Source organism: the organism of the source record quoted next, unplaced genomic scaffold, assembly GCF_019419815.1.
Source record: "Pyrus x bretschneideri cultivar Hongxiangsu unplaced genomic scaffold, Pyrus_bretschneideri_v1 Contig7, whole genome shotgun sequence".
Classification (NCBI taxonomy): domain Eukaryota; kingdom Viridiplantae; phylum Streptophyta; class Magnoliopsida; order Rosales; family Rosaceae; genus Pyrus; species Pyrus x bretschneideri.
In genome coordinates, this window is record NW_025999809.1 from 3,168,886 (window position 1) to 3,240,241 (window position 71,356).

The 71,356-nt window shown below is 36.9% G+C and overlaps 5 protein-coding genes and 1 pseudogene across 6 annotated transcripts; 2 read left to right on the forward strand and 4 right to left on the reverse strand.

Moving 5' to 3' along the window:
- Window positions 1-15,275: 15,275 nt before the first annotated feature.
- LOC125472499 (ankyrin repeat domain-containing protein 2B-like) lies at window positions 15,276-18,870 on the reverse strand. The gene is made up of 9 exons (XM_048574070.1): window positions 18,704-18,870; window positions 18,533-18,577; window positions 17,743-17,930; window positions 17,172-17,384; window positions 16,920-17,068; window positions 16,619-16,778; window positions 16,160-16,252; window positions 15,793-15,932; window positions 15,276-15,695 (listed from the first exon to the last, which is right to left on the reverse strand). The coding sequence occupies exons 2-9, from the start codon at window positions 18,567-18,569 to the stop codon at window positions 15,596-15,598; spliced, it is 1,080 nt and encodes a 359-aa protein (XP_048430027.1). The 5' UTR covers window positions 18,570-18,577; window positions 18,704-18,870; the 3' UTR covers window positions 15,276-15,595.
- Window positions 18,871-21,057: 2,187 nt separating this feature from the next.
- LOC125472330 lies at window positions 21,058-23,009 on the forward strand (annotated as a pseudogene).
- Window positions 23,010-23,566: 557 nt separating this feature from the next.
- LOC125472452 (transcription factor RF2a-like) lies at window positions 23,567-24,566 on the reverse strand. The gene is made up of 4 exons (XM_048573923.1): window positions 24,445-24,566; window positions 24,207-24,339; window positions 23,942-24,026; window positions 23,567-23,643 (listed from the first exon to the last, which is right to left on the reverse strand). The coding sequence occupies exons 1-4, from the start codon at window positions 24,564-24,566 to the stop codon at window positions 23,567-23,569; spliced, it is 417 nt and encodes a 138-aa protein (XP_048429880.1).
- Window positions 24,567-26,422: 1,856 nt separating this feature from the next.
- Window positions 26,423-29,447, reverse strand: LOC125472522 (cytochrome b561 and DOMON domain-containing protein At3g07570-like). Its single transcript, XM_048574138.1, has 4 exons — window positions 29,018-29,447; window positions 28,211-28,610; window positions 27,084-27,373; window positions 26,423-26,845 (listed from the first exon to the last, which is right to left on the reverse strand). The coding sequence occupies exons 1-4, from the start codon at window positions 29,189-29,191 to the stop codon at window positions 26,615-26,617; spliced, it is 1,095 nt and encodes a 364-aa protein (XP_048430095.1). The 5' UTR covers window positions 29,192-29,447; the 3' UTR covers window positions 26,423-26,614.
- Window positions 29,448-30,234: 787 nt separating this feature from the next.
- On the reverse strand, window positions 30,235-33,582 carry LOC103949539 (ribonuclease 2). Its single transcript, XM_018648017.2, has 9 exons — window positions 33,326-33,582; window positions 33,134-33,162; window positions 32,608-32,681; window positions 32,221-32,322; window positions 32,099-32,102; window positions 31,818-31,909; window positions 31,462-31,623; window positions 31,036-31,135; window positions 30,235-30,523 (listed from the first exon to the last, which is right to left on the reverse strand). Exons 1-9 carry the CDS (start codon window positions 33,544-33,546, stop codon window positions 30,486-30,488), a joined length of 822 nt encoding a protein of 273 aa, XP_018503533.2. The 5' UTR covers window positions 33,547-33,582; the 3' UTR covers window positions 30,235-30,485.
- A 15,288-nt stretch (window positions 33,583-48,870) lies between these two features.
- LOC125467840 (mediator of RNA polymerase II transcription subunit 19a-like) lies at window positions 48,871-54,062 on the forward strand. 2 transcript variants are annotated; one of them, XM_048574090.1, is made up of 8 exons: window positions 48,875-49,417; window positions 50,474-50,540; window positions 50,937-51,226; window positions 51,358-51,582; window positions 51,805-51,864; window positions 52,025-52,164; window positions 52,744-52,814; window positions 53,237-54,062. In XM_048574090.1, exons 2-6 carry the CDS (start codon window positions 50,510-50,512, stop codon window positions 52,073-52,075), a joined length of 657 nt encoding a protein of 218 aa, XP_048430047.1. In that variant the 5' UTR covers window positions 48,875-49,417; window positions 50,474-50,509; the 3' UTR covers window positions 52,076-52,164; window positions 52,744-52,814; window positions 53,237-54,062. The 2 variants fall into 2 exon arrangements, with proteins under 2 accessions (XP_048430048.1, XP_048430047.1); XM_048574091.1 differs by lacking the exon at window positions 53,237-54,062 and having other exon boundaries at window positions 48,871-49,417; window positions 51,805-51,859; window positions 52,744-53,138.
- Window positions 54,063-71,356: the final 17,294 nt, after the last annotated feature.

Genomic DNA, 71,356 nt, shown 5'->3' on the forward strand with positions numbered 1-71,356 from the left:
TCCTATAAAAATGGCTTGAGCCATGTTTCACAAAAAAATGTTAAAGTAACTGGATGGGGAGTGTTAATTAGGTTCATTGAACAATTTGGCTCATTAAATCTTATACAAAGGTTCATTGGCCCTTCTACATTATACTCGATAGGGCGGGAAACGGATAGAGATGAAGATGCAGAGTCTGATGCGCCTCTCATCCCGGTGAAGAAGAGGTGGGTTTCCTGGGCCCCTCATTGGGTCGGAGCTTCCTATCTCTCATTCGTTCCCCCTGGAGTAAAGTAATCGGAATCAGGGTTTGGTTCCGGTGGCCTCATATCTCCTACCCAATTTGAAGGCGGGTCAATGGGCATTAGATACGTGATAACACTTGTGGTTTCGGCGAATCGCCTTCACTCTCGGGGTTCAGTACCCGCCTCTTGGTGTCCAATACCCAGTGATGGGAGAAGGAGTGGGAGACGAAGAGAGAGAAGATGGTTGCTTAGCAGCGGAAGCTGGGGATCGAGAAGCGGAGGGAGAGCTTAGGCTTGAAATGGAGCTGGGATACCGGTATTTTTCCCTCCCTGGATCCGAGTCTTTCTCTTCTCCTGGACCGAGCACCGAGACCGAGGAAAGAGAGGCTGGATACGAGTCTGATGAGATCAGAGCCAGTGAAGAGAAGAGGGAAGGCTTACTCTGCTAGGCTGGCTTGCTTGTTCGACTAGAGCACATAAATAAGGTAGCTTGCTTACTTAGTGCGAAACGCTAAGGCCAATTAAGCAACGTTAATGGACCGCTCCCCATTACAGACGCTTTCACAGGGCTTCTTTTTAGATAAAATAGGCCATAGAAATTCACTCATAACAGAAGCTAGAGGACAGTATTCGTAGGACGGTATTCGTGGACGGATGAGCGATTGGACCGCCTATAGGACAGTTACTGGACAGATGCGACCGTTACCAGTTGACAGATGACAGGCAGAAGAGCGGGAAGTCGCTCTATTTAAAGGACGGGAATTGCACATTAAAGGAAGGGAATCGTGTACTGAGCTAGCCTGCCTTGAACTTGAAGTAGGTAGTCTCTCCTATATCTGATAGCTTTAACTGGCCACTACAAAGAAATTGCCATAGATCGAAACTTATTCCAGGCTTAGTATCCCCGGATAGACCCTATAAAAGAAGACGAGTCATAAAGGCAAATATCTAACAATTTCAGGGGGGCACATCCTAACTGAATAGTACTCGCAGGTTCTCTTTTCCATATGTTCTTCCCGATGCCCTATCCGACAGCCGTTAACTGCCTTGCAGGGAATTCCTTACTCAAAAGTATGAGAGTGCGGCATAGCAAGAGTGAATCCTCCCACCTCCCTCTAACGCTTATCTCTTTTCTTGCTTCCTTGCTTTAATCCAATAGGCCGAATTCCTTGCTTGCATCCCTTTGATTGCTTAGTATCTCCTCCTTGCGCACTCTTCTGGTACAAAGCAAAGGACTGGACTGAAAATTTTGTATATAAAGAAGAGTTCTGTCTTTCTTCATTCAAGTAAGATAGTTTATCGAGAAACCTCCGCCCAAAGGCGCTCTTTTGAAAGCCGGTCACCGGTGGCTAAGAACCTTTCCTCACTCTAGAAGCCTTCAACAAAGGCCACTTGATTTTCTTGTTCGTAAGGGGCGTTGTATATCTATATTGGACTTTCGATTTTGCGTTGTTTTTTTCACGAGGTTTTGTATATAATCCAATGTTCAGTGAGATGACTTTCCTACTGACCGAATCGCTTTTTTTAGTTGAAGGAAACGAGGCTTCCGGCCCGGCTGGTCCCACTGGAGAGGAGAGTTTTGACTGCGAGGGGCGCGTCTGATGGTATCGTATATAAGATCACGGCTGCATTTAGGAGTGATCTTTCCCTCTTCAACAAGCCGGTGGTGATCTCACTTTCGAAAGATAGTCTCGACGTGGCGGTATACACCTAGCTCCATAGCGGAGCTAGTCATTGGCTACTGGTTTCTTTCCTACCGGACCGGAGGCGGCCGAGAATGTTATGTCAAAAGGACCAACGACGATGGGAGAAGGAGTAGGAGCGGTATGCTCAAAATAGAATGAGAATGATTACGAGATAGAATGGATCTCCTTGAATTCATTCATCACGTTTTTAACGTGGATAACGAGGCGCTGCTGCAGGCGGCAGATCCACAACATACTGCAACTCACGAGGCGCCGCCGCAGGCGCCAGCACCGGCTGAAGTTGCCCACCCCGCTCCCGATCAAAACGAGCATGCGGCACTTCTAAGGGACATTCACACTTTGATTCGGGAGCTACTTCGCGAATATTGTGCAAAGGGGAAAGGGCGGCTGTCCGCGCACTCTCCGGAAATGACGGAACTATACTCCAGTAGCGCGAAGGCAATAATGTCTTACGATCTGGATATCCCCGCGGAGACGTCGGCAGCCGACCTCCGCAAATGGAGGGAGAATATAAGGGGGGACCCTAATCTCCTAAAGCCACTCATAAAGGAATGGGCGTAGTCTGCCTGCTCTTTCATAACAGAGCCGTTATTCCCGGCTGGCATAGAAGTCTCTCGCGCGGGCGAAGGAGATGCATTTCTTGTAATTGTAAATAGAGCAACTTTCCCTCTTCTGCCTTCCGTCGCCTTAAGACTCAAAGCGGTGATCCAAGAAGTTCCCTTAATGATAGTGAACTGAGGTTTTGAAAATACTCGTCCAAAGCGTCAAGTAGGAATGATCGGTGAAATCAGCCTTCCTTGCCTTACCGACTTAAAGCAGTTAATAATATCTGTCTGCCTGCCTCAATGCTCGCTGACTTACTGGCCACGTTACTGAGTTCCTAGGAACGAGCAAGGAAGAATGCCGCTGCTGATAGATCCATATATATATATTAGAAGTAAAACGTTATATGCTATTGTTCTATTTCTTTTTGTATTTTTATGGTCAATGTTCTATTTCTTTTATATAAAACAAAATAATATTCTTTTTTAAGAATATGTTTACTTATAAGGAAGGAGTATCATTCTTATTTACTCGTGTGTCTGTAAATAACTAAGGAAATGAAAAAGTAGATGGGTCCAACATGAAAAAAATGAATTTATCACATTAACATAGGGGGTTGTTTATCTCATACTCGTTCATTGTCATACATATTTCTTATGATCTCCATACCATGTAAGTGAACATGCCTATAAGGGAATCATTAATAAGGTATCTAACAAACATAAATATAACACACCTTCGTCATCCATATGAGTCTAACGTGAGACGTTTCACTTACGAGCAAATATGAGTACCACTCAACATAGTTTTAGTTAGTTTATCGCGATATTTGATATCAAGAGATTAAAAATTTTAAAAACATATTCATTTAATCTATCCATGATATTCAAATGAATACTCATTTTATAACATGAGTGAATTAACAACGTCTTGTGCCAATATGACTGACCGTTACACAATAACACTTATTTCAGCACTTTTAAAAGTATAATAGAATTTAAAATGAAAACCATTTTCAACTTTGTGATCGTAAGGACATGTGGAGATATAAGTAAGAGACAATTATAGCAATGGTCCCTCAATTAAAAATCCATGACTATTGGTCCCTTAACTCATCAAAACGTGCATCTATGGTCATTTTCGTCAACTCTGTCAGAATACCATCAAAATGACTCATGTTGGAAGGATCATGGCTCCAATTGGGTTATAAGTTGAGAGACCATTTCTCCACTTAGGTTAAAGTTGAGAGACCACTGCTACAATTTTTTTTTCATTTGGTTTTTCATATTTGCCCCTTGATTCAGCCTCATGTGCGTGACACGTGACTTATTTTGTGAAAGTTTTAACGGAGTTGATGAAAAAGACCATAAATGCATGTTTTGATGGGTTAAGGGACCATTAGTCAATTATTTTTAGTGGATGAACTATTGCTCCAATTTAATTAAAGTTAAAGGATCATTACTACAATTTCCTCTATAATTAACAGGCCAAGACATGTTTGTACTAATACATGGGTACTGAATTATTTCAAGTTCCTCACTTCCCCTTAGGATTGTAACATGTATGAAATCAAAAAGGATACCGTCCGATATTACATGTTGTTACCCAAAATCATAAAAAAGAGTAAGATTGATTAAGGTTAAGTTGTTGATCATATTTTCGTTCATTCTTTTTCTTCTTTTTAACTTTTTTGATTTACGATTTCTCTCATTCAAAGTAAGCAAAACATGTTATTTTTGTTCTAAGTCACAAACCATTGTAATAATATGGATTTAACATTTACATGTAGAATGGATTATATATGTTAATCTAATTCTGGTTAAGAGAAATAATTTAAGTAGTATGCAAATGTGTTATCATTTAATGTTCCAGCCAAACAATTAAGAAAAAAAAACAAACTAGCTTATCTTGTTCCTCTGTTTTTCCTCCATCATTAACAAGCTTCTTCGACTGAAGTAAAATGGACCAAAAGAAAATTTCAGCAGCCTACCAAGAACACCAACCCGCATGCCAAATTCAGATTAATATAATAAATGGTATCAATTTATCAGCATAATAATACCACCAATAAATACAAAAAAGTTTTTTAAAAAATGAATAAAATTTCGTGTCAGTCCAGCATGCTAAAAAAAACCCCAAGAAAAATTTAATAATTAAAAAAATGTTTACTTATACGCAATGAGTATCATTCTTATTTATGTGTCTGTAAATAACTAAGGAAATGAAAAAGTAGATGGGTCCAACCTCAAAAAATGAACATGTCTCGTTAATATAGGAGGTTGTTTATCTCATACTCATTCACTCTCAATCATTTTTCTTATGATCTCCAAATCATGTAAGTAAACATGACTTTAAGGGAGGTGAAAGTCTACCCTAAGGGGAATGAGATGGGTTAGGTCATACAATGAGTCAGCCCCTAACAAGGTATCTAAGTCAGCACAAATATAACAAATTCTCGTCATTTAGTCTAGCATGAGACATCTTACTTACGAGCGAAGAGAAATATCACGCAAAATAGTTTTACTTCGTTTATCACTGTGTTTGATATCAAGAGTTGAGATTAAAATATTTTAAAAAAACATTCATTTAATCTCTGCATGTGATATTATAAACAAATACTCATTTTATAACATGAGTAAATTGACAACGTCATATGTCGTATGACGGACCGTTACACCAAATCCATTTTCAGCCCGGCAATCATAAGAACATGCGGAGAGATAAGGAACATGCCATGACGTGTTTATTACTAATACATGGGTACTGAATTATTTCAAATTCTTCACTTCCCTTAGGATTTTAACATCTACGAAATCAAAAAGTATACGGTCCGACATTACATGTTGTTACCCAAAATCGGAAAAAGAGTTGGATTGATTAAGGTTGAGTCGTTGATCATATTTTCGTTCATTCTTATCTTGTTCCTCTGTATTTTCCTCCATCATTAACAAGTTTCTTAGACTAAAGCCTAAACTGGACCAAAAGAAAATTTGAGCAGCCTACCAATAACAGCAATCCAAATGCCAAATTCAGATTAATATAATAAATGGTCTCAATTTAACATCATAATAATAACACCAATAAATACAACAACAAAAAAAATGAATAAAATTTCGTGTGGTACAACATGCCAAAAAAAAAAAAAAAAACCCAAGAAAAATATCGTATAGTTGGCCCAGTCCGGTTTTTTCAATTTGTGGCTTGTTCAAGCATCAGACGTTGGGGTGATGGAAGATTAAGACTAGAGGGGGTACAAGGTTACAAACTAACTTGCCAGATTATTAGTGGGTACCTGTTAAAACTTGTTTAATTTGATTTCACCGATGTGAGATTGGTCGTGACAATGATGGTGTAAGATGAAATCAAATTTAATAATTCTTAATAGGTACCTATTAACAACTCAATAAGTTAATTTGTCACATCTAAATAAAGCTCGGCTAAGACTTTGGTATTAACTTGATGAGAAAATTTGAGCATTGGTCCTTTATATTTTTTTTTCATCTAATTGGAGTTTTGAACTTTTGGTCAGTGAACTAAAAGTTTGGTAGTGATCTTAAACTTTTTACAATGTGCAATAATGATCATTTTGGATAATCGCGTCGAAAACTTATTAGTTTTTTTGAAATCTTTTATTTTGGACAGAGATTATAATAGTGATACCCAAAAGCACCAGCGATTCGCAAGTGATAAATTCGTGAACCAATTCTTACAGATTTTAATTTAGATAGCAAAGCTTCAGAAACATAGGGACCAATACTCCAATTTAAGAAAACCTAGTCATGCATCAATATATGAATTAACATCTTATAACCTATTTTTAAGTGAAAAAAAAAAAACGATAACAATACTGGAGCAAGCCAAAACCAACTTACTTAAAGTACCATTTGATAACTATTTTATTTTTAATTTTTCAATTTTTGAAGACCTATTTTCGAAATTCTTCCCAAATTTGTAACCCACGACTATTTATCCCGGAACTTTTAACTTAAGCAAATTACCCTACAAAATTTATTTACGTCTAAAATTTCCCTTGCTATTAAATGTTTCCATATTTCATCCAGTTTGGAGGGAAAAATCGTTGTTTAGGTGAGGGGTGAATTTGATCTGGGATTGAGGTCGGCGAAGGGTGTGGGAAGGGTTGGGGTAGGTGGGGGGTGTGAGCGGGGATGGTGGGGGATACTATCGCCCAGGAGAGGGAGAGAGATGTGGTTTCCTTTATTTCTCTTTTAATTTGAATTTTTTATTTTCCTAATCTTATTTTATTTTTGTGATTTTAAATTCTCAAAACCAACGACAAAATGTGATGAGATTTAACAGCAAGGGGGAATTTAGAAATAAATAAAAGTTGAAGAGGGTAATAAAGTTCAAAACGTAAATTGGCAGTGGGTTATAAGTTTAGGGTGCAATTCGGCAAATAGGTCGTTTTTTAACGAATAATGTTAAAGAGACCACATATTTATACTACAACCATATAATTGATGACATGTAAACATTACTTACTACATCAGATAGTATACAAATGTGGCAAAAAAATTATAATCTCCTTAGAATTTTTATTTTTTTTAAAAAGGGCATCAGCTAACAGCTTCGCCACGACAACCCGTCTGAGAGAAGACTCACACAGGCATTTCAGTCTTCCCCTGACCATCATATTGTGGTTCACTAGCGCCAAAAATCGAAATCAAGACGTGCTATGAAATACAGTTCTAAAATTCGTCCCCAACCACTGAACCATCCCGTGGTGGTTTCTTAGAGTTGAAAACTTATTAACTGATTTCAAAAAAACTAAAAACTGAAAACTCTTGTAGGCCTAATTTACTGAACCGTATAAAGGACATAGAGATGGGGTGCGGCATCAACAGAGAGAAAGAGAGAGATGTGTAATTGTGAGGTGTGTGTTATATCACTCCATTGTGTCTTTCTTTATAGTAGTAGGGAAGGTAATCTCCTTACCCTAATAGGATTACAACTTTAATAGGATAATATCTAGTTTAAGAGATATGGTAGAATCCTATAAGGATATCCCATATATGATAGGATTTACGTACACAATAATATTCCTAATCTAATAGGACTACAACACTCCCTCTTGAGTGTGTAAACACTCAAACAAATGGCGCATCAGGTCTTCAACGATGAAGTAAGTACAGTTGACAAACTTGTTGGCACAATGAGTGAATGCAAGTCTCAAATCAATGGAAGAATGCATAAAAGGTAAAACTCACAAAACCTCGTTATGCTAAAACCCAAGGTGGGAGAAAAAAACCCATAGATTAAGGATAAAAGTGAGAAGTTGTATTTAATCAAAACTATATATCTTCTGGATACAAGTAGAAAAGCTCACAAGAGTATCACTAGCCCAGGATAGATGCCTCGTCAAAACCTAGTTAGGCAGCAACAACCCAGTGGGAAAAATGCTCCTAATCATAGAAAAAAGAGTACATTAAGATCAAGTGAGTATACTTCTTGATACTCCCCCTGAGTTTGACAGAACTTTCAAATGAGAACTACAAGCATTGCATATAAATACTTAGGCATACCAATTCCTCGAACAAGATTATGGAAGATTGACTTTAGCAGTGACGTCGTGTAGAGATCGGGTTGCATGACTTTAATCTTCTAATGCTATGCTGATGTAGATGCAATATGTCTTGGCGTTGACTTCATTGATGTAACATGTCTTGGTCGGGTGGATACATAAGGCATAGTCTTCATGGATCATCGTTGGGACTCAACGATGGATAAAAACAGCAAGTACTTCGAATCTGCTCAACAAGAGCTCTCAACCATGTCTCACGTGTGGCATAGTGAAGTAAGGTGAGTCTTGGAACGATTTGAAGATTTCACAACTAAGGTCATATCATGGACCTCTAAGATATTGCAATATCCCTACTGTTAAAGGCATAACTATTCGGGGATGTGCCTTTATGCAGATTTGATAAGTAACCAACGTCAACATAACAAACAAGGCAAGCATTATTCCAAGGATCAAGGGGGTCGGATCCGCTCGGGATGCGTTAGGATTAGCCTAAATCCATAGGACCTTCAAGGTAGTGAAAAAACGTCTTTAATACCAATTCAGTAGTTACGTGTAGGCACGGTGCTGCACCTTTACCAATAGATTAACAGCGAATGAGATGGTCTATCTAATGCAATGAGCTAAGTACAACGAAGTGCAAAGTTGAACTTGGATATGAAACTTCGTATTTCATAACCTCTTCAAGGGTCTTATTTGCATATAGCATATGGAAGATCATAGGTATACTCAAAGGTAACACTTTCAGGGTGTAGTTCGACTGGTAGACCAAGTACCGTCAGAACAACACTTGAACTTCAGGTTAGGCATAAACGAGTTTTCCCAAGATCCATCATCTTAAATTCCATCTTCAGGTATGAGGTAATTTTCTCAAGCTCTTCCATAGTCTTAGTGAGATTCATGTCAATGACATAAACTGTAACTCTAGCAATTCGAAATATGACTTTATAGTTTAACATGCAAGGGCATAGTTCATATCCGTAATTGATCAAATAATCACTTAGATGAGTATACCACATCCGTCGGATTGCTTAAATCCATAAGTAAACTGCTAAATCGTAGCATCATTGTTCGACCTAAGTGTTAAGGCAAGTAAACTGCTAAATCACTAGGCTTCAATCCGGCCACATATGGTGTGTTCCTTGTTGGGATACAGCTTATTGGCCCTAAAATATGGCTTTGGGCTTTGTATTTTGGAGGTGGTGCAAAGATATTCCACTCTCATCAGTGATTTCATTCATGATTATTGTCATCTCGAATATCTTTAAAACTCAACGATGTTCTTCCAGAACTAGAAGAATATAAGGTCTCTTAAATGGTAAGTTAATACCATTCATAAAATGAGAAGCGTGCTAATGCTCTTAATCAGGTTGGATAAACCTGAAGTCGTTGCTAGAAATGTGATTTAGGTATAAAGTTAGTGTATGTAGTATCGCATTCATCCAGAAACTAACTTTCCCACATTTGTACCTAATCACGTGTTTAATTGAATTCGCTCACATGTATACAAGAAACATGATTCAATTAACTCATATTCGAGGACAGTATTGATAAGATTTTCCATAACTAAAACAAACACCAAAGTTGAATCCAAGAACATAGAAAAATGTTTACAAAGTAAATAGTTTACTAAGGGGATTCGGTTAACAAGGTCATCCATGTCAAAATTCTGCTCTTCCAATGGTGTCCGGTGGAGCAAAATTAGTCTCACATATTGACTACGAGAATGGTAGTCCTCAACAACATTGGTAGGGGCATAAATGGGTACATAACCAATGATCTCTTCCATCAAAACGAAAGTAGATTCTACAGGTTGAGGTTCAAGAACAATATCCCTAATTCTTGAAATTTTAGGTCTTAGGTGCCAACGATCACGCTTCGGGCATGATGACACACCTTAGCAAGCCCTAATTATACCATATGTGGTAAAAACAAACTTGAAATTAGATTGTGAGAGAGACTGACCTAGACTTAGGCTTGGTAGGTTCTAGCTGAAGAGGGGTATGTTCGGTATTCCTCTGCCGAAGCAAAGCAATACCATTCAGTGGTCCCTAGCCGAAACTGGGAATCGTCATTTGGTAGGCCTTGACAGAACTAGGTTGAGCCATTCGGTAGACTCCAGCCAAGGCTGGGTCTATACCTTTTTCTCACATTTATGGTAGTAATCAGATTCGAGAATTTGGTAAATTTCTGCTCTCTGCACTGCTGCCTCAGGAGCGAGTTAGAAACATGGAAGGGCGAGAAAAGTATTCTCTAGTCAAAATTCGATTAGATTTATATACTTCATAATGGTACTTATTCATGGACGTAATCATGGTGTGCTTTAAGCAATATATTTCTTGATTATACAGCCCGTATGAGCGGGCCAAAGAGCCATGGAATCCTCGTTCGAAAGGAATTTCCGTTTGTAATGCTTTGGGCATAAGTCTTCAAATGACGATCATGGCAGAGGCTTATTCAGCTCTTTCATGCCATAGTTGGCTTCAATGGTTACTCAGCTTCTTAATAGTCAAGTGAAGATTCACGTCTTGTACCCATATAAAGTGGTTTCTGTCAAGAAACGTTCAAATATGTGAAATCGAACTTATTACGGTTTGACAATCTACTAACTGGAGGGAATAATATTGTGATTGGTGCTATGAAAATAAGATATCCATAAGGATCAAAGTTAGAACATTCATGTTCTAAGACATGGTTTACATGAAAAACGTCGGGTTTTCATGGGTGTATTGTTTTATGAAAACTTCAAGTTTCAAAGTCATTAAATTCAAAACTACAGGTTCGGTTTTAGTTATGAACTTTTAGTTCATAAAAGGAGATACCTATAAGAACACAGAATACAATATACAACTAAGTGTAGTGAATTTGGGTTACTTCAGGAACTCAAGTGTGAGTGTATCGGGACTACGAAAGATAGTCAACGGTTCAAAGAAAATAAATAATTTATTGAATTGTTAATTGCCAAAAAGTGGGCTCCAGGCCAATAATTTTGGATGTTTTGTCAGATTAATGGACTGATGGTCACTTTAATTAATTCAATGGATCATAACCATCCAGGTTTGATCGTAAGAGCAAAATAATAACATTTGGGTTAATAATAGCTAGAATTTTTGGCTTAGAGCCAAGCAATAATAAAATTATAGCGTTAACCAATAATGTCCCAAAAATTATAGGAGTATGGTTATGACGTGGAAATGCCAAAAATGGGGCATTGGGTTCGAAGCCCAACTTGGTGGGCTAGCTGTCATGTGCAAGGCAAGGCCCTAAAGGGCTTAGTGGGCCTCGAGGAAAGCTGCCAAGGTAGCCTATGTGTGGCTACAAGCCATGGGCCAATTTTGGGAAGGAGCCCAGTAGGCAAGCTACTGGTTTTGAGCCACAAAGGGTACAGTGAGCACATGCCTAACACGGGGGCTGCTCTAGTATGGGTGTGCTGGAAGTCCAGCCAAAGGCTAGCTTCGTTTGGGGCGGTTCTAGGTGAGCCCAGGCATGTGGGTTGGCTTTGGTGATTGCTGGCCGAGACAGATGGTGAGCCCAGCAAGCAATGTGACAACCCGTTCCAAATTTTACGTTTTTATTAATTTTAAAAGCATGAATTTACAAAAATGCCCTAGAGGCAAAGATTTTGACTAACGTTGACCATCGTCTAGAGAGATGTATGACTTATTCTTTGAGCATATCCTCGTAGTACTTGTTGGTGCAAATGCATAAGCAGAAGCCGTTTGCGAGTCCGAATTATAACGGTATAGTTATGGACGTTTGAAGTTGGTTATTGAGACTTAGTTAAAAGATTAAGAAGGATCAATTAGATGAAAAAGAAAAAAAAAGGGCAGCATCCCAATCAGAAAGGAGAAAGGGAAAAAAAAAAAAAAAAGAGAAAAGGGGAAAGCTGGGAGCTTTTCCCGTGGGTTTTTCGCCCGTACACCTCCACGACCACCCATCTTCCAAGGCTAATTCTGGCCAACTCCGATGGAGTCTTTTGACGCCACCACCATCATTTTGAAGCTCTCATTCCCCTCTACAAAAATCCACCCAAGAACCACTTTGATTAACCTCTGTATATGACGGTTTGAGGCTACGAAAGTTGATGGTTCTCACGGTGCCCTGGCCACCCTTTTTGATTTTCCAGCAAATCGGCAAAGCAATGGCCGATGCCACCACTTGAGCTTTGTAGCCCATCATCCCAGGAGCAAATCCCAACCAACATTGACCCTGTTGGTCCACTGTAGACGACGAATCGACGCCGGAAAGTTTTAGTCACCGCCGGCATTATGGGCAAAATTGGCCATCTTCCGTCCACTTTTGGACTTCGTGGCAGGCGCCAATCATTCGGGATGCCTCGATGCATGCGCTAGAGAATCATAGCGTGGACTCCAGGTGAATGGATCTTTTGCGCCTTATCATATGTATATAATTGATAGTTCTGCAAACGTTTCTAAATTGATTTATGCATGTCACATGCAAATAATTAACGTGAACTACGAATAGCTTGATCCCTATTTAAGGTACGTAGGCAGTCTAACGAGACATTAGATGCGGCCATACAAGATGTGAGATTAAATAATTGAGACAATAGCTTTGGTTGGGGAATTGAACAATGTGAGGGACATTGGTGTAAAATGTGAGTTTTAACTTTATGTGTTGGTGGTTAAATGTTGGTTATAAATCAATGTATGAAGAATCGGGAAATTGAAGTAAGGAAATGTAAAAAGTGATAGTTAATTAAAATAGTGTCTAGTTGAGCTTATCACCGATAATTATTCCCAAAACTAAGTAGTTTGGAAGTGGGGCGTTACAAATTATGCATTTTACGTTATGTTATATTATATATATTTGGAAACACTATGAAATGTTTGGGTTTAGATTGTATCATGGCATATTCATATGTATATTACCTGAATCTAATTATTGTGAATGCTTTGAAGTGCCAAATGATGCTGCGAACGCTCAGGTGAGATTCAGGTAAGTACACTTTGATGATAATGATGGTAATGAGTATGATTGTGTTGAGATATATTAGAGTTCATAAACATGTACCCCGGTGTTAGTGCTCCCGCCCGTGGCCAGGGCCTAGCCTTCACGTGATCGTTTACCTCCGGCACCACACGCTCACCTTGAATACAAGGTAGGTGTCAGCCTGTCGTACATACCACATTAAGTGGTTCCAACTCGTAGGTGACTTGCGATACTTCGCACAGCCTTCACGTGATCGTAGCACTTGAGCGTATTTATTTACACCCAGCCTGTTGTACAGACCACTTTAGGTGGTTCTGACTCGTGTGCAGGTATACTTATTGATGAGCTTATTGGCTAGCATATTGATGAGCTATTGGCTATCATGTTATTAAGCTATTGGCTAGCATATTGATGAACTATTGGCTAGCATGTTATTGAGTTATTGGCTAGCATGTTATTGCATATTGATGAGCTATGTGCTAGCATGTTATTGAGATATTAGCTAGCATGTTATTGAGCTATTGACTAGCATGATTCATGAGATATGTGATGAGATATGAATAAGTCGTACATGTCACTATAGGTGACTCCAACTTATATGCTAGCCATGATTGATGAAATGTGTGATGAGATATGAATAAGTCATACAGGTCACTATAGGTGACTCCAACTTGCGTGCTAATATGGTTTATTAAGCACATGATTATTTATATTGCTAATGAGATGCTGAGTAGTATTATACTTCTAAGTTTACTGTTAGTATACTTTTGATTTCATACTTCTACGTGGTATGATTTGTTGGAAACTACCTTTGATAATGGAAATTACTACCGTTGATAATGGAAATGATTTTGAAAATCTTTGTTTTGACCACTCATACTTTCTATTCTTTTCACCCCTCCAGGTTCTAGTAACATGGATCCGTATCGACGATGACATGTGGCACTCCCAATTCTAGTGGCTTATATTGATGATATAATTATTATCTTTGTTCACTGTACTTGTCTTATGCTCTGTATCACATGTGAAATGGGTTCATACCCGCTCACCGCATAGTTGTGTATATAGGCACTTTTAAGTTTAAATTTATTCACATTTTATACACTATCACACTTTATGGCTTCGTCACCTTCCAGGTGTCGGCCAGCACAGCTCGATTCGAGGTCCTAGTGGACATTCCGGGTCGGGGTATGTCAAGCAAAGCTTGCTGTAGGCGGGCAGGGTCCATGTGGGCAAAGCCCAGCAAGCCTAAGCTTGCCGCATGCGAGGTGGGCCGCGGCAGGGCATAGCCCAGCAAAGTTTTGAGGGCCTGGTGGTGGACTAAGGGCTTCAAGCTTGTTTGGAGAGCAACCTGGGTTGAGGTCCGGTGTTGTGCAGGGCGTCAAAATGACACCGTCCTAACTACAGCGTAGTTGCAGGTCAACCAACTTGGCTCGGACTATGTGAAGCCGCTGCTCAATCATGAAAAAATCCCAAATTTCCCCTTTTTTTTTTTTGAATTCTAGGGTTAAAAACCCTACTTGCTTGTAAATTAATTTTGATGCTTTGACTCACAATTCCACGTAGCATAATTACATATTGCACAAATATATATATATATATTGACAAAATATATGAATAGATATGCAATATATATAATTGAAAGGGAAATATAAATATAAGAGGTTCATGCATCATAGGGAATGTTTTCATGCTTCAAGATCGTTTTAAATATCTTAATTTATTTTAAAAGAAATTAACTGGCAGAAAACAGCTAAGCCTTTGAATTTGTAGAAGATCCTTCTTTGAAAGCTGAAATTGCATCTCCAATGTGTTGTACCACGTTCAACAAAGAAAAATTAAATTGAATCAATAACATGTTGATCAATTCAATAAAATAATAAATAAATTATAAAAAGAATGATTAAAATGTAATACTTAAACTCTCTTTAGCACAGCGTCGAGAGCGTGTTGATAACATGTTGTAAGTCTAATTTACTGAACCATATAAAAGACAGAGAGGGGGTGCAACGACAATAGAGAGAAAGAGAGATGTGTGTGTGTCATATCCATACCCTAATAAAATTACAACTCTAATATAATAATATCAGTCTAAGAGATATGATATAATCCCATAAAAATATTCCGGATATGATTGAATTTACACAATTTCATTCCTAATCTAATAAGATTGCAGCAAAAACTAATTTATTGATTTTTCAAACGGTCCCTTCGTTTATTTTTTTCCTGCTCAGTGCAGTCCCCTTCATCAGTTTACCCCTACCTTATGTTGAGAGTATTTTACTCAGAAACTTGAGTAGTGCAAACAAATTATTTGATAAGCAATCAATCACCATCTTCATTTTTTCTTTCACCAATGAGAAATGAAATCCCAAAATAACAACGAAAGCTACATGTCATACGCCACACAACACGTTCCATGTCTCCCATCAAAATGTTTTAGGTTGTTACTAACACATTCTAGCGACGTAGGAATCATAAAAGGTAAACATAACATAGACAAAGCAGTAAGGTATGGGGCTGCTTATATCCTCCTCACGCCGATCCAATCGTCCAAGTAGACTGAATCCAAATCGGCATATGCCTAACATGAAACAACCGTAAGCATATGCCAACCACAACTTTATGAAGAATTACAGGAAGGCGTCCTTCTCGAGCAACTTTAGTACGTCATTTTGGTTGTTCAACTTGGCAACGTCAATCGGGGTTTTGCCGTCCATGTTCTGGAGAGTGCTGCAGATTCCGGAAACAAAAGAGTATGAGTAAACCTACGAGTGGGGCAATATCTAATTTCATATAGAGGACTTAAGAATTTTAACAAATGGCTTACACAGCTGCGCCATTCTCAAGTAGAAGTGCCACGCATTCCTTCCTACCATAACCGGCTGCATAATGAAGTGCGGTGTTTTTGTTCTTATCAAGAGCATCGACTCTTGCTCCAGCCTCAAGAAGAGCTTGAGCACACTTCACCTGAAATGAAATGAGACGCATACCTCCATAAATCAAAGTATAAAACCATTAACAGAACTCTATCCCCCACCCCTTTTTCTTCATGATCATTTAGGTTCAGCAGTAGCTTGTGATCATATCAGAACTGCATGATTTCCGCATATGTGCGAAAGGTCCATCACCCAATGATAACAAGTATTGGCTTGCAGAAACAAATAAAAAGAGAGGAACTCCAAAAGATATCATACCTCACCATATCCACATGCAAAATGTAATGCCGTTCTCCCTTCTGAATCTTCCTCATCCTTGTCAGCACCAGATGCTAAGGCAGCTTTCAAACCCTAATTGACAGATCGGAAATTTTAAACACTTGTACATCTGCTAAGTTGAACCAAACACGTAGGGTATATACAAATCAAGGTTCAACATGGAGGTATATTTCCTGATATCAAATGCTAAGTTACCAGAAATCATGCAAGCATACTAATAGAACTAATTAACATGAAGAGCTTGGGTGTAAAAGCCATGAGTTTGAAAGCAGAAATAAGTTCAAATACCATAATCATGCCTCAATTGCAGAATTTCTTATTAACAATTAGGACCAACTAAATTGCAGAATTTCAAATACCATAATCATGCCTCAATTGCATAATTTCTTATTGGCAATATCTTATTAACAGTTAAGAGCAGACAATGGTGTGCTCTACCTCCACGTCACCAACACTAGCAGTGTGATGAACAATTGATTCATCCTCATTTCCGGCATCTTCTGCTTCTTCTGGTGCTTCAGTAGAAGTAGCTGCATCCCCAACTGCAAGACCCATTGCTTCTCCCAACTTCTGCAAAACGTCTTTATCGTTCCAGTATCTGCAAAGCAGAATTTCCTTCTTTAGCACACCAAAAATATGTACTCAATCAAGTCCAATTCCACTACTATGTCTCAAGAAAGAAAACGTTATAGCTTAAGCATTAGTTCCCAGCTCCCATAACAAATCTAGGATTACTAACCTCATCATCGCAGCTGGACCACCAGTTTCTATTTCTTCCAAAATAGGTTTCAAAGAAGGATCTTCTTTGATACGTGACATGCGTTCCTCAAGCTGATCTTTGTTCGAGGGATTGGCGAAACTCTCAATCATGGTATTCATAGATGGATCCTGAGTAGAAAAATTAATAAGCTTGAAATTCAATCAACCAAACGACTTGCACAACACTGAGAATAAATAAAAAATAATCATGAAAGGAGAAAGACCACATTACCTGCATCAATGCACTACCAAGGCGCTCAGCCATGGTCATGAACTGAGGATTCTGCATAACCTGTTGCATGGTGGAATAGTACTGTTGACTATCAAACTGAGGGACACCTTCATCAACTGACACACCTTGAAAAGTTTTCTGAAGTTGGTCTGCCATCTGGTTGAATGAAGGATCCTTTGCTATCTGTTCAGCTAATTCCTTAATGCTAGGATCCTGGTGCATATGACATATAAGACACTTTGAGCAAGAACCAGACTGATTGAACTTTTTAAACGTTTTAAAGTTTTACTAGTACTTGAGTTTTGGATTGGTAGCACAGTTTCACCCATTTCGCATCGAGGCATAATACCCCCAAATTACTATAGAGAATTCAATACATTGTGAAATGGATGGCACAGTGCACATTGCTCCCTGAGATTCAGTGTAAAAAGGCGTATGTGCAGCAACAGAGGTCTGAGAGTTGGATAAATTATAAACTTTTCAATTATTAATTTAATCGAAATTATTCTTCTCCCATGCTCAGTCATTCAAATGTTTTCAAACTCAAAACGCAATAAAAGCAATAACATACATTCAGCAAGCCAGTCATGGCTGAGAAATCAAAAGGATTGGGAGGAAATCCAGCCTCTGGAATTTGGAAAGGGGTAGCCCCTGGTTGTCCTGACAGTGAGTCTCCAGAAGATGCCTCAGGCTTGGGACTTTTGTTCTCTGTTGTTTCGGGTTTGGAGCTTTTGTTCTCTGTTGAAACTGGCTTTTTGCCTGAAAAAGATACGATGAACGCGAGAGTGGCATACTCTTAGTCTCTTAAAATTAAATTCCAAAAGACATTGGCGGCTTTTGCATCCAGTTTCAATGAAAAAATCAATTAACAAAAGGATATAGAAAATAGTTATCAGACTAGCCAATTATCAAGCTTCACTAAAAAAGTAAATAAAACTAACCCAATTTACTTGGACTACTTTATCATGGTCTAAAAAAGCAACCCAAATTACATATTCCTGCAGATTATCTAAAACACAAACAAAACCCTCACTTCTCACTACATGTTTAAGATACATGAACCCAAACAAACCGCTTCACCGTTCACAAATACCCTCGGTGCTATATATCCGAATAAATAAAACTGGCTGCTAACCAAAGCATCCTTTGATCAAATTAAGAAATCCAAATAAAATTAAACACCAAAATCTGCAAGAATTTTCAGCAAAACAAAGAATACTTCTCTCTTTTAACCCCCTAAACCCACTCCTAGAGACTGATAGAAATTCAGACACTCTGGAACTGCTAATCAAATGAACACACACACACACCAAAAAAAAAAAAAAAACAATTAACAGTGCGAGAAACAACACCAAGCATACCAGCAGCAGCAGGCACATCCTTCTGCGCGGAAGCCATAGGAGCACCTGAATCAACGACGAAGAAACAGAGCAATCAATCTCCAATCACCAAACAACGATTCAAACCCAAAACTGCGTAATTTATCAAGAAATTCACACAATCGATTCGAGAAAGTGCGAAAATGATCGAACCTGATCTTCGGGATGCGATGCAGTGGGGATTGAAGTGAGGAAGGAGAGTGAAGCAGGAGGTCCTTCGCAGCAAGCAAAGAAGCGAATGCTTCAGAGACTTGACCAAGGGGCAGCGGGAGAGAGAGAGAGAGAGAGAGAGAGAAGCTTGGCTCTGGCGGATTCAGAACCCTATAAGCTCTATTGACTTAGCAGCTCACCACCGATTTCTGTACTGTACACGACTCAGTGGGCCATCTCAATCCTCATCCCTTTCCCAATTCCCGAATGATTGGCTCTTTCTTTGCTATTATTCACCAAATTACTCTTTTGCCTTTTGGGCTTGACATGCATTCGGCCGACTCAATTAGCCCAATTCTCTCTCGACAATCTGTCAAGAGTAAGAGATCGTTTAAAAGTTCTTTTAAAATGATTGAAAATATTTTTGATGAAATTTTTTTTTTAATAAATTTTAATAAAAATACAAATGAATTTTGAAAAAGCACTTAAATGCCTGAAAGCCTATACTAGTGCTTATTGTAGGAAGCACTTTAAGTGTTTTTAGAACCAAAAAACATTTTCGCTAAAAGCGCTTTCAGTAATTTTAAAAACACTTCTAAACAAGCCCTAAGTCTTGAATTCAAATCTCGTACACGATAGTTTATGAATAGATGTTGTAGGTTTCGCATTGCAACATTTGAGAGGCTAGACGAATGATTGTATAATGTATTGCATGTCGACCAATATTTCACATTTTGATCTACATGGTGAAATGGTTTGAATTCAAATCTCAATTACATTGTGTAGTTTGCACTATAAGATGTTAGAGGATGGGCGATTGATTGTGCATTGCATGTCAACCAGCATCTCACATTCTGCAATTGCAAGAGTTGTGCAATCAAGGAAACGATAAGAACATCGTAAAACCTAAGTTGAAGTTTTCTTGTTCACTAGAAAAAGTATAAATCTTTCTTGCAAGCACGTTGCAAAAGTGACATACTTTGCAACGAAAGGGAAGAAAGGTATCTCTAGTAAGTGAATTCCTACCAAATATTTCGTGTGGAAGTAAGGATTCTTTTATGCCATTAATGAAAATTTTTTGTATCACAACAAGCAAGTTCTTGTCTTACTAAATTTGGTTACGTTATAGAAATATTACTGAAATAGATGCAAAAAATATAACGTCATGAGCTTATCTAATTGGGCACAAAGCCAATACATTGTAGCTACTAATTGGACTCCTATGACTAATTCAAACAGAAAGTGTATAAAGTGAACTAGTAGAAAAAAAGAAGAAAAAAGGCAATATGTTATCAACACTAGAGATAAAATTACTTCATTGTCCTCAAACTTTTGCAATGTGACTAAAATAGATAGAAAATTTCTAAAATTTGCTCATCTAATTGTATTTACAGTAGAATATCGCTTATAATAAAGAAAAAAAACGCAATTTTGTATTTTATCCGTACACGTGTTAGTTGAAAACATTGATAAAATTACCCCTAAAAAGTACCCCAACCTAATTTAGGGTACATATTAAAAATTCAAATTATGGGTGCAAATAAAGATACTAAAGCAAATAAAGATTCTAAAAAATGAACGGTACACATTGAAGTTAAAATATGGGCACAAAATGAAATTAAATACACGGGTAAAAATTTAAACAAAAAAGAAAACTGATTTGAATTAAACAATGGTTGCAAATTAAAAAATGGTGCAAATTAAAAATAGAAATATATGATGCAAAAATTTAGTCATAAATATAAATATACAAAACGTAACGTTTTGAAAATGGTTATAAAATTTAAATATGCTAACGTGTATTACGATCTAGATAGAAATTAAAAGACCTTTATCAAAAATCAAAAAAAAAAAGAAAACAAAAGATTTCAATTAATAAAAAAAAAAATAGGGATAGAAACCTAATTTTTATATAAGTGAAGGCAGGCAAGGATAGAACCCAAAGTCCGGCCCACATCATCTTGTATTTTTTTTTTTTTTTTTTGAAAATGTTATTGGAACTCGAAAAATCTTATTATACATCCCTTACGAATATTTTTTTTTTCTTATATAGTGTAGAATGAGAATTTTTGAATGCCGATAACAATTTTTTTTTTATATTTTGGAAACTTCCCGCATCATATTGTTTGGAGTCCAAGAACTTTGTCATCTGAGAGAGTCTTCCAGTTTGATATCCCAAGCCGGCAAAATCCTTTGACCAGACAAGAACGGAATTACGAACATCCCAAAGAAAACACAAGCTTTGCACTCTGGTAATATTGCCAGCAATTTATTTCAATGAATCGGAGGATATTGAGTCTGAATCCGATCTTGGGTGAGTGAAGGATGTCCCAAGCTCAAGTCTCCTACAGGTGAATTTCCCAAATTCCGTTTTTTGTTCTGAATCTGAATCAGCTGCCATTTAATTTCTTCACCCAATTTCATTACTTTCACACTGGTTCATGTTAAATTGTCAATTTTCTCACTGAATTAACCATTTATTTATTCATTTTTGAGTGCTTGAAATCATCTGGGTTGATTGATGAAGATTGAATGTTTGACCTTCATCACTCCAATCTCATTGGGTCAATTGGGTTAGTGAAAATTGGATGATTGCTTAAATGTGCATGTTTTGCTAATCTTTAATTAGTTTTCTGGTTCCTGAAACTGAAATGTGCAATGCTTGGTTGTTATGCTGAAATTGGTTGGTTTTATTTTTTGAATCTGTTACAGTTGTGGTTCTTGTGGATACCCTTTGAACTTGTCGTCTTCAAATCGATTGACCGCTGAGTCTGGCATAGGCTCCAACTATAGAAAGTCCATCAAGAAAGGTCTTATTTCATTCCTTACAGTTGATCTTAGTCGGTTCACACAGGTTGATGAGGTAAACTGTTTTCCAGTCTCTTGGGGTCGTTATCGTTCAAAGACTAAACTTCTCTGCCGTAAATGTGGGGTTCATATCGGTTATGGATATGGAGACTCTTCTGTTCTTTGTGGTTTTGACTCTCCCAACTCATCATCTACTTCATCTTATAGAAAGTTCAATATAAAAATACGAGCTCTACAACCTTCGGAAGAGTGCTAACATGAAACCTACTTGTAGCTCTAGCACTAATTCTCTTACCACCATCATGGACTTGCCTGATGATTGTCTCGTCTTTATTTTCCAATGCCTTGTTTCTGGCTCTGACCGTGAATCCTTTGGCTTGACTTGTCATCGATGTCTTCGTGTTCAAAATCTTAGTCGTCGATCCTTACAGTTTCAATGTTCATTCAAACAACTTGACATTTCTTCGTTATCACATTCAAATACCAATGTTACCATTAGAACCTTTCATCTTCACAGGCTTCTTACTCGCTTTCAGCATTTACACTTGTTGTCCCTATCTGGGTGCACAGAGCTACCAGATTCAGGCTTGTCCCACTTGGTAAATTATGGTTCACATTTGCACACCCTTAATCTGGAGTGTTGTTTAGGTATTACTGATCATGGGTTGTCTATGGCAGCTACTGGTTGTCCCTCGTTGCAAGTTATCAGCCTTTACTGTTGCCAAATTACTGATTTTGGGTTAGGAAATTTGGCTAAGCTAGTCTTGCTCAGTTTTAAAGGATGTGAATCTATTGAACTGCTATTTTATTTCTGACCGTGGGCTAAAAGCTCTTTCACAAGGTTTTCGTCAACTTCATGCGGTTAAGATATCACATTGCAAGGGCATAACTGGTGTTGGCTTTAAAGGTTCCTCATCAACTTTAGCTTATGTAGAAGCCGAATCATGTAAGCTTGAGCCAGAAGGTCTTTTGGGAATTGTTAGTAGAGGTGGGATTGAATATTTGAGTATATCTGGTATCTTTCAAAATTGTAGAAATGGCTTGGCAGCAATTGGGAAAGGATTTGCCTTTCTCCTTAAAATTCTTAACCTTCGGCTTTGTAGAACTTTTGGTGACGAGTCGATTGTAGCAATTGCAGAAGGTTGTCCACTACTTCAAGAATGGAACTTGGCATTGTGTCATGAGGTCAAAATTGTGGGATGGTCTTCTATCGGGATGAGTTGTCACAAGTTGGAGAAGCTTCATGTCAACCGGTGTCGGAATCTATGTGATCAGGGTTTAGTGGCTTTGCGGAATGGTTGCAAACAACTCTCCGTTTTGTACATGAACGGTTGTCCTAAGATTACTTCAACAGCAATAGAGTTGTTCAAATGTTATAGGAGTGAGGTTACCATTAAGAATGAAGAGAAAATGTGTATAGGTCCCATCTGGGAGTCGAGATGATTGTTGATGAAAAAATAATTTGACTTATTTGATATGAAATTTTCGATTATTTTCTGAAGATTTAACTTGCTTCAGCATGTGTACTTTTAGCTTGTGAAAAACTTGTGAATTTCTAATTGATAATTTGTGAAATTAATTTTACAATATGGTGTTTGGTGCACTGATAAATGTGTGATCGTTTTGATTTAATGAATTTCATATGGATTACTAGTAAAATCAATTATTGTGCTAGCTTGCCATCACAACGTGTTGTCTTTTTGCACCTAATTCATTTAGATTAGAATTGTATAGAATATCGCTTCGTCAAACAAAAGAAATGGGTACAATTGACAAAAAAAATAAGTCACGTAAAATGTAAATATTCTTAATTTAAATAAATCTAAACTTATCATCAGCAAAAAAGTACATTGAACTTGAACAATTATTTTCACAATAACATCTGTTTCAACTTCTGCCGATCATGCTGCTGCTCAAACCCCTACTGAAGTTTTTATTGCTGAATCCGTGTGCGGACTTTGGAGAAGGACTTTCATGACATAGGTGCACCACTACCGGGGCATCCTGTGAAATGATGCTATGCCTTGCGGAGAAAAAACATGTGTGCATCGATCCAGATCAATATTTTGAGTCATTGTTTGAGAAAACAAGTCTTTTCAGACGTTCAATCTCATTTCTGCTATGATAATTCAAGGCTGTCATTAAACAGAAAAAATTAAAAATATATTTAGTCTGACCATAATACATGATGTCTTAGCTGTCAACTAAATGCAATGTTCATCGTGAATTAACGCTTTTTAATAGTAAGCAGTTTAGAGCACTCACTCTTACAATCGAGGTTCTGTGTTGGATTCACCTCTCCCTCAATAATATCGCTTACATATATATATATATATATGTGTGTGTGTGTGTGCGCGCGCGCAAATGCTCTTTATATTGTGTGCATTTTAATGTAACAAAGTTCATAGAAGAAAACTAAACAACAGTTCTTACCGTCTTGCAATTCAATGTCTTCCAAAATATGGTGTAGACATTCTTTCAATCTATTGTTTTCTGCAGTTATGTAAAGGGTGTCTACCTGCTTATAAAGAAAAAATGACAGAAAATTTGTCACTGTACATATTTGCAACGGGGCTTATTGCTCGGGCAGATAAGAGCGTTTGCTCCTGCACCCAAAGTCTAGAGTTTGATTCCCAATCCGCTAATATTGCCTGTACAAAAAAACATATTTAAGCGTGCTAAATCATGTTGGATTTACCTGCCATTGTTCCAACTGAGCAGTCAGAGCAGCTAATTCAAACTGCAACCTTTGTATGTTGCATTCAAGCGTCTGAATGTACATCTTCTTCCTCTCCTTTGCTCTCATAGCCGACCTCCGGTTAGTCATAATCCTGCGAAATTAAAAAAAAAAAAAAAAAATTAGCGCAAGCATGTCACCGACGTTGGTTTATAAGTATTTTAGCTTAACGAGTATTGAAAATCATCGAAACACAAACCTTTTCGCGAGCTTTGGATCGCGCTGAGCGACTTCTTCAAGAACTGCAGCAGGCCTTTTTTCGGTGCTGGGGATTGAGACGACAGTATCATCTTTGGATGAAGTTGAGCTTGAACCATACATTGTGCTAATTCTACAACTTCTCAAGCAATGAGAAAAATATGACTCAACTAGTAAAGTTCTAGTCGCAACGATTATATAAATATACTGTCATGGGATTGTGGGTAGGTTAATATTATGGGATTTATTTCCATAAATAATAGGATGGTAAAAATGGCAGAGACGTTGAATAAGGGCTAGGAATTGGTTTTCTGTGTGTTTACTTGGTGGATTTCCAAGAGTGTGCTTACTAAACAAGGAATTATGTTCATATTCGTTTCCGAGTTTTTAATCCGGGAATTAAACGGGCCCGAAACGGAAGAAATTAGGTCAATGTACCATACAAATGTCCTAGGTTTGATTCATTCCCCCAACATCGCTTGTATAGAAACATAAAAACTGAAGAATATCATTTCCTCTTGCATCCGATGTCATACGTTTGATTCATTCCCCCAATATCTGGCTTGCTAAATTATTATTATTTTTTAAAATGTTGGGGACACCATATTTTCGTACGAAGTGATGTGGCCTGGTGATGTGTTTATTTCCAAACATATTAGGGTTACCGCATGATATGACAAATGATTTGGATATGTGATGTTGATCAATGACTTAGTCTCATCAAATATTAGTTGTATACATTATCCTTGTTTATGTCTCTTGTATAAAAATTGTAGTCTCCCTAAGTCGGTTGTTATTAATCACTGCAATGAAAAGAAATTAATGAGAATCCGGCAAGTATATGACAAGTTGGTGTACCCATTGTCAAGAAAGATTCGTCGGAAAGAAGTGAAATCTTGCCAATGAACGTCCAAATTTTTCCCTAAGGTCCTTCCCGACGGAGTTTTCATGGCGAATTTATCGTCGAAATTTTTTTCTTGAAAAAACCCTTTTCTGAAAAAATGTAAAGATTTTTCAGTACATAAAACCTTCCAACCTTTTAGTGTTATTCCAAATTGATCTCAATATTTTTAAACATTCCAAACAAGTACCCAACCTATTAAAAATGTCACATCGGTTAAGGCCCAATTAATTTTTCAAACATAGATATATATTACGTTCCAAATCCACCAATTGGGTATATCATGGTCAACATTAATATTAGTTGCCTCAAAACTTGAATTTCAAATATAGATTATGTAATATGGAACCCAATAAACAACAAGTATTGAATTGAATCGAAAATGAACCCAAATTGAAATTATATTAGGAGGGCAATCTCCTAATAAAGGAGAGGGTTAAGATTTCTGATAAGGTTTCAAGGAGTTTGTTTCCACTCATGTGATTTCCTCACACGTCAATTCTCATCTCAAAGCTTCCAGTTTTTTTTATGGGCGATGAAGATGGTGGTGGCTGCATCATAACAGTCCATACATTTCAGCTACCTTTATGACCTTCTTCTCGATGTTGGCGGCTAGAGTTGTAGGGTGGAGTTAGTGGGTTTGTGTTTTGTTTGGAGGTGATGGCATGATGACGCTGGTGGTGACCATTCGTTGGTGGATGATATGCTTTCATGACATTTTATTGATTTTGGAGACAAAATATGCCTGAGTTAATTTAACAAATTTTTAACTAAGGCTTAATGGATGTGACATTTCCAATAGATTAAGTACTTATTTGGAATGTTTAAAAAAGTTGAGACCAATTTGGAATTACACTAAAAAATTGAGGAGTTTTAGATACTTAATCCTTATTATTTACTCTTTTTGTGTAGTAACACGGTGTTCAAGAATTTTGATCGAATATGTAAAACCAGATTAAACTGTCCTAGATTTGTTAAGGGATTCAACACTTTTTCTCTTCTGGTAAAGGAAGGTGGTTTTCACAGTTTTTTTTTCATTTCTAACCATCAGATGAAAAAAAATCAAACAAAAATGACATACAAGATTAAACATGAGTGTGTGAGAAACAAATTACAGTGCAAAAATTTCTGAAAGGCATATGTCATATACATAAATGGTATATCTGTATCACTTCAAATTCATGAGATGATTAAAAGAAAAACTTTCAAATTAGAATGTCTAATTAGTAATAAACAAAGAGAAAGTGCCCCCTCCCCCCACATACACACTTTATTTTCTAAGCCACAATCTTAATTCAAAAATTAAAGCAGTAACAAATAAGATAGCAATAACAACTCCATAGCCAGCACTCCATCCCTTTCCGTTCTCTCCCAAATGGATTCCATAGAAAACATTTGCTACGGCAAAAATGATCAGAATCCTTCCCACACCATGATGGTACCAATTCCAGTACTTTCGCACCTTCGATTCCTTCTCCGGTCGAATCAAAAGAGCCATGACCTAAAACCGAAACAAACCAAATGGAAAGAAGGCAATGTTTATACAACATCCATATCATTGACAAACAAAGAGTTTATACCGCGTCGTTATGCTAACAGAGAGGGTTTAACCACCATAAAAAATAAAAAACAAAAAAAAACCTATATCTTTAGCGACTCTAAAGTGATACTCGTCAAATCACATCAGCATGATAATGTGGTATGACCGGAATATATGAAACAAAAGAATGAGAGCAAACCTGAAGACAACCGAGCACAAGAATGAAGATACCAAGAGATTTGTGGGTGGAGACATCAGCATTGAGCTTATTGTTTAAGACAAATCCACAAAAAACACCTATTATTCCGAATACAAGCCCAAATGACTGAATGCAAGTATGAAGATAAAACCAAAGTGGATCATATGGTTTCAAGTAACGAGCCACTATTACTCCAATTATCATCAAAATGCCCCATCCTAGCATGTTTAGTACTCCATGGCTCTTCCTCAGTCTTGAATGTGGACTCTTCGTGCTCAATTTACTTTGACCTGTTTCAAAATTGCACCAAAAAAAGAAAAAGAAAAAAAAAACGTTATGTTGTTAGACTATGAATTTAAACTACACATTCAAACAAAAATTAACATGATCCATAATCCAAAATTCGTAGTCCGACAACATAAACGTCTTACTTTGCCAGACAACCGGAGAGTTTGTGAATATTTCCCTTTCGTACTAAGATTTGTATGAAGTATAGGACAAAGATAGGTAATAGATCAATTCATACCAGATTATTCAACTGGTACATGTTTGATAGGTTCCAAATAAAACAAGAAGCAGATGGGTAGTTGTTTTCAATGTTCAACAAATCAAAATCAAAGCTTAGGTGAGGGTCAACATCACAATTTCCACAATTCCTCAGGTCTGTTACACCAATAAAGAAAGAAAATAACCTCTTAAAGCAAGCTCATTGAAAGTCTTCAAGTCTCTAACAATGGCGGAGGATATAGACCCTCCTAGAGATCCGACAAAATCTCGGATCTCTAAAGAGATTTTTGCTCTCTACACTTTGAGAAATTTTTATTTACAACTAGGATTGATGCTAATCCAATACGGACGCTAAAGTGTTGTGCGTTTGGTCACATGGGCCAGGTGTTCGATTCAAGGACCCTAAAATTCTCCCTACACTAAGGGTCTTTAAATCTGTGTCTTTATAATTTTCTTACGTGATAATTTGATTATGTGAACAAGATGGAAGCCTCATTGACCTTGCTCTAACACCCTTATTAATAGTTTTACGTTTGATTTCACATTCTCTAATATCGCTCGTAAAAACAAACAAAAAAAAATTAAAAAGTCAACCTTAGTTTGGTTTGAATTGTACTCACCTGTGACATAATTTATGTAGGTGGAGACCTTGTCTCTATGCTCACTCAATCTGTAGTTGGGAGCCACAGGCAGCAACCCATCTGGTCCAACAGAGTATATGAGCCTTGATAGCGGCTGATTGGTCTCCAATTGGAACCCTAGGTACAATCTGTTGGACTGGGATGTAATTAAGGAAAAGTTGGTTCCAACTTGAAGGCTCCCCTTGTTGGGCTCCACAAGGTTAGGTGAGGTCCCACCCAAGTAATAAGGTTTGATCTCTCCTCCTGTTGAGGACATCCACCCCACAATTGCACTGGAACCCACCATCCGGCCGTTGCTTGAGAACCCAATTGCAATGTATGAATTAGCAGCAGGTGCTGAGAGGACAAAGGTCCATAGGTTTGATGAAGTTTGTGAGTACTGCAAAAATGATGTAGTTTTTCATATAAACCAGCTTTACCATGAATATCATTGGATGTGATTGAGATGACTATATATGCATATGTATAGTGTTTTTCTCTGGATAGGATGTTCGTTTTTTTTCTTTCTAAAAAACTGAAATGGGTTGAGAAAATCTAAAGGTGATCAAAGTGTCAATAAAAGAAGCATGTATTTTCCCTCGAAATGACGTTTGTTTTACTTAAAACAGATAGGCTGAGAAAATCTCATTTCTACTCAACATAGGTGATTAAAATTCAATAAAACTGAGCATAAGTGAGATTTCCTCAAGACCTCTGTCCTTTAAGAAAAAAGGAACCTCTTGCAAAGAATCCCTCATATATATGTATATGAAAATGAAAGTGATGGAAAAGAAGTGATTGACTTACTCTGAGGATGTAGTTATGAGCATCCCAAACAACAAGGCAATTGAGAGAAGCTGCATCAAATGGCAAATTGACATTCTGCAAGTTTAGACTCGAGCTGCATGAATCTGTTTGTGAATTCACTCTGGCTGATAAGCCAAAGATGACGATGATGATGGAAGCTATGAATGCCTTCATCTCTCTCTCTCTCTCTCTCTCTCTCTCTCTCTCTCTCTCTCTCTCTCTCTGTGCGGGAGAAAACAGGGAAAGTAGTGGGCGATCAAATGAATATTTGAACAGATGTATATATACCTGGAACAAGTTGACAAATGATTGAATATTGAAACTTGTAAGGAGAGTTGATAAAAATAATTGAAGCTGTTGTAATTATTTATAATTATTCATTAGGTAAGCTGCACAACCTAGCCTCCTTGTTCGGATATATAAAAAGAAATTACAGCTTTCCAAGCAATGCACTTCAGATTTGTGACATATGGAACAATATGGGCTGGTTCAAAGCTTATACCAAGTAATATTGCGCCCATGTTTCACATTCTTCGTTTGGACCCTCACATTTTGTTCCTACCCCTTAATTAGAATATTGCAGAGGGAGAGAAATAGAATGTCGAAATCATTTCCCCTCGCCATTGGTGCTAAGAGAACTTTCAAATAATCAACATTTATCGGAATCAATTTTTCTTTTCTTAATACAACCATAAAATTACGGCAAAGGGTGAGAGATATGAACTAAGCCACACAATGAGTCTGCCATAATAAATTGGTATCGAATTCGTCATTCATGTGATTCAAACGTTAAATGCATATGGGTAGAAGTGCACTCCCGAACCAGCCACTAGGATCAAACCAGAAAAAATGGATTTCATGTGACTTTAGATCTTCCAAAGGTCTGGTCAACCAGAGGTTTTGGTAGGTGGGGCAGACCTGGACCTACAGGTTAGGGTTTGAACCAAGACAGTACAGCCAATCTGAAAATATTTCCTTGATCTGATCTGGCATAATCTTTTTCTAATAAAAGAGCTCACTTTGTGAAGACCAAGTCTCTTGTTTTGCTCTTTTTCGTTCCTCTTTGCAATCATGTTATCATTCCACGGTGGGGCTACGGCCTGCAGCAGTGAAGTACAAAGCAAGAATATATGGGCGGCTGAACCACCTCCACTTCTCCACCTCGGAGAGAGAGAGAGAGAGAGAGAGAGAGAGAGAGAGAGAGAGAGTTTTATAAGTTGCATGCCAAGAATTTACCATTTTATTTTGGGTTCTGAATTTACACTGCATTCTAGCATACAGAGAAACTTTGAAGCAATACAATTCCGTAAGAGCAATGCTATGCAAAACATTCCCAACTTTTGGGGTCTGAATTTACACCACACTGCTACAGATGGACTGAGTTTCGTAGCTTTGCTAAAAAATAAACTTCAATGAATTGATCGTTTTACAACATGTTGACCTCTGCCAAGATCTTGGAACATCAGCATCAGGCACTTGAAATCTCAGTTTCACCACCGCCGTGCCCTGCACATAGAGAAAAAGTAAATTATCAACAACCCTATAACAATATTTGATAGCATGTTATGCTAGAATAAGTGTTGGATGACAAATTTATTCTAGAATGGTTGAATGATAATTCATGGTTCAAAATTATGCACTCACGAATGTACGCCCTCTTATGACATGGAGACAAACATGTGAACAACTTTATAAGTTTAGGCTTTCGTTATATTGCATTTTAAGATTTTTTTTTGTGAAGGCCTTAAAGGACAGGCAACTGATAGATGCATGACCGTATGAAAGATAAGAAAACCCTAAACCCAGCAAGCACAAACATTTGAACCCCCAACGGGTGGTCCTTTTGGATCCAGATTACCAGCTTCGTTGCAAGTAAGAAAGCCATCTATACCACACGTTATCCGCAAATAATGAACATTGCAAAGTAAATTTAAATATGGAATTCGAAAGAAAAATGACAGGCTGACGTCGTACACATAAATCTACTTTCAGATAATTTTGGGTTAAAGAATAGTTACCTAATGATGCATATGCTGGTATGCTGACATAATTGGGACATGAGCTACTTGAAGCTAACTTGTCATTTAGATTGCCAGATCCAACCAGACAATCCCGAGGCTGCAGTAGCATCAAATATTCAGAATACATAAGAAATTTTCTGCACATAATAAAAGACCATATACAAAGTAGACAATGGAATTCCTCTTTAATGCCCATCTCAAAATAATCTCATTGTCCAATGTTACCACTGTCCAAGATTTTTAGGAAACGACCTAATTCAATTATTGAAAACTCCAGTCACATGCCTGAAGTAAAATATGCCGGAAAGATGTATAACCCTTACCCACCAAAACAACAGAAATTAACTCCTTGACGTACAAGTGTATATTTTCATTGATTCAGTTAAATATACAATCTAAATAAGCTGTAGATAGGAGGCAAACCTTGAAATCCTTGTAGAAGCATAAATGAAGTTCCTCCACAGCACCTTTTTTGCAAACCAACTTGGGGGTTGCCCGGAAAACATTCTGAATAGCAGAAACAATGCCTCCAAGTGGATACTTTTCGGTATTGGAAGGTACGTATCCTGCTTCATTCAGGATTTGCTGAGGACAGGGAAAGGAAACTACCATTACACACCAAATACATAAATGGACAAACTCCAACTTAAACCAATTTTCTAATAAGAACCTCAAAATAATGGATATGAATGACAAAACAAATGATGGATTGCCAAGTGTCAAGGAAATAAGCCAGCAATAGCATCAATGTTACAAATTACAGTAACTCTAGAACTTACAGTGACATTGTACTTAAAATAGACATTGAGGGTTGTCAAAAAGTAATTGTATTCATCTCCAACTACTGGAGAGGAGCAAGTCCCGTGCTTCTCTGCAAGAAACAATGAAAAAGGATGCAGGAATCAGAACTTGCACAAGTGATGCATGCCAAGAAAAAAAGGGTCATTGCTCGTAGGTCTGAATTCAACCTAATTTGGCAAAAATTTTAAAAGCAAAGGCTACAGACAAACAACTGACTGTTCATTGTAAGCAACAAAGAGCAAAAGGCAAAGATGCTTACCCCACTGCCATTGTAATACCAGGAATTCAGTCATCATGAAAACACAAGAATGAAGAATAGTTAGCTCATAGTAAAGGTCATCTAGAATTTGAGAAGAAATTAAGTCCACAATCAATGATCACCTCATGACCCCAAAATGATCCTTTTCCACCATGGCAGGATGATGGTTTACCACAGCTTAAAGACGGCCAGTATTTCTCCAAAGCATCGTGCAATGTTGAGATCTACACAGTAGATACAGAGACAGTGATGAGATTTAGGCACTGCCACTATAAGAGACATTTAAAATGAAAATATAAAACATTGCTGTTTAAGCACCAAAGTTGAAGACAAAGCGACGTTAATGTGGGTGCTATATTCCAGTCAATCAGTATTCATTATACAGTTTCTCATGGGCTAAAAGAAAATCTTTCTTTTGGGAGTTCCTGATTCCCTTTATGTGAGCAAGTAGAGTCACTAAAATATTCACAACCCCAAAACCATGTAGACACGAAATAAGAAATACACACCTCTTTCTCATCAAAGGTTTTCTGTGTGCAACAGGCAGGCCAGGTTCCATCATTGTAGTCAGGCCACAATCCATCTGTCAGTCACATACTAAGCGCCAGTTAGCATATCTCCCACATGTATAAACAAGATTTATGCATACACTATCATATACCGATTCACCATCAAACAGCAGTCAATGGATAAAATATGGGTTGGACGACTTTGATCATAAGTGAAAGATAAAAATCCATTTCCTGGATTCACTACAAGAATACATTAACTTAACATTTTCAGATTCTGCCTTTCAAAAACTAACCAAGAATCTTTTTTTTTTTTTTTCTTTTTCTGAAAACACCGAAAACCGAAAAAAGCAGCTGCTGACTAATACATATTTGTGCTTTCTGAATTCCCAATTAAAGCAATTAGCTTCCAACAATATGAACCAACATGCCTTAACCAAAATATTTGAACTTCAAGTGAAAATCAACTTAATTCTTGCTTTTCATCTCTGCAATACACAATATAATACAAAATCTTAATACTTACGGATTGTAAACACGGTTGGACCATTTGAGCTGAAACAAGAAAACCCAAAGGTAGAAAACATCAACTCAAAAAATCAACTCAGAAACCACCAAACGGAAGCTCAACCTAATTTACCAAATTAAAATCAACCAAAACGGGAAAAAAAAATCAATTTTTTTAAATTAATAGTTAAACAAGGAAGAGATTATGAACCCGCGGCAGCAAGCATTGGAGGAGCAACAATAGCGGGTGCGCTGACAGAAAGTGCCAGGCCATTGCAGGGCCAAGTTGAAGTAATCGAACTCCCTCTGCCCTCCTCCTCCTCTGCTTCCGATTTCGACTCCGATTCCGGCTTGCTTGGCGTCGATCAGGCACAGCGAAGCCGCCGCAATCAGTGCCACTGCAGAGGCGAATTGAGCAGAGAGGATAGCCATTTTTTAAGAGATGGGAGAGCTTGGTTTGATCTTTAGAGCCCTCTGTTGTGGTTTATTGGGGCGGGTAGGGGTAGATTCGTCATTTAGGTTACTTGGGCGAACGGGAAAGAATGGGCTCCAATAATTGTGTAACGGACGTTAACCGGAAGACGTTGTATTGTTTTATATTTCTTTTTGCAGTTTGTTTTTGGAGATATTTTTTGTAATGGAATAAAAGAAGATCTTCTCGTTTTTCAAGTTTCAGATGACGATGTTTATGAACATATAACATAGAATTTTGGAGTTTGTAGTCCGAGATTGAAAATGTAGGGTTAGGGTTCGAGTTTGAGGAATGAGATTGACTCTATAACATGAATTTGAATTCTTAATCGATTCGAAACTTGAAATTTGTGTTCAGATGCTACTTCAAGTAATGTGTATGTTGATAAATTAGTTTCATATTCCCATTACACGAGGCAATTATAATTACAAAATGTCATATTGGTGAAAGAATATTTTTGTATTTGTAGTACCACCCCATATGCCAACCATGTGGTATTAATTTGCATTTGCCATTTATTTGCTTCCTTCTTCCTTCTTTCTTTCTTCTCCAGTTAAACACCAACTCTTTGATGCATGAGGCATCTTTTTCCTCCCTTCTTCTCCAGTTAGCTTTTCGTCCCAAATCCTCTAGTATGTGACGATTCTTGCACTCCGGTACACCGTTATACTATAAGGTAAACAGAGTTGGCTCCTCATGCATATTGCCGTGATTTGTAAGAGCAACTCCACCCCTATCCACTTTGCGCCAGCACCCAGCCCATTTATCCACTTAATTGAACAGTAACAGACTCAATGAACAGTAATAGGCCAAAGCATCTCCACCCCAAAAAAAATTGTGCTGGCACCTAGTCTAAAAATGCGCTGGCACAAACTATCTCCACCCCTACAAAATGCGCTGGCACCCAGTCCATTTAAAATATTAAATAATTTTTTTATAAAATAATAAAAAAAAATAGTTTTAATTTCGGATAGGATTTTTAACCAATCTCGTCACGCCACGTGTCATTATCCGAACGTACTATTTTTTGAATAGATTTCCGCTAAGATTTTCAACCAATCCCGACAACCCACGTGTCACTTCCTGTTTACAATAATTTAGGCAAGATTTCGATAAGATTTTTAACCAATCTCGTCACGCCACGTGTCATTATCCGAACGTACTATTTTTTGAATAGATTTCCGCTAAGATTTTCAACCAATCACGTAGTGCCACGTGGCATTGTCCAGAACCTCATCTTCTTTTTTTTTGTCCATATAAACCCTACATCCCTACATCCATCCTCACACTAAACTCAATCCTTTTTTTTAGCTCAGAATTCTTCTTTATCGTTTTCAAATCTTGAGTTCTTACAATGTCTTCTTCAAGGAGAGCGTATAAACAGTTGCAAGAGCAGCAGAAAAGGTTGTTGGCACAACAGGAAGAATTGGTCAATCTTGACCAAGGTGGAGGTGGAGATGAGGCCTTCGCAATGGAGGAGGATGACGATGATCACCATAGAAGGCGGAGGGCCTCACATTCCTGCCGTATCATGCAAGCTATTGGTCAGATAGCCAAACCCGGACGTGCGGCAAACATCGATAGAAGAAGGGAAAGACGAGGTAAAGATCTCTTGGAAGATTATTTTATTCCCAACAGCGTTTACCCTGATCATGTTTTTAGACGTCGTTTTAGAATGCAACGAAGTTTGTTCGCTAAAATCATGAGTGATGTTTGCAACCATGATCCATATTTTGTGCAAAAAGAGGATGCTTTTCATGTTCGAGGTCTTCTTCCTGAGCAAAAAATTACGGCTGCCTTGCGAATGCTTGCATATGGAGCATCTGCAGATCAAGTGGATGAGATCGCAAGGATGGGAAAAACAACAGTTCTGGAGTCCCTGATGCGGTTTTGCTCTGCAATTGAAGCCCTTTACACCAATGAGTACCTTCGGCAACCCACGCCAAGGGACATGCGAAGGCTTCTGAGGAAGGCTGAGATGCGAGGCTTCCCTGGCATGATTGGAAGCATCGACTGCATGCACTGGACATGGAAAAACTGTCCAAGTGCGTGGCAAGGAGCTTATGGCGACAGAAAATGAGCCAAAAGCATCATTCTGGAAGCGGTGGCTTCTTTTGATACATGGATTTGGCATGCTTTTTTTGGTGTTCCAGGAGCTCAGAATGACCTAAATGTCCTTGCCCAATCTCCAGTGTTTGACAAACTGCTACAAGGGCGTGGGCCGAGATGCACATATTGGGTTAATGGTACTAAATACGAGGGACCATACTACCTTGCAGATGGTATTTACCCAAGGTGGTCAACATTTGTCAAAACAGTGCCACACCCGCAGAGTGAAAAAGAGAAACACTTCGCAAAGTTTCAAGAAGGGTGTAGGAAGGATGTCGAGCGTTGTTTTGGTATCCTGCAAGCTCGTTGGGCCATTGTCAGGGCTGCAGCTAGAATGTTTGATGTCGAGGCTCTTCGATCCATCATGATGACGTGTATTATTCTCCACAACATGATTGTTGAAGACGAGTATGATTATGATGCCGTCGATGAATACGAGCCGGATCCGATGAACAACTCAAGAACACAAATCTACTATGCTCATGACCGGACCGAAGATCCCGTGCAACACGAGCCGTTGGAACGGGATGGACGTTACAATGAATTGATCGTTCAACGATACACTTCATTGCAAGAGCCATACTGGCACATAGCCCGCCAGAATGACTTGATTGAGCATCAGTGGAGCTTGCACGAAGGCGAAGATAATTAAAATAAGGCTTGTGGTTGAAGAATAAAGTGTATTGTTTTTTAAGTAATCTTATTCAGTGTGTTTGCTTTTTTTTTAAAGTTTAAATGGTGAGGTTATGTAATTTTATTTGGTGTTTTAAGTTTAAATGGTGAGGTTATGTAATTTTATTTGGTGTTTTAAGTTTAAATGGTGAGGTTATGTAATTTTAAGTTTAAATGGTGTTTTATGTAATTTTATTTGGTGTTTTAAGTTTACATAAGAAATTAAATAAAGTTCTAAAAATAAATAAGAAATTACATAAGAAATTAAATAAAGTTCTAAAAATAAATAAGAAATTACATAAGAAATTAAATAAAGTCTGTGGAGTAAGGATATGTGGTGCTAGGATCTTGGTTGCTAGGATTTCTGTAGCTAGAACCTCCTTGACTTGTTTCGGCATCTCTTGCACGCCTCCTCCGCACGACATCTCTTTTTTCTGATGTCCAAAAATATTTTGAATTCGGAGACAGTCCTACTAGAGACTTGTTCATAGTGTCACGATCTGTTTGAGCCATCCTTTCTTCTCTAAGCATCTCATTCTCTCGATGAAGTGCTTCTCTAATTATCTCGTTCTCTCAATTAACTATTTCTCTTTGTCTCTCAGTCGCCTCATCACGAGCCTCAGTAGCTGCAATAATTGCTGCCAGGGCAGCAGCTTTTTCCTCATCTCTAGTCTTTTCCCATGCCATGTTCAGTTCACCTTGACGAGTAAGTTCCTCCATATATTTAGCGTAGTCATTTTTGGAAGAACTACCTTTTTTCTTTGATGCCTTTTTACCTTGAGGCCTGAGGGACTGACGAGTCGGTTGGGTCTCTGGCACTTGTTCAGGCATCCCTTCCGTGTCTTCAAATGTGTTGGCTTCTTGTTCGGCTGTGTCTGCTTCTGGCGAACTGTGTAGACCCATACCGTGCATGACAACTTCTGGACCGGTTGCCACAATTTTGTATCTAGGACAATCTTTGACAATTTGCCAACATTCCCATTTGTTGAATGATTTGTTATGGTTCTTTGCATTGTAGAATGCTTGTGCTTGTAGTGTCTATAAAAATTACATAAGAATTGTGGAATGCATAAAAATTATGTAAAAATTACATAAAAATTACATAAGTATTGTGGAATGCATATTACATAAAAATTACATAAGAAATTAAATAAATTAAAATATTGATGTGGGTGGAATGCATATAAATAAATAAAAATATTGTTACCTCATCCGCTAAACTTGTCCCACTACGCAAATTACCAGAAGCATGAGAGAAGGCGTTTTTCCAACAAGTAAAGGATGCGTTGAGTTTTTTCCAACGACCTTGAAGACCTTGACTAGATCTGGCATCTTTTCCATGTACATCGTTGAACGATTTCGTAATTTTACTCCACATTTCTCGCTTATCCATCTCATTACCCGTAATCGGGTCATGAGTAGTGTGAACCCAACATTCACACAACGTAACATCTTCACTGAGCTTCCACGAAGTCATTTTTTTCTCTCAAAGTGTACAAAATATTCAAAATGTAGAAAGTGTAGAAAATATTGAAATGTGGTGTAAGGTGGAAGATGAGGGTTAGGTATTTATAGAAAAAAAAATTTTAATTTTTTAAAATTTTTCTGTATTTTTTTAAAAATTTTTGACATTTTTAAATTAATTTTTAATAAATTTTAATGTTGTAATTAATCGGGATCGTTGGATTTGAAAAATAATCAAATCCAACAGCCAACACGATGCCACGTGGCCAACGGTCAAATTTCTGACCGTTGGGCCTTTTTTTTTTTTTTTTAAATTTTTGGTGAAATAAATGTGGACCGTTGATCTGTGATCGGACGGTCCAATTTAAAATTTAAATTTAAATTTTTTTTACCGTTGGAAATCCAACGGCCTAAAAAACTAGCCGTTGGAAATCCAACAGCTCTGAGGAGGCCACGTATCCTTCACCCCGGACGACTGCAAGTGGACTGGCACGCGGGCCCCAGCGCCTGCACAGCCTGTCGGCTACGCGCCCCGGGCACCGCGTGTGTTGCACGCGCCAAAAACAGACCGGCTCATGGGTCTGTCCATTTTGGGCTGTGCTGTTGACTGGCACGGGCTGGGTGCCAGTCAATTGCACGGGCTGGAGCAGATTCACTTGGTGCCAGTCCATTTTCTTCACTTGGTGTCAGTCCAAAGGGCATGGGCTGGAGTTGCTCTAAGTATTAAGATAGTTCATCACTCACAAAATTTCCGCTATTGAGTAAACAAGCATAAAATTCTCGTTACACCGTTATATTGCGGAGTAAATGAGTTGACTTCTCATATATGTTGCCCTGACTTTGTAATTACTAAGAGAGTTCATAACTCACAAAATTCCTGTTTTCAAAATGAAGAACCTGAATATTAGAAACTAGGATCATACAAGTACAATCATCAATAAAGAAGACAAACCATCGAGGTCTGCCAGAGGTAGGAGTTTTAGTTGGTCCCCAAGCATTTGAGTGGACAAGCATAAAGTCACACTTAAAATCAGATTAAAAAAAATTAAGAAAATAAGGAAGGAATAACCTTCTTAACGTACCCAAAGGATGTATGCCCTAAGCTTGAAGGCTTGAATAATCAATCTGTCACTCTCCAGTGCCAAATTCAAGTAGTAGAGTCTACCATTCCGAAAACCATAAACAACCAGTACAGATGTCTTGAAAAAAAAATGGTAAATTGACCAAAAGATCATGAACAATGCAAACCATTGAAATTTATCCTATAGTCAACATGTAATCTAGTTAAAGGTAATGAATAAGTAGAATAGATTGATACTAGACACCAGCCTACAGATCATAAAGGAAACTAGTTACAGGTAAATCAATAAAGAAATTAAATGATGCAAAATCATATGAATTGTAACGAAACCAAATCCCATAAACCATTTGAGAAGGACGAGTACCTTGCCAATCTCTCCCAGCAGCAATTGGATATGCACAATGGAGGAGTTGACACCTAATTCAGAGGTCTACAATTGCTAATGGATGAGGTTAGGCGACAGAAAGGCAAAGAGGTACGCGGGCTAGAAGTAGGTCAGGTCTGCAACCTTGGGGGATTTTCTACGTCTACCTCTCAGACTCCAAGCACGATGTCTTTCAGACTACAATAGGTGGAGATAGAGTTAGTAGCCTTGCACCAACAAGAAGAAGAAGCTCGAGAAGAAGCGTGCCAAAGAGAAGAAGTTGCGTGCTTGGGAGAAGAAGTTATGCACAAGAGAGAGGATGCAACAACATGTCCCTAATTTTATGATTTTATTAATGTGAGTTTACGAAAATGCCCTTGAGGCAAAATCATTGACTTTTGTTGACCCTCATATCATGAGTACTCGTTGTTACGAATGTGTAAGCACGAATGGAATTAAATTTAGAGTTAGGACGACATTTTTACGAAATTCGGGAAGATATTTCTATTTTCCTCCTTAGTGGACCTTATTATATGAGCCACTGAGGCCCAATTGTGTCCCTTTGTCCCCGACTTCTTCTTTTTCCCCCGCGACCCTCTCTTCTTCCCTTACTCGTCTCTCTCTCATAACTTTCCATTCTCTCCCTCTCATCTTTCTTTCACTCCAAGCACTACACATACGCACATCTAAAAACAACTAGGACATCAACAGCCTCCTCATGACATATAGGAGCCCCACAAACCAGGAACAATGGAGAAAACCCCTCAAATATCTCTCCCCCGCACTGCACAATAGCGGCCACTGTGCTTGTGTTTCTACAATGAGTTCTCGCCGTCTCCGGCGAAGGTAAACCCCCTAGAACCCCCTAGATCGTGTTTTAATATTGGATTACAGTAGTTTTAAGTGCTGATCAAGTGTGGATGTAGATTTCTCCCAAGGGAGGACACTGTGCATTTTTCTGGAATTTGAAACTGTGGCCGTTGGGCCACTTTCAGACCTCTTTTTTAACATCTTCGTCCTCCATTGAGCCTCAATTTTGGTATAGACCTGTTCCGTACATTCTTAACTTCACTTTGGCTTTTGAATAATTGAATTTGGTTGAAAATCAAGCTCGAAATGAGCTTTGAAAGTCAGGGGAAAGACCTGCAAAACTGCAAGAACTCACAAGGAAGGTGAGTACTAGCGTACTCACGGTTGCGTAGGCGAGCGTGGGGTTTCCCCTGCGCCTGGCGCATGGTTACCTGCATAACCACCTTGTGGCGACGCGTGTAGGAATCCGAGGTCCCTTCTTAGGTTCCTCAACGTGCCAAACCTAAATTTGCCTTTTGTTTTCCAAAGTTCGATCGCTTTAATATAGCTCTTTTATTAACCATACTTTGTGCAAATACGCGAATTTAGGATAGTACGTATGTTACGTATTTACGTAAACAGTTTCGATTTTAGGTGAAACACATATCAAAGACTTCCAGAGTCGGCATGGCGGATTATGACTTGACTACATGACTGTGAGTGGACCTCTTCTCAAATCGCATGATTTTATTAAAATACTAGGATTGCATTCATGAAAAACATGCTTTCCTGACTTTACATTTCATGAAATATATTTATGATTTATAGAATTTACGTTTTATGAAACGTTATGAATTATTGGATTTACGCTTTATGAAATATTATGGATTCATGAATATGGTTTATGATGATGATTTGAGCTAGAACACTCCTACAGTTTATGATATTATGTTTCAAGCTTTTGACCTGCGATGATTGATGCGAAAGATTTGGTTTATGATATGATGCTTTGAGTTTTTGAGCTTTGATGATTTGATATGAGAAATGTGATTTATGTTTTGGTGCTTACATAGTGGGTAATCATAAAATACAAAATGAGTATGTATTTGTCTATGGCCATAAGACATGATGAGTAGCGAGATATTTTATGACATACTCCCAGCTTCACTGCGAAACTAGTGTCGGACAGCTTAACTAGCCAAGGCTAGTGTCGATGTGTTATGGACCTTTTCTTCTCTGGCGTAACCCAAAGTCTTACAGTTTCACCTTCGGGTGATAGGGCATGTTATGTATATTTCTTCACTGGTGTAACCCAATGTCGTATAGCTTCACCCTCGGGTGATGGAGCCTACTATGGATATACCAACAACCATAGATCTCATCAATTGATACAAAAGAAAACTAATGAAAATGACTTGAAAACTTTAAGTTTTAACGATAAGGACAAAATAAATGGTAAAGTGAATAGTAACATGATTGACATTTTAGTGTAAAAATGTGATTTTTCGTTAAACTGAACAGTACTAGGAGCTTTTCATTAAAGTTCTCTTGATACAAATCCAACAGCCAAAATCTCTTATCCTTCCTTTTTTTTCTCTCAACTCTTCTCTTTCTCCCTAACTTTGAAGCTCTCAACCTCGAATCACGAGCTCCTCAAATTCCAAATTAAATTCAACCCTATCTCAAAATCTGCCTCAACACTGCCATAACCCACCCAATCCACAACCACCAATTGCATGTCCCTCACCTTACCCTCTCCAAAATCAGCCCCACCACCACCACATCCCTCACTTGCAAGTCCCTTAACCTTAAAATCTCAGCTGACGTTCATGAAACAACAAAGAGAGGGGTCGTGCAAACCAATGTCTTTTGGTTGCTGAGATTTTTTCATAACTATGGAAGAAGTGAAAGAAATCTCAAAGATGAAGAAGAAGAAAGAGATGACAAATAAAAAACTAAAACAGTAAGGGATAATGAAAAAATAAATCAAACTTAGAGCACAGATGACCTGCAATTGAATTTGGGGTTTGTTAACAACGGTGGGGTGTAGGGGTGCGAGGGAGAAATAAGAGTTGAGGAGGAAGAAAGGCGAGGGAAAAGGATTCGGCCGTTGGATTTTTATTCCTATAGAACTAATCTTAAGAGGATCTGAATCCAATAAATAGTTAGAATATGTATATTTTATCTCTCTCTCTCGCCCTATGTTTACATGAAGGAGCCTACTTAAGTAAAAGAAAAAAAAAAAACAGAACCAGGAAACGGACATTGCCTTACAGTGTCTGAACCTAAATGTAAAACACAAAGCTAGGAAACAGACATTGCAGTACAATTTTTTAATCTAAATGTAAAATCAGGAGTCGAGTAAGGTGTGAAGAGTAGGAGACATGTGAGTGATGGAAAAAATAGAATCATGAAACAGAGATTGCATTGTAGTGTTTGATCTGTATTGATCTATTTATAATTAACATAAATATTGTTGATCTATTGTTAATATTGTAATTTTTTATTGATTTTTCACAAAATCACCCATAAAAATAGGTTTCATATTTATCACATCATCACTTAACAGTCAATCTAACATATTATGTGGCGGATTGTATGAAATTGCAACTAAATCATATTTTGCGTATCATATTGTAATGTTTTAAAGATGATGTATAAGGTTGTAATTATATCCATACTTGAGAGTGTAAAATATAATTTACCTTTTTTATTTATTTTTTAATTATCCCCGGTACAAGGCCTCGAAGGTTCCCAGGATTAGGTGTATTTGTCTTCCATGTGGGTAGTTAGATGTACTCTTCTTCTTTGTTAGTAGTTACTCTATTATAATGCCGTGTCGTGAAACACATTGTTGTTGCATCTGAAGTCCAGATGTTTATTGTTTTGTTGCTTTTTAAATAATTTTTTGAGGTCTCGCGTGTCGCCTTGTTTCACGTAGAAATCTTCTCTTACGTACTTTGTTGGGAAGGCTAACAATATGAATATAAAATTTCATCAAATTTACAAACCAAATTTAGTTTGCAAATTAAGTTTAAAATTTCTCCATGTTAAGAGGACTCGCTCCAAAAACGAGTCTCTAATGTCAATTTCGATGGTTCAATTTTGATGTTCACGGATGCAAAATTACCAAGACTGCAAGACTCCATAAAATATAAAGAAAATTAATGAAAATGACTTGAAAACTTTGAGTTTTAACGATAAAAACAAAATAAAATGTAAAGTGAATAGTGCCGCGAATTTTTTGTTTAAACTCTCTAAAATATAATCTTTTTAATTAAAAATTAAAGGTAAAATACACTCTAGATTCATATTTGAAAGCTAAATACTGCACGCCATCCAAACATATCAGAAATCAGTTAATGGCAAATCAACAAAGAAAATGGATGCAAAATCAAATTAATTGTAACAAATCAAATCCCATAGACCACTTGAGAGATGATCGGCGCACCCTAAACCTACCTCCCTCCGCCATCCCCCTGTGAATCGCCAATGCACATATGGCTAAAACGGTTTGGATTCCGGTGAGTAATAAGGCAGCTAAAATAGCTTATGCTGACATAAAAGACCAAGGGGTATCAAAATACTTCAACATAAAACCTGCCCATCGCACGTTCCAAACATTATTGCAGTGCTCATTCACATCCTTGAATAATTGCAGCAAGTAACTCGCATTGATGTTGAAAGCCGCGTCTTTGCCAAGATTTGTGAAGAAATGAGCGACCTCCTCATCGGATCCAAGATAATTCTCGATAATGTTCCTGTCACAGCGGAAGGTCGTATCCGCAGGCGTGCCGATGAGGCAGTTCATGAATACAGCAAAAGTGGTTATGTGCTTGTGGCAATGATTATAATATTGTTCAAATGCAACGAAATTCAGGAGTAGATGGACACGGAAATCGTCCACTGTTATCTGCGGAACTTCTAGCACTCCGTTGCAGAATCTGATATCTTAGAAGCTGGTTGCTTCCCCTTTCTTAAACTTAATTCCCGCTTGATGAAGCTTTTTCACTGATCGGATCAATTCAACTGACTCAAAAGGATTTTCTTGGGGAGGATCTGGAATATCGGAGATAAAAGTCAAGTGAAGTAAATCGAGTAGATGTACTCCTTTTTGTTGAAATGGTACCAGGCCATGGTCGATTTTGTTTTAAAAGGTTTTAACTTTTGAGAAAAACTGGGATTCAAAGATGAAACGAAATGCAGGGAGGCGAGAGAGAGTGAAGCGGATTTCTCTTTGCATATATATCTTTAACAAGAAAAAAACCCTAGCATATAGAAGCTTGGATAGGTCTGATTTCAGAAACCAATCTCAGCCCTCTAGTGCATCAGGCGCTGGGATCCTTCCACTTGGAATGGATCCAGCAACACAGTACAATAGGGATAAGAATAAAACACGGCTGTTCATCTTTCCTAAAATAGAGGACTAAACTAGCCGTTACAAAATTTAAGCCTAACGGCTACTACTAAACAAGGAAAGTCACTTCATCTTCTTCTTCATCTGCAGGATTCAAGCATCTGCAGGTTAAACTCAAATTAGTGAGAAGCTTAATTCTCAACAGCCTCTCCTAAGCTGCTCACTGATTTCACTCCAAGTTTGAGTCTTAAGTAGTTGAATCTCTCTCTAGGCAATATAAAAGCTTATATTCATCTTTAGTTACGCATTGATGATATGATTTATATTGAATTTGAGCATTTTCCATGTTGCTGGTAATGTAAAATAAACTCACAATTTGCATGACCGGCATTATTTCGTTGTAGGCCTGGTACATCGGTGATCGTACTTGTTGAGTTGCTGAAAAGAAAACGAGGAAAATGGAACTTAGAAGCAGATTTTCATCTTGAATTTGGTGAGGATGCTGAAAAAGAGTATGGGTTGATAAGAAATTCTCAATAACGTCTTTTTCTCAGATTAGCATGGATGCAAAGTATTTTTTCTCAGCTTAATACTGTTGCTCCGTTGCATGGTAAAATTGGAGGGAAATGGTATAATGCATATGGTATACTTTCTGCTTTATGTCTTTTGTTTTCCTTTTCTCCCATGTTTAATTGTGTACTTTCAGCTTAATGTATAAACCTTGCTTACCTAACTACACAACACCTTACCTGAAGCAACAGATATGACTTAGCTTTGTGCAGTAGAAAGGTGATGTGGGAAATTTGGTGAATTCGGACGAGCATAATCGTTTTGTATCCATATGTTTATCAGCTTATGTCTATGCACATAACAGGTCATAATTGGTCATGCTCAAACCACGATTGCAGCAGCAGTTTGTTGAATTATGACCTTTTATGTGCATAGAAAATGCTATGCTTATTGACTATCGAAGAAGGGGTAATCATGCTCTTTCTTCTCCATTTGCAATGTCTTTAATACTTCTCTTGCATCTTCTTGGATCGTATCTGAACTGTACCTTGTAGCATATATACATGTTCTTTGTGCCTTGTAAAGTCAAGTACAGAGGATGTTATGCTTATTGACTATCGAAGAAGTTGTAACTAGTAGCCGGACTTGCACCAATAAACATACGGTACGATATGCTCTCCGTGTGTGGTTTTTACATATTTCATTTGTCTAATCGTACAAGCAATATTTCCATACGCACCTGCCTAACTTGGACTTTGTATTTTGCAGATAGAGACACTCTTGGTAATTGATCTTGGATGTTAGATGTTTGCTTTGAAGAGAGCTAAGGAACTAATACTACCATGGTTTTGTCTAGTGTTTCAGGGCTTATGCAAATTTTTGTGTTGAAACGTTTGTTACATCCTTCGAACGTGCCTTCATTCCGCATGAGGGGTTGCAGATTTTTGGATAATACTGGAGAAATTTTAGAACTGTATCTGTTAGTCTATGTATTGTTCGACAAAGTTATGCAAGTCTTATGATAGTTTGTGATACCCTTGTTTTGGATGATTATTTATGACATGTTATGAAATAAAATCCTAAACCTAATGATGACCCAGAAGCTGCCACGTGGCAGTGAGAAATAAAATAAATAAAATTTTAAAAATTCATATAAAATAGGGGAAATCAGAAGGAAAAAAATTCCAAAAGTTGCTACGGACTCGTTGCAGGGTGCTTGTCATTTTGATGCAAAAAACTCGAGAAAAGTTGTATCAACGAATCTCAAGCTGCCATGTGCCATATAAAGTGTAAAATTCATATAAAATCATAGAAAAATCGGAAAAAAAAAAAAGTTCTAAAAGTTGCCATGAACTCCATGAACCGTGCTTGTCGAGAAATGAGCACAAAACCTCGATTACGAGTTGAAATGATATAGGAGAAGTTCACAACAACATTGAGTTTTTGGTGTTTGTCATGTTACATGATACACTTGTACAGGGTCGGTCCTGAGAAGTTGGGGGCCCTAGGCGAGCCTTCGAAGTGGGACCCTAAAATTCTCTGATCTCCGGTTCTTTGTATATTGATTTGTACGGTTCTTTGTATATTGATTTGTATAAAAAAGAATTCGCTAAATACATAACAAGTTCTAAGATTGAGAGTAAATAACAATAAAACTTGATTGATGAGTATAATAAATTCAATGCCAAATGTTTCTCTTATGTTTTTTTTTTCTTCTAAAATCAACATCATACTAACGAATTGAATATTAAAATAATCCATTGAATAAAAAGTTATTGAAAAGAAAAATATAAAATTCAAAGTTTTGATTACCTTAAAGTACAATCTTTAAGACCATATGATAGTTGGTTTAAACATTCGATAGAAATGGAGAGAATGAGAAGTTGAAAGAAAAAAGATTGCAAAGAGACTTGAGTTTTATAACTTTATATGCATTTAGGAGTTGGACAAATGAATTGACAGTAAATTTGAAAAAAAAATAAAATAAAATTAAGAGAAATCTAATGACTGGAAGGCAACTTCGTGTTTTGAACTCAACACCCCGAAGAAAAATGGAGCCAAAATTTCCACTGCACTAACAAATGAATTATGATAATTTTTTAGTTTGTTTTGTATTTATATGTTAATTACAGGATAGAAATTTTTTTTGGCGACCCTTCTGAAGTGGGGGCCCTAGGCGGGCGCCTACTTGGGCTACCCTTAGGGCCGGACTTGTACATATTTCATGATTTGTTGCTTGATTGTACCTCCTTGGCTGATTACATTTTCGCGTCATTGATTTGGTATATTGAACATACCAACTCAAAGACATCGCATTCTCAGTCACATACAAATTAACATAATATTTTTCGCATTTGTAAATTAATTATTATGAATTTTATTATTTTTTAACTCCCCCTAAAACATTGGTCATGGGGTTTCTACAGTTTAAATAATCCAAACAACGATGTATTTATCGTCAAAGCGTAGAGGATGTGATCACGAGCGTTGGCATAATTTTTTTACATTTTCACACTTGTAAATTAATTAGTTTGATATATTAACACCTTACATATTGTTGAATACACCCATATACTTAATACACCTCACATTTGTTTTTTATTTTTTATTAAAACTTATCTTAATACACCCTTACATACTTCCTTATAATACAATAACATCCCACACTCTCAACATACACTTTACATTTTCTACACAAAATATACACCTCGCACTCTTTACATCTTAGGTGCAAATAGTAGTAATACATAATGTCATCTAAGGCACCTTCAATGTGAAGTTGAAGACCGGTGTAATACCATAATTTTTCTAATTTCTCAATTGGACTGAATCAAATTAAAGATTTCATTGATAAACCTTTGTATCGTGGATACTTTACGATGTTATATATATACTAATCGAAAGACTACTTAATTTGACTTTCGTGTTCAAGCAGGTTTACCAGATTTGAATTTGGAACTACATACATTATCCAAAATGGTTCATGAGATTGACATAACTCTTCATTTTGATCTTTGATATTTAAAATCGATAGAAGTGGTTTTTGAGATTGTCCACATTGTGGGAAATCTCCATTAAATTAAGGGAAGTGTTATTGGCACTCCAAAAATCTCATTCTACACTCCTCATAAGTGTATTTTTCTTTCCTAATATAGAAAGTTTAGAATGTAGAATGAAATTTTTGGAGTGCTAATAACAATTCAAGTCGAAAGTGTCATTGCATATTAAGATATATAAGTCATTTAATATTAAATTTTAAAGTGAAGTGTATTCAACATTATGTATGTGAAGTGCTTTATAAGAAATCTTGTAAAACAACGTCGTTTTAAGACAATTCAGTTCAGTTTGGTTTTTAAACCTCTGAAATCGAAACCGAACCAAAACTTTTTGGTTCGATTTTTTATTCATTCGGTTTTTTCGATTTCGGTTCTGTATTCGGTTTGTTTGTTTGTTTTTTTTTTTTTTTTTTCAGTTTTCGGCTTTTTGAACCCATCCCTGATATACATGATGTGTATTCCAAAATGTTTCTATTGTTCTTTCTCCAATTCCAAATCTAAAATTTTCTCACAAAAAGTAAAACTAAAAGCTTCTTGGACAAAATATACAAAATGTGTGTTCCGGTAAAAAATAAAAAATAAAAAATTGTGTGTTCCTCTTTTTAGATATAGATGATATGATGGAAGGCCATCAATAGACATTTATTATCGACATATATTTAATTGTTGAATTAATTTTAACGATTTAAATTGAATAACTTAGCAGTCAAATATGTGTAAGTACTGATTACAAAGGTAGAAACAATTAACCAATATTCGCCTAATCAAGTGTTCCGCTTGAGCGATAAACCCAAAAATGCCCATGTTTTGTTTGGGAAGCATAAGGAAAATGGCAAAAAAGGGACCAAAAGTGGTCCAAAACTATTATATTAAAAAAAAAAAAAAATTGAAAAATCCCAAGTGAGAGGGAGCCTGGAAATAGAAATCGAAACCCCTCCTCCTATTCCAAGAGTCCAAACCCTAGTTTTAGTTTTATCTGTAAATCATTAGATTTTAGATTACAGACTCCTCTCTCTCTCTCGCACCACTCTGGTCCTCTGTGTTCCCCACCACCTTCATACAGACCAATACTCGACTTTCTCTCTCCTTCGCTCTTCTCGAACCTTCTCGATCTGCAAAAGCCCTAACTTGACAATTTCGACAATTTCAGCTCCCACTCCTCCCAAACTCCAAACCCCAGCAGATTGGGAATCCCCTAATTTGCTTCCATTCGCAGGTCAATTACAATTCCCCGCACAATTAACCCTATTCGTGTTCTGCTGGGCGTTTTGGTTCTTCGACCTCTGTTCGTCAATCACTCAATTGGGGCTTGGACTTTTGGTACTTGGGCAGCTTTCGAAGTGTTGAGCAACCGCAGGAGGAAGAAGGAGCGAGCTGGAATTACGATTTTCACTACTAGTTCGAGATCAATTCGGGGTCCATGTCAGAGGTCTGCTTTTTGTTTTACCCTTTTTCCCTCTCTTTCTCTCTCTTACTGGTTTCAAAGCTTTGAATTTCTGTTTCTTTCTATCGGTTCTGTTTGTTGTTTGTTGAAAGATTTGCTTTTGGGTTATCCTGAAAAGTTGCGGGATTTCGTTGTGTCTTTATCGGTAGTTTCAGCAAGAATAGAGATTTATTGACTAGGGCAAGAGAGAACAAAGAAAGGAGAAATCTTTGAAGAATAAGCTTAGCCTTGTGAGAAAAGATTAGAATTTTATATCAGAGTGGCAAAAATGTGGCAGTTTTCACGACGTTTAGTTAAGAAAGTATGGCGTTCAAATTTATGTCAGTGGTAGTGAAATTGAAACCTCGTCGCGTACTTAGCTGCTTGCCCTAGTTCAGTTACAACGGCGGTGTGTGTAGAGTTATTAGTGACAGTCATAAGAATTGGCGCTGCTTATTGAATCTATGGTAGGAAGAACCAAGCAAAATCTTTGTTGGATTAGCAAATGGAGTATTCCGAGTTCTTTTGTGGACACCGGCAACCTTGTTGAGTAGTCAACATTAATTTTTTCAGTGTTTTCTTTTGAGTTTTGTAAGAGCATCCCCTGTACTAATTTGCGGGACTGTTTTATTTTGGGTCTCTGGGAGAGAAATAAGAATAGGAAGCTCGGTATTATATACTTTGGCTTGCTTATGAGTCATGCATACAGTTTAGTGTGCGGTGCTTTTTTCCCCTCCCGAGTTATCCCTTTTGGATATTAGATATTTGAGTGGCTTCGATAGAAGGTGAAGTACTAGGTATGTTCTGAGTTACACAGGAAAAAAAGATGTCTCTTGGATCACACAAGGTTACTTAGGAATACCTTGTCCTGAACTTTGCACCACTTTGTCTGGATATATTATACTCAGACATTATTGTACTTATTGGAGAAAAACTTTGAACATGTTCTTTATTGGAGAAATTTTTTTAAGATGTTCCCGTTTTATATTTTGGATTTTTATGACTCATTGCAGTATTTATGGTTTGTCAAAACTCATGTGTTATTTGTATGTGACGTCACAGTTGTTAGTGCTCCACCACTTCATGAGACATTGACCCATGGATCCTGAAGGAACGAAGTTTGGACGAGGTAGAATGTTTTTTCAATATAGTGTTCCGTTACAAGTTTATTCACGTTCCCTTCTTGGTTGAATTTTTATTGGTAGTTAATTACATATTTAACAGAAGTATTCATAGCTGAAGCACTCTTCAAAACCTCATTTATTCATGTATAGTACCAAATTTTGAACTTATCAGAGAGCCATATGGTCTCTATCCACCCTGCCCTATCTGGTTCTTGGATGAGATCCCAGTACATATTTAAAATTTAATTTCGGATATTCTAAATTTCATAATAACTCTCTCGTAAAATATCTTATTTCAATCTACCGATAATTCAAGTCTTTTGCTTCTATAATGTCACTGGATGCATGTTTTGATATTTAAGAGCATTTTATCTTATCTGATGAAATTTTGTTGGATATAGGACCAAAGGAGTTGACTGGTGCTGTAGATCTCATAAGTCACTACAAGTTACTTCCCCACCATGAGTTTTTCTGCAAGCGACCACTTCCAGTATCAATATCAGACACACACTATCTTCACAATGTGGTTGGAGACACAGAAATCAGAAAAGGAGAGGGGATGCAGTTGGATCAACTTATTCAGAGTACATCATATCCCCGGGATACAAAACTACGCATACAGCCTTTTGAACTAGATACTCTCAGAGAGGCTTTCCATCTTAGAGAAACGGCTCCTATTGATCTACCACTCGTGAGACTTTCTTACTTATATTGGATGATAGTCTGTTATTTATCTTCTTTTCCAATAGATATGTGGTCCTGCAAAAACGTTTTCCTTTCCAGGTTCTCATTGTAATTGATATCTTGTTTTGTCTTCCATAGGCGGATAAGGGGACTCCAACTATTGCAGGGAAATCAAAGAGCGAGTCTAAAGACAAGGAGAAGAAACACAAAAAGCACAAGGACAGGGACAAAGAGAAGGATAAAGAGCACAAGAAGCATAAACACCGTCATAAAGATCGAAGCAAAGATAAAGACAAGGATAAGAAGAAGGATAAAAGTGGGCATCATGATCCGTCCGGTGATCATTCAAAGAAACATGAAAAGGTTAGAAAATGGTACACTCATACCGTTAAATTTGAAAAGAATGAATGTGAAATTTTTATCCAAATAGCTCTGATATGTCTGGAGTCATGAACTGCCATTGTTTGTCGTGCAATCTAATTCCAGTTTTTTCGTTCACCAACACCATATTTTTTGTTTTTTCAAATTTAGTTGAATATTCATAGGGATTTACAGGCTTTAGTTTTGTTACTTGTATAATGACAGAAAAGGAAACACGATGGAGATGAAGACCTTAATGATGTCCACAGACACAAAAAAAGTAAGGTAATATAAAAATGAAACTTTTTGTTTGGAATTATACTTTTGTATCTCCAATCCTTCCTTTAATGTTTTGCTTGGGATCTGCATAATATGCTCACTATTTTTGTATAGCTCCTTTGCATCTACATTTAACCAAGGTCTCTGTTTCCCACTAACTTTTCAGCATAAGAGTTCAAAACTTGATGAAGTGGGTGCAATCAAGGTAGCTGGTTGAAACGAGGGGATATTTTAGTAATTTTGTTTTCTTCAAATGGTTGTCATTCAGTCTGGAGGGGTCTTACACTTGATTTTGTATTTCTTGAGGTACACACCTTTACGTTCTCTGTATATTTTGATTAAGATACTCTGTACGTTTAGCTTCTGCATTGCACTGTCACTATTTTATTTCTTTCCTCTTCACAAACTGATGGGTCAACTACTCATTTTTATTCACACTTGATAGGGCTTTATGTTCTCTGTAAAATGCGATCAGTTGAGGTTGGCATGGAAATAAGGATATATAAATATGAAGGCAAGTTAAAGAATGAGTTAAAGGGATTTATTTAGTTTTAGGAAGTTAGATGTAGTACTAGTTAATGTTTGTCAAATGCAATGCACGTTTGCACTCTTCACCTCATCTTTATGGTAAAAACAATATTCATTTCTTGTGTTGTTGAAAAATATGCATTTGGGGACTGCCAAGAGTTTGGGTTTGATGTAGTTCTGTAGGCTTTTTAGGTTCTTATAAGTACTCTGTATGCGCAGATATGGGTTAAAACAATTACGTTATGCCAAAACCTCCACTCTCTTGTTTGACAAACTTGCTGTTTTTAATAGGCTTATGTGTAGTATTGTATTGTTGCCATGGAGCTTAGATGCATGATACTTTTGGTTTATGTGCAGAATAACTTCTGAACTGACTAAAGATTGTGAAGAAGGTGAATTCACCTGCTGAAAAAATATGGGGATTAAAGGTAAGAGTTAGTGAAAGTGAACTTCCTTGTATAATAACAATGATCTAATATGACTTCCAGTAGTTTGCAAAAAAAACTATTCTGTTTTCATGGCACATTGATAAGTATGTCCACGGTTTTACGATATTTTTAGCATTTTTTAGAAGTCCAGAATTTATAATTTGTGAGGGAGAGTTTGTAGCTTCCAGTTATAGGAAAAATAGGTTTAGGAAGAGAGTGTATATATGATTTCTTTCGTTCGTTCCTGTTATGTTGTATCAGTGGCTAACATCACTGCTGATCCAAAAACATCTAACATCTTGGATTATGTCTGTTCTCACCTGACTTCTAATTAGTATCAGTGAAATATTCTTTTTGCAAAAAAGGATAGACTGATGATTTGTATTTGAGATGATCATTATTCCTGCTGTTGTATTTTGCAGTGTGAGTGACATCATTCTTCTATGCTGCTATCTCATGATGGGAACCTTTCTTGGTCATCTTTGTTTTAGGTTCCCTATCAATATGTTTTTGGGTTTGTTTTGTAAATAGCGTATATTGAGAGAGATTATTTTCTAGTATCACGCATCCCTCCAAGATCGCAACTTGGAAGCGAGGCGTTATAAGCTAGCGTTGTGTGATTAATTGGGGAAACCATTTCTGTCAGTGCCTGGTTTTACTAAACCGTCATGAGAGAGAAGCCTCCCTAGACATATGCTAGTGGGAAAGGAAGAGAAAACGGTCTACCTTTCTTGAAAAATTTAGTCACTTAACTCTGGTCATCATCTAGATCATCTGGAGTTTCATACTGTAACTCGGGTATAAATTGGGAGGATACTCAGGCTAGTTATCGAAAGGTTATTGGGAGGGTTGTTAGGGGAAGAAAACTTTTCGTTCTGCAGGATGACGTCGATAACCATTGTAACTTTAAAGGATTGCCTGAATATTGCGCAGTGGGGAATTATTTTTGCTTTTAATCTTCAGCCTCTTCACATGTTCAACATATGTAACCAACTGCTGAGATTATAATTCGTTTGCGTTCTGCCTTTTGCTGATTTCTTATGAACGGGCGGCTTTCTGGGATTTTTATGCCGACTGACTCTGTTGAATTGTTGAATGCACCTCAGCGTATGGATTGTCATTCGCTGGCCTTTCGGCAGAACATAATTTTATATAAGTTTAATAGATTCTGTACATTTCTTCCGGCCTAATGGTAAAGGCTCTGGCAGCCAAACCAAGTTTTAGTCTATGTTGTGTTAGTCTCGAATACCACCACGGAGTTCCACTGTGTCAGTTTATTTTTGTTTGGCCATTATGCATTGAGGCAAATTATTATAAAACGGGACCCACTTGTGAAGTTTATTGATCCGATTAAATATCGAAGACATAATGATCATATAGATAACGATGAAATATGGGCAACATGTTGTGGTGGACTACTTAAATTTCCTTTAGATAAATTCTAGTATTTCGATTTTCTTAAATGCAGCCGTCACTTAAACCGGCATGATGTTGTTGAGAAGTACCATTCTAGTAGTCAATATGTGAGATTAATTTTGCTCTATCGAACACCGTTAAAAGAGCAGAATTTTGACATGAATGGCCTTGCTGGCCAAATCCCCTTAGTAATTTTGATTTACTTTGTGAACATTTTTCTGTGTTCTTGGATTCACATTTGGTGTATTTTAGTTATGGATAGTCTTATTGATATTGTCCTCGAATATGAGTTAATTGAATCATGTTTCTTGTATACATGTCACCAAATTCAATTAAATATGTTCCTCGTTGTATGAATAGTACTAACTTACCTTTTTTTTGGTAAAAGGTAAACTTTAATTACCAGAAACTTACATACAAAATAAAAGCCCACAACTAAACACAAACAAAAAATGGGCCAGCACAACAACAACAACCCAACCCAAGGGTTGAGCCCAAAAAAGAAAGACACGAAAAAAAACTGAAAACCCTAGTCACTTAGTTCCCTTGCCGCCATCAAAGCAAACTCCAGCGACCATGAACCAACAACCCAACAAACACCAGAGGTGAAGACCAACCAAGCCCAAACAACAAAAAAAGAAGCAGACATCAACGTCCTCCATCGAACTCCACATAGAACCAATCCGCCGCCACCAATGGTATAAAACCGGGGAGGAAGCCAGTGGAACCATTGACAACAGTGCCGAGACCAACACACAAGTGGAAGGTGGTGGTGCAAACACCAGAGCTGAGGCTCTACGCACCTTCCGATAAAGGCGTTGAATATGGTAGAACAAAATAGGAGCAGATCCGATCCAAAGTGAAATCGACAGAGAGCGATCACAGGTGGGAGGGAAAGAAGGTGAAAAATGTGGATGCATGTAGGGGAAAATAAAGTGGAGAGAAGAAAAGGGAGACAACGAAACAAAGTTTTCCAATTAGGGCAAGGAGCGGTTCCAATTGAAAACAAAGGGGAGGAAACAGAAAAAGAAAAACGAAAGGAACTGCCACCGGTCGTGGCCGAAGCTAAGGCCGGCAGCTGAACTAGAGACTAAAAAAGGAAACACTCACACACAGTGAGAAAAACTCTCACTCAGAGAGAAAGCTCTCACGCGGCTGGGAGAGATTTTTATGACTTTCAACATATTATGTAGATCAATAGCATTTTCTGTAAAACGCTATAAAAATTTGAACAATGCTATTAAAACTTTTTTTTTTTAGCAGTAAACAAAAAAAAAATTCTATCAATTGATGCTGTGGAAAGTATTTTTTCCTAGTAGTGATTCATCTATTGGCATTTTGATACTTAAAAGAACATGATCAACCAAATCATTAGACTACATTTATATATTTTATCGTTGTCAACATGTATAAATATTCAAGTAAAAGATGAAGGACTTAATTGCAGGATTAGCCACGCATGAGAATCAGGCAATAAACACAAACCCTAAAGGACAGACTGTAAGGTTACTGTGAACAGACCTTCGCAGTGTCTTCTCTTCTCTAGGACTCAGAATAGTTTCACTCTCGATATGGTTGGTGTATATAAACTTAGTGTCCAAGAGGAGAGACCATACTGTAGTTTTATTTACATGGGATCACAATTGCTCCACCTATTGTGGTAGCAGCAGTGTTTGCGGTTTTAAGAGTTTGTAACCAGCTCTTATTCCATTATATTTAGTTCTAATAATTTCCCTCTTATGTATTTTATCATGATTAAAATACCTGTAAGTCCATTATTAATACAAGTCCAATTAATCCTCATAACATATTCGATATCATGGTTTTATTATAACTCACATTTCTTTGAAAAACCTTACATCATCCTTAGACCGATAATGGGTCGTCGAAAATAATACTAGCGGTGTAGCGTGGATGCATGGCCTGTTGTACTTTGGGGTTCCTAGTGATGAAGAAGATGTGACATGGCCAAGCCATTAGAAGCTTGGCGATAAATTAAGAGGGCGGCGATGAAGTTGATTTTAAGGTATTTCCGCGACCGGAGATTTGGGTAAGAAGAGTGGCATCCAGGTTGTGTACGAGCAAGGAGAGAAGAGCTACACCACATATCTTTTTACCCTAATACCATTGCTGGAGATCCATCAGTATATTGGTTTATGTGGGATCGCCGAGAAACATACTTCATCATTCATTCTATACCTGGACCAATTGCAGCTTCTATTACTAACCATGTGGCACCTGAATTCAATTACCTTAGGCGCATCTCTTGCAAAAAGGAAAAAGGTATAATAATTGGGGTACTCATGAAATTGACCCACACATTGATTTCCAGAAATTTCCTCTGATGGACATAATTTATTTATTTCTTGTGTTTGTAGGCAAACAAGAAGAGCAACAGACGAGTAGCAATATTGGCGGTTGCAAATATCGGAAGCTGATGTGTTGTCTTCGTCAATCCCTTTCTGCCAAAGCGACAGGCCCTAATTCCTGAGGTTCTTATAGTGACCTTCTGCGTTATGTACAATTTTTTATGGACCTTGATATTTAGTAAGAATAGCGCGTGCAAAATTTTTTGGACGAAATTGCATGTAAATTGACATTACATTGGGCATTGTAGGCTTGAGGTTATTTGTCAAGTTATATTGTGCACCTATTGACAGATGTCAACAGCTTTCGAGCAAGCATGTCGACTGATACTAATAGTCTTTAAGCGAGTATGCCAACAGATGCCAACATATATTGAGTCAGCCTATTGGCAGATGCTCTTAGCAACACATACAACGCATGAGGTTAGCAATTACCTTGTCCAGTGCCCATATAAGCAAAATTCGTCAAGCAATTGGAGGACAGCTTTTAAGGGCATCTTAGATTTTCAATAGACATCACCCAACTAATCCATGAAGGATTTATGAGCTGGCGGGTTAGCTGACCCACCTTGCCCCAAGGTGGATCCGTCCTGATGTGAAGTAATTCAATTACTTATAATCACATAAGCTTTCTCATTTCTTCGATATGAGATTCATACTCTCAACACGTTCTCTCATGTGTGATGAATGTTTAAGCTTAACACATGAACAACAGAAGTTGAGTTACATAGACCACATGTAGCTGTTGGATTCCACATATGAGATAACCTAATTTAATACTATAAAAAATTAAAGTTCCACGTCAATTGATAATATAGTATCACGTACCTATTTATAAGCACTTATAAAATATATCATTTTCTCTTATACATGGCATTCATACATGGTTTGTGAGGGCAATATTAAAGCTACTGTTTATGAACACATGCACTCACAATCATAAAAAATGTGGTGTGCCCGGGTCTACAAGGGGACCCTTCTCCATGTGAGATGAAATAATGAGTTTAATATAGAATAACAAAATAGGCCAGGCAAAGTCCTCACGATTAGTATAATCATTGTTAAAAAATCATTAGATATAATTAAAAAAATAGAGTTTTAACGAAAAGTTTCTGGTATTGTTCACTTTAACGAAAAACTATATTTTTACACTAAAAAATCAATTATGGTACTATTCACTTTATCTTTTATTTTGACTTTATCGTTAATACCCAAACTTTTCAAACCTTTTTCATTAGTTTTTCTATTAAAAAATGGATAAATTACATTTTACACCCTCAGGTTTGCATGCAATTGCAACTAGGGGTGGGTTTGTTTCCGTTCGGTTTGGTTCGGTTTTTCTTAGTTCGGTTTCTTTTTTTCTTTTTTTTTTTTTTTTTTGTTTTAGTAGCTAAAAAAATTTCTATGAAAACATAAATAAAATCAAAGTCTCATTTCAACATAATCGTCAAAATAAGTATTCCAAATTTCTAATAGAATCATCAAAGACAATGAAAATAAACATTCAATTCAAAGTTCAACTATAATCAAGTCTTCCAAAGTCCAAAGTTAAATAAACATCAAAGTTCAAATCTTCCAAAAGTCCAAACTTAAAATAAACATCAAAGTTCAAGTCTCCACACCTAAAATAAACATTCCAAAGTTTAAGTCTTCCACACCTAAAATATCATTCGTGAATGCCTAGTAATTTAGAACTTCCCCTGATTTCGTCATGCACTGTACAACACTACATCTACCTCAGCACCTGCACTATAATGAATCAAAGCCTCAAAATTATTCACTTCAACTTGTATCAGAGTCATGAAAAGAAATCCCCCGACTTATAAGTTGTGTTAGTGAGGATGTCCTAATTCTTTAAAGGGTTGAACTTCATCAAATAAGATCAACCTCAAGATCAAGTGTAAAATGCACGCATGAACATGATGAAATAGCAGTTAATGTCAAGTTTTTTTTCTACTAATTGGACGACCAATTGAGCAAAGTTTCTATGTAGAAAGGTAGAGAGGTCCCCACAAAGGTAGAGAGCTATCAAGCACATTATTAAATTTAAGTCATAAACAAAACCTTAACAATTACTATCATAATTGCAACCTCCTCACCTAATCAACCTAAATCAAACTAAGGAAGAAAGACAGTTTATAATGCTATTAACGAAAGCCTGGCAATGAGTAAAAATAAACAAACGAAAGTTTGCTTAGCGCTAGGAATTACGACATACTTTTCAATAGAACTAGTTTCAAAAGCAACACCAGTTCGTAATGCTATTAACAAATTTTATAATAGAACTAGTCTAAAGCAACACCAGTTTCAAAAGCAACACTAAGCTTACACTCTATAATCCTCCGTGACAAATAAGGTCTTATTTGTTGAGTACAAAAACAGAAACAGGAAAGATCTTTCCCTTCAAATTCAAACATAATGTCACCTAAACAGTTGCTACAAATAAGGTCTTAATTGTTTAGTACAAAAACACAAATAGGAAAGATCTTGCCCTTCAAATTCGAACAAAGGAGATATTTAAGTGTTCACAAAATAGCAAATATAGTTTCTGAAACATTTTCAGCCACAGGTAAATCCTTTAATATCCCATTCAAGATAACAAGTCCTAATCATTGTAAGTAAGGCAATAAGGGAATAATTAAGCATCAAGCACACCAACTTGTATATATAAATCCAGAAAATGCAAAGTATGAATCCCTCTAATCTTTATCGCCAGAAAATGAAAATTAATAATTGAAAATCTGTAAAAGCCACAGTATAAATCCTTCTCTAATCTTTGTCCAATCAAAACCAATTTGAACAGATAAATAGAATAGAAATTAAACACAGAGAAGTGAGAGTGTGAGACTAACATTTTGCTGTCAAGACTCGAAACGGGAGAAGAAGCTGACAGCAAGGTGTGAAAGATTGAAAGTGAGAAGGGTCGCAGGTCACCGTTGGGAATGAGAGACAGAGAGTTTGAGAGAGTGATTCAACTTTGAAGATCGAGAGAGAGAGAAGGCTCATGAAGTCGAATTGGGAAATGGGAGAGACAGAGAGTCACGAGAGGAATACGGGAGGACCTTAAGGTTAAGGCTGGGTAAAACACTAAAATGTTGCCGTTTAGAAGATTATTAATTAATAAAAGAATTACACAACGACGTCGTTTTGAAGAACTTTGGTTCGGTTCGGTTCGATTTCAGAACCACAGAAAACGAAACTAAACCAACAAGATTCGGTTCGGTTCAACAGATTCGGTTTGATTTTTTTTTCGGTTCGGTTTTCGATCCGATTTTTTTCGGTTTTCGATTTTTCCAACCCACCCCTAATTGCAACCTCATACAACATCTTTAAAACATTTCAATCTCATACATTTACTTATCATTTTTAGCAATTTCATATATCCGTTAGTCAAACCGTCAGTTTGACTGTTAAGTGATGACATGGCAAATGTGAGGTCAACATTTTTGTTGACATGGATGCCAACTATGATCCATGTGGAATAAAAACAAATAAAAAAGATTAATAAATAGAAAATTATTTTTTTTATAATTAAAAACTTCAAAAATAGAAAAGATAAAAAATAAATAAAAAATAAAAAAATGGTGTTGTTCATCCCTATCCTGCTCTCACCCCGTCCCGGCATTCTTCCTTTCCCCCCGTCCACCATCGCCACCTTCCCTTTCCTGAACCACTGCAATGAGGCCAATCCAAACTGGCACACCTCCTCCAGTTCTTCCCCGTCGTCGATGCCCAAACACTATCCACGATCTCCGTCGATGCCCAACGCTTTTTCTCTTCAGAAACCAGCCACCATTAGCCTTCTCCGACACCCCCTCTCCAACCCAATGAGACTGTTGTTTCCAAAATTTTTTGAAGATGTATAAGGTTTCAATAGACTTCAAACCTAAAGTAGTAAAATATAATTTTAATGTGTGATTTCTCTTGGACTTAAGTTCCACTAGATGTGTAGCTCCACTGCCACAATGACAATGATTTGAACGACTTTACAAAAAGAGTAGAATTTAGAAAAATAAATAAAAAATTATAAAACATGATATGATTCCATATATATCGATGGTCTTTTTTTATTCGCATTCCATATATCAATGTATCACACATTAAAATTTAGAGTTAATCTCAGTTTACTATCCTCAAATTTTGTGGTTTTCAACATTTAGTACATGAAGTATTTTTTGTTCCAAAGTCATACCTAAAGTGTTAATTTTGGGACAGTCTCATACATTCGTTAGTTTGGCTGTTAAGTCTCCTGTTAACTGATGACATGACGTCTATGTGGACAATGACTGGACGTCACATGGATATTAAAAATTAAACATTAAAAAAAAAAAAAAAGGTATTCTTCCTCAAACCCCCGACCCCCTCCCTTCTCTCCTCTACACCTACCCAACCTCTGCACATCCATCTTTCCCCCTCCTTTTTCAACTTCACCCACTCAACCCTCATCCTTTTCGACGACCCCATGAGCTCGAATGAGCGGTGATTGGCTATGCACGGTGATACTCTCATATCTTGGGACGGAGATCTCGAAGCTATGGGGGCGACGATACTCCCAAATCTCGGGGCGGAGATTTTGATTCCACTGTGCGCGGTGATCAGAATCGCCTTCTCCTTGGTCCAGTGGATGTACGTTTCGTAGGTTAAGCTTTCCCTAGGCAGCGGCCGAGACTCCAATTCTAGCAACGCTGGCAAAAATGGGTACAACGATTACCTCATCGAGGAGGAAGAGGGAGTGATGATCACAATGTCATCCTCAGATGTGCCGAAATCCGAACTGCCATTTCCGAAGGTCCATTTCCACAACTCTTAAATTTTGATTGATAAAACGGCGTCAAATTTGTTCATTTGGTTTTCTGGGTTCGGTTTATATGCTTAATTGTTGTGTTTATGTCGAGGAAGGGGAGGTGGGGTGAGGGAAGGATGGATGTGTAGAGGTTGGGTAGGTGCAGAGTAAAAAAGGGAGGGAGAAGGGAAGGGGTCAGGGGTTTGAGGAAGAAGATCTTTTTTTTTTTTTTTTTTTTTTTTTTCTTTTTGTAATTTTTAATATCCACGCAGGACCTTTATTGACATGTGGGGTCCAGTTATTGTCCACATGGTTCCACATCATTAGTTAACAGGAGACTTAACAGTCAGACTAATGGATGTATGAGACTGTCCCAAAATCAACAATTTTCTGGGACGAAAAAAATTTCATGTAATAAATGTTGAAAACCACGAAACTTGAGGGTAATAAACTGAGATTAACCCTAAAATTTAATATTAAATGACTTATGTACCTTACTATACAATGAAAAAGAATCTTCACCGTATTCTTTTTCTAGGAATCTTAAGGATTCTGTGACACACCCCGACCGAGGTCAGGGCATGTTAGCCATCATGTGGAAGTAACGTAACCATGTGCACAATGCGGAAGCTAAGAAATAATAATAAAAGTACGAATAAATACAAACCTAGCTATACACAAAGTAAGTAACATACATGTGCAAACGTAAGTGTGAAAAACAATGTTCAGAGCATGGAAGACCTAGTGCAGTCCGAGAGAAACAACACTAAATAAACACACCCAAAGGTGGTCCTACACTGGTGAAAATCTGTCAGATATGCCGAGAAATCCTCTGGGGAGCCACCAAAAGCGTTATCCAAACTAGAACCTAGAGGGGCGCAAAACAAAAAGTGTGAGTGGGCAAAAACAAAGTTTTTCAAAATCATTTCAATATCAAAAGTACTAACCCCTCGCCGTAAAACCTGTATAGTTCCCAAAAAAATAGAATATACACATAATATAGAAAACATGCTTAGAAAATATGCCATGTCGTATGCCTCAAAATAGAATGCAAATACTCAGGTAATGTTAAATCAATGCCATATAATTTGTCAACCGGAGTCACCTAATGTGACATGTACGGCTGAATCTAAAGCTCAAATCTCCAACTTACTAACTACACTTGCACATGAGTCGGAACTACCTAAAGTGGTCTGTACGATAGGACTGGGTGTAACTAGATACGCTCAAGTGCTACGATCACGTAAAGACTGGGTGAATAATTGCAGGTCACCTACGAGTCAAAACCACCTAAAGTGGTCTGTACGATAGGACTGTGCACCTAACTTGGATCCAAGATGAGCATGTGGTGCGGGAGGTGAACATCACGTGAAGGACTGTGTCCTACTTTAGGCGGGAGCACTAACACCGAGGGTGCAGGTTATGAGCTCTCTATGCATCTCAAATCACTACTAAACATAAACATAAACCATAACTTACCTGGCACTTACATGTGCGTCCGCAGCACCAATCATATGTATATATGCAACTAATAATGCATAATTAAATGGGCAAATATAACGCATGGCATATAAAACATATAAACCCTTCATTTCACTTTCTGGGAAAAACACAAGTATATAGGTATATACGGAAAACCAAAAGCCCACTCACTGATATGTAGAAGGGTCGTAACCCCCTTGCCTCAAGTGATTGCGCTCGTCCTCGAGATAGGTCTCACCTATATGCGAAACAACTATAAAAATGTTAATTTTAAAGCACATAACCAACATTATGAAATAACTTCTCATACAATGCTCAAATGGGGTGTATGAATACACCAACGTGATCTACTCAACCTCACAAACATCCTCATATTTTTAAAATAATTTTCCGATGCCGCACGCGCCCCCACGCGCCGGCCAAGGCACGGCCACACGCACCGCCCACGAGCAAGCACGTGCCTAGCACACTGACGGCGTCAGGAATATTCCGTTAAGTCTAACAAATTCTGTTAACGCCGTTAGGAATATTCCATCCAAACTGACGGAATATTCTGTCATCTTCTCCGGCCAAACTCCGGTGCCGTCGCCGTTGCCGGAAAACCGGGAAAATTTCCAAACTTCGTATCTCACTCGTTTTTCATCCAAATTTCACAAAATTGGTACCAAAATGAAGCTTACAACTAGAGGAACAAATCCTTACCACTTTCAAGCACTAAAACCAACGGAATCTAGCCGGGAAAACACGACCAACTCCGGCCAAACCTGCAACTCATGATCCCGATGTCCAAAACCTTCAAATGAACCACCCCGAGCCTCCTAAGGACCTCACCAAGCTTCCTACAAACTTGAAATTCCCAAAAACACAAGAATTAACGTGTGCATGAACAGTATCCCGATTTACACCTCTCGGGTTCGACGTGAAAACAAGGGTTCCCTTACCTGAAATGGGTATGGTTGAACTCCTAAGAACCTCACGAGCACAAAAATGTAGTTTGCTTCCTCGATCTACCACGTTTTCGAGTGATTAAGTCCTTGTCCGTACAGATGAAGAAGAAGGGAAAGAGAGAGAGAGACAGATACAGGACAGGAAAAGCAGAGGAATGAGTGTGGGTGTGTGTGTGTGGTCCAAAAGCATCCAACCCACTTCCAAATATGACCACACAACGAAACAAAATACTAGGGGCAAAACCGTCATTTCACCCCTACGGTACGAAAAGTCCGGGACGGGCTATCACATTCCGTGATCGTGACCGTTCATCGTATATCATGCAATTAGAAATCATTCCATAATTTAAAATTTAAAATTAAATATAAACAGTATCTAACGAAAACTGACCGCACGATATACGATAATCATAGGATCCCTAGGAAAATGATCCGGCGAGGATCGTTTTCCCTATGCAATGACACTTTCAATCTTATTAGGTTTAAAAAATAAATAAATAATTTCTAAATACATCCCAAATCACTTTTAACGTATTATTTATTTTCTTCAGCTATCAAAACCCCTCTCACTCTTCATTGTTGAACAAAATCCTAATCAATGAAATTACAAACACGTTGATTGAGAAAAATTAATTTTGATAAATAGAACACTAAATCGATTATCGATGTTTCAAAAACTTTAAATAGAGTAAGACTTTATATTTCCGAAAAGGACAAATATTATGCAGCTAGCCTTAAAGTATAATGTTATTGACAAAACAGAATCTAAAAACCAGAATATAGAAAAGGACACTAAAATTTCCACCTCAAGGGCAGCAGGTAGCCATTGTACAGGGCTGAGCCATTGCCTGTGAGCCTTGCGACAAAGACAAGAATGGCTGGAATGTCTATTAAGACATCCCTTCGATTCCGAAACTCAATTATTGTGACAAGGCTAAACCGGCGCAATATCATTTTCAGCAGAAGAGTTACTGAACGTTCAAGAAAATGCGTTGATCATTTTCAATGATGAATTACTGCAATAGAACTCAAATCATTCAATTGGTGTCTCTCAAGTGATTTTCTTCTCTGCACATCAATCATGGTGGATGTTAGGGTTTTACTCCTAAATGAATTTAATTTATAAAAATTAAAAATGAGTATTATAAGATTTGAAAATTGTGGGTTATATAGAAAATGTGGGGCATATGTAGAAAACGTAAGATGCATGTTGAGAATATGAAGTGCAAAGGTATTATAGAGAAGTATGTGGGGTGTATTAAGATAAATTTTAATTAAAAAAATGTAATATGTATTAAGTACTTGAGATTTATTCAACAATATATGGAATGTTAGTATAATAATCCTATGTCAACTTCCTTTAACTTGGATAAATACATGACCAATTGCAAATTTTAGGGTTAATATTGTTCGTATGGTAAAGGAAACCACAACGTTCCGCTAGTACTAGTTTTCTTTTCTTTCCCTTAATTTTGATCCCTGTCTTCACCTTTTTATCTTTCTTCTTTTTATAGGTATCCTAAAAAGCTTGTGCATGCAAATTCTTTGAAAGAGCAAATGTCGTAGCAGTATACTGTGCTTTGTAACGTCTAAATTGCACACCGCAGGCACCGAAAGTAAAGAGCTCAGGAGGGTGTGCACCTGACAAGATGAGGGGCCATTTCCCTTTACCACCTCATATCTCTGATTTGGCTTTACTAAAATTTGGTTGAAAATACAATAATTAATATGGGAATAAAAAAGTTATAAAAAAAAAAAAACAGTATAATGATCCACAAAAGACAACAGAAAGAAAGAAAAGGAAAAAAAAAAAAAAAAAAAAAGAGAACAATTCTCGTGCAATTCTATTTAAAAATCTTGGAGTTTTTTGTCTAAGGGAAATCTCTCCCTTTTGCATAATATTGAAACTTTCCTCTATGTTTTGATTAGGAAAATAAACTTGTAATTTGGATGAAAGTCAGAATTTATAAATTGACATGCACAAATTCTCTTGTTTGGCTTTATAAAATAGAAATTTAGAATTTTCATGTGGAAAAAAAACTTGGAATTTGAAACCTCCAATTCCCAACTTTAAATTTCATGTAAATAGGTATTATTTCTCAATTTCTATGATTGAGAGTGTAAAAATAATAAATTCTGTGGTTAACAAAATAAGAAAATTTACAAATTCTAAAAAATAAAATCTTTTCAATTTCTGTCATTTTAAAAATTCTTTAGTAATCTTAAATTTCTTCATCCAAACATAGCGTTAAACATTTTAAAAGATAATTTGAATTATATTATTACTAACACATTATGAGACTAAGATCACCCTTATTTTCTTAGCATAGAAATATCGATTGTTAAAAACAAAAAGAAAGTACAACCCCAAATACCCTAACTAATTAGCAATCAAAGAAGAAGCTTTCTCTTGTTTTGTTCTTTTTCTTTCACCTTCTTTCTTTTCCTTAAGTTGCTTTTTACCTTTTAGACTTTTAGTGCCTGGGGAAAAGCATAGTCATTAAGCACTGGGAAATTCTTTAGACCAGTAAAGATGTCGAAAAATAGAAATACTACCGTTGAAGCCCGGGTGAACTCAAATGCCATCTCTGTGGAATAATAATGAACACGTGTGCACAAGAATGGGGTGGCAATTAAGGTACATTAGGCTATTAAGTTACTAATGATTTGATGCTGCATACATGGTGCATTCGCATATGAATGCAGGGAACTATATATAATATGAGAGAGATACTAACTTATTACACTAATCTTTGGGTATTAATGTCATATTCAATGAACCGGAAAATTGAGCTCAAATGTTATATTTGCCTGGTTTGAATATAACAGTTTTCATCTAGAATGTACTAAAAGTTATATATGAGTTTCAGTATTAGATTTAAAAGGTAAAGCTCACGCCAACAAGAAAATATGTAATTCATGCATGAAAATTAACATTTGAATTTTTATTTCCATTATAAAGTTAATGCACATGCCCAAATTGGTTAAACTCAAATTGACTCCAAATTGTTATCCTCAAATGAACTTGGTGAAATGTCTAAAACTTAAATTAACATTTGCGTATATGCTAATTGTATGCATTGGAGGAGAAAACAAGAAAACTCAAACCCATGCCACCACCCCTTTTGGACCAAATATAATATACAAGAATTTAGGTTTTCCAATTTTTTTTTTTAGAATAAGAATGTAGGTATAAATGCGTAGTTTTTTCTGGCACATCAGATGAATAATTTTTTATTTACTATGAATAAATAAGCTTCAAAGTGGTTTAGATATGAAATTAACAAATGAAGAACTGACAGATGAAGTCAAAACTTTTAGTACTACTCGACATGGAATGATACTAGTTAGGTTGATGGCTGGTAATTGCTTCATGTTGGCTTCATGCATCAATATGCACATCGCCTTCAAGTAGTGAAGAAGCACGCAAATGATTGCCTCTAAACGCGCAGGGCCAGATTGTAGGCTCCTACAGTCATGTGAACTATACAAATAAAATAAAAAATCCATATCATAAAAGCACTTTATAATTTGCTTTTCTTGGGAAGACTTTTTGTTAGGATCTTTAAATCGATCTCAATGTGACATAATATTCCACTATATCTGATATTTTCTCATCTACAGTAAGTCCATATCAGCAAATAATATAATATTTGTTTAAACACACCTTTTAATGATAAAATGTTCCTTTAGTATTTAAAATGATAAGATTGAAGCTGATTGTCGTTTAGTTTAGCTACACTTTAGCTTCCAATAGCATTAGTTTAATTCCCTTGATATTGCTACGTGATGTATATACACTCAGTTCTACAATTTGATGATATTCTTCTTTACTAGAAAGTGAGAGGTCTTAGATTTGTATCTCATGGATGACAAATTTGATACCAAATTAGGCTGCCCAATGTATGACTTAACCGAACTCTCCCTCTTCTTAGTGTAAAAATATCGATGTACTCAAACATAAAATAAAAAATAAAAAAGTAACTAAAACCCCCAAATTTTTTAGTGCCATCCCTAATTAGTCTCAATCTTTTTAAACATTCTAAACAAATATCCAACTTATTGAAAGTGTCACACAGGTTGAGCTCATGTTAAAAATATGTTAAATTAACTTGAGTTACCTCCAAAATCAATAGGAGATCATGGAATCATAGCCTCTATCAACTAACGGTGACCACCACCTCCATCAGGTCATCGCCTCCAAACCTAACACAAAACCACCAACTCCACCCTAGAAGAAGCCATGGAGGTTGTTGAAATAGTATAATCTGCCATGATGCGGTCATCACCATCTTCACCATCCATAAAGAAGAATTGGAAGTTTTACGAGTCATGAATTGGCGAATGAGGAAATCACATGTAGAAACAAGCTTCTTGAAACCCTATTTGAATTTAACCCTCTTTTTTGTTAAGAGATTACTCTCTTGATGCAATTTCAATTTGGGTCCATGTTTGAGTTAATTAAGTACCCGTTTAATTATTGGATTTCATATTATATAATTTATATTTGAAATTTAGATTTTGAAGCAATTAATATTAATGTTGACCATGTAACTTTTGAATATAATTTGTCAAAAAAATTAAACTGGGACTTTAGACATTTTCAATTGGTTGGATACTTATTTAAAAGGGTTAAAAAATGTTGAAACCAATTTAAAGTAACACTAAAGGGTTGAAGGTTTTAGTTACTTCACCCAAATAAAAATGATAAGTAATTTCGATCAATTTACAGTGACCCACTTGATAATAGTTGAGCCAACCCAAAGTTAATTTGTCTGTATATATTGATTTAGTTTAACAATGACCCCAGTTAGTGCTGTATGCATATTCCCTCGTTTTTCCTTTTAAAATATATTTGATGTCGGCTTCAGCTCAAGAACACAGGCAGTGGCACGCCAGCAAAATAACCCTTAATTAAAAAAACATCATCACCTTAATATTGCTCCAGATTTTTATTTTTTAAATACCTTTTCAAGAACGTTAGGCCAAGAATGCAAGACGGGAAGAAGGGCATAAAATGTAAACGCATATTAAACAAAGGGTATATATGTGTAGAGATCCATACAAATCGATCAATTAAATTGGATCCCAAGATGTACCCTTCCAATTTCCATTGTTTCAGCAAACGTGCAGCCCCCCATTGGTTTCCCAAATTCGGCAGATACAACGCACTTCCTTCAGTAATAATAATAGTAACAATAACTATAATATGATTGAATTGCATGAAATAATGCAGTATCTTCGAAGTGTCGGTGTTGCACAGTCCATTTTCCACACACCACACACTAGTGGTTTGCTTTTGTATGCATTCCGTGCGCAAGGTGCTACTCTGTAATCTGTATAATCTTGTGCCTGCGCATGCCATATGTAACATGTCGCATCAAATTTTGAATAAAGAGATCGTGAATAATGTTAGTTAAATTTTCGAATGGCTATTCTTAACATTGGGAATTACTTTTATGCATTTTGTGCGCAAGGTACCACTCTGCAACCTGTATTAGGCCTGGCAAACGGGTTGTGTCTATCGTGTTTGTGTTGTTTTTGTGTAACACTTGTTATCTTAACGGATCGCGTCGTGTCACACCCGTTATTTTAACAGGTTCTTAACAGGGGTAAAGTGACCTGATCCGTTATGACCCGTTAAGAAAAATATATTTTTTTCTTAAATTTGCACATACCACACATTGCCACATAAATATTACTTCAAAACATTAAAATACATTTGTCGTTTAAGTACTACATTTACACTCGAAAATAAGAGCCTACTAAACAAACATTCATACACTACTAGTCTATTGCAAAATATTAAATGTGCAAGGATATGCAAAATGAAAGAGTTTTTGTTTTCAAGGTTGTGAAGCCTTTCTCAAAAGTTTAAACCTTGCTAATGGAACTCAAAGCTTGAATGTTATTCCTTTTTACAAAATCCTCAATTTTCATCGATCATCATGACATAAGATTTTGTGGTATCCACTAGTGTGAATATTTTAAATTGAAGATAGAATTCATTCATTGTATTCATATAGGGTCAAAGAGTGTAACTGTAAAAAAATCATCAAAATCGGAGTTAAAATAACCATTAAATTGTGATTTTTCATTGATAATCGTCGAAAAGTTTTGTCCCATTACTTGATATCTGAATCTTTTTTTTTTTTTTTTTTTTTTTTTTGCGATTTTTGGTGTATGCGATCTTAAAGCATATACAAACAAGTTTGACGGTTGGATTGTTGAAATTAGTTTTGTAAAATGTGTATCCCATCAAAACGATAGATTCACTAACACTTAGAGTTTATTTATACTTCATTAAGTATAATATAAGATTTTGTGGTATCCACTAGTGTAAATATTTTACATTGAAGATCGAATTCATTCATTGTATTCATATAGGGTCAAGGAGTGTAGCTGTAAAAAATCATCAAAATCGGAGTTAAAATAACTGTTAAATCATGATTTTTCGTTAATAACCGTCGAAAAGTTTTGTCCAATTACTTGATCTCTGAATGTTTGTTTTTTGCAATTTTTGGCGTATGGGATCTCGAAGTATATACAAATATGTTTGACGGCTGGATCATTGAAACTAGTTTCGTATAATGCGTATCCCATCAAAACAATAGATTCACTAACACTTAAGAGTTTATTCATACTTTCATTAAGTATAACATAAGATTTTGTGGTATCCACTAGTGTAAATATTTTAAATTGAAGATCAAGTTCATTCATTGTATTCATATAAGGTCAAGGAGTGTAGCTGTAAAAAATCATCAAAATCAGAGTTAAAATAATCGTTAAATCGTGAATTTTTGTTGATAACTATCGAAAAGTTTTGTCTTGTTACTTGATCTCTGAATGTTTGTTTTTTGCAATTTTTAGTGTATGCGATCTCAAAACATATACAAACAAGCTTGATGGTTGGATCGTTGAAATTAGTTTCGTAGAATGCGTATCCCATCAAAACGATAGATTCATTAACACTTAAGAATTTATTCATACTTTCATTAAGTATAACATAAGATTTTATGGTATCCACTAGTGTAAATATTTTAAATTGAAGATAGAGTTTATTCATTGTATTCATACAGGGTCAAGGAGTGTAGCTGGAAAAAACCATCAAAATCGAAATTAAAATAACCGCTAAATCGTGATTTTTCGTTGATAACTGTCGAAAAGTTTTGTCCCATTACTTGATCTCTGAATGTTTGTTTTTTGCAATTTTTGGCGTATGCGATATCAAAGTATATACAAACATGTTTGACTATTGGATCGTTGAAACTAGTTTCGTAGAATGCGAATCCTATCAAAAGAATAGATTCACTAACACTTAAGAGTTTATTCATATTTTCATTAAGTATAACATAAGATTTTGTGGTATCCACTAGTGTAACTATTTTAAATTGAAGATCAAGTTCATTCATGGTATTCATATAGGTTCAAGAAGTGTAGCTGTAAAAAATCGTCAAAATCGGAGTTAAAATAACCGTTAAATTATAAATTTTCATTGATAACCGTCTAAAAGTTTTGTCCCGTTACTTGATCTCTGAATGTTTGTTT

What these genes read in the sequence shown, in the direction of transcription:
- LOC125472522 (XM_048574138.1), bottom strand. Translation starts at nt 29,191, where the DNA reads ATGAAGGCATTCATAGCTTCCATCATCATCGTCATCTTTGGCTTATCA. An exon ending in CTCATAACTACATCCTCAGA is followed by an intron (nt 28,611 to 29,017) that starts GTAAGTCAATCA and finishes TCATTTTTGCAG; the next exon opens with TACTCACAAACTTCATCAAA. An exon ending in TTGTGCTCGGTTGTCTTCAG is followed by an intron (nt 26,846 to 27,083) that starts GTTTGCTCTCAT and finishes TTTCGGTTTTAG; the next exon opens with GTCATGGCTCTTTTGATTCG.
- LOC125472452 (XM_048573923.1), bottom strand. Translation starts at nt 24,566, where the DNA reads ATGTATGGTTCAAGCTCAACTTCATCCAAAGATGATACTGTCGTCTCA. An exon ending in GATCCAAAGCTCGCGAAAAG is followed by an intron (nt 24,340 to 24,444) that starts GTTTGTGTTTCG and finishes TTAATTTCGCAG; the next exon opens with GATTATGACTAACCGGAGGT. An exon ending in AGACATTGAATTGCAAGACG is followed by an intron (nt 23,644 to 23,941) that starts GTAAGAACTGTT and finishes GTTTAATGACAG; the next exon opens with CCTTGAATTATCATAGCAGA.
- LOC125467840 (XM_048574090.1), top strand. Translation starts at nt 50,510, where the DNA reads ATGGATCCTGAAGGAACGAAGTTTGGACGAG. An exon ending in CTCCTATTGATCTACCACTC is followed by an intron (nt 51,227 to 51,357) that starts GTGAGACTTTCT and finishes TGTCTTCCATAG; the next exon opens with GCGGATAAGGGGACTCCAAC. An exon ending in ATTCAAAGAAACATGAAAAG is followed by an intron (nt 51,583 to 51,804) that starts GTTAGAAAATGG and finishes GTATAATGACAG; the next exon opens with AAAAGGAAACACGATGGAGA.
- LOC103949539 (XM_018648017.2), bottom strand. Translation starts at nt 33,546, where the DNA reads ATGGCTATCCTCTCTGCTCAATTCGCCTCTGCAGTGGCACTGATTGCG. An exon ending in TCCAACCGTGTTTACAATCC is followed by an intron (nt 32,682 to 33,133) that starts GTAAGTATTAAG and finishes TGTGACTGACAG; the next exon opens with ATGGATTGTGGCCTGACTAC. An exon ending in AAACCTTTGATGAGAAAGAG is followed by an intron (nt 32,323 to 32,607) that starts GTGTGTATTTCT and finishes TCTACTGTGTAG; the next exon opens with ATCTCAACATTGCACGATGC.
- LOC125472499 (XM_048574070.1), bottom strand. Translation starts at nt 18,569, where the DNA reads ATGGCTTCCGCGCAGAAGGATGTGCCTGCTGCTGCTG. An exon ending in GGTCCAGCTGCGATGATGAG is followed by an intron (nt 16,779 to 16,919) that starts GTTAGTAATCCT and finishes TCTGCTTTGCAG; the next exon opens with ATACTGGAACGATAAAGACG. An exon ending in CTAGTGTTGGTGACGTGGAG is followed by an intron (nt 16,253 to 16,618) that starts GTAGAGCACACC and finishes TCTGTCAATTAG; the next exon opens with GGTTTGAAAGCTGCCTTAGC.